Source organism: Pseudorca crassidens, chromosome 10 (assembly GCF_039906515.1).
Source record: "Pseudorca crassidens isolate mPseCra1 chromosome 10, mPseCra1.hap1, whole genome shotgun sequence".
NCBI classification, from domain to species: domain Eukaryota; kingdom Metazoa; phylum Chordata; class Mammalia; order Artiodactyla; family Delphinidae; genus Pseudorca; species Pseudorca crassidens.
Genome location: NC_090305.1, coordinates 19,851,678 through 19,923,766, shown reverse-complemented (window position 1 = coordinate 19,923,766; position 72,089 = coordinate 19,851,678). Strand labels below are relative to the sequence as shown.

The 72,089-nt window shown below is 42.5% G+C and overlaps 1 long non-coding RNA gene across 2 annotated transcripts; it reads right to left on the bottom strand.

The window, feature by feature from the left end:
* Nucleotides 1–51,248: 51,248 nt before the first annotated feature.
* LOC137232980 (uncharacterized) lies at nt 51,249–55,947 on the bottom strand. 2 transcript variants are annotated; one of them, XR_010947262.1, is made up of 3 exons: nt 55,808–55,947; nt 54,261–54,489; nt 51,249–51,318 (listed from the first exon to the last, which is right to left on the bottom strand). It is a non-coding gene; the product is annotated as an uncharacterized lncRNA (long non-coding RNA). The 2 variants fall into 2 exon arrangements; XR_010947261.1 differs by lacking the exon at nt 51,249–51,318 and adding an exon at nt 52,272–52,595.
* Between the last annotated feature and the right edge of the window lie 16,142 nt (nt 55,948–72,089).

Sequence of the window (72,089 nt, the reverse complement as noted above, 5' to 3'; positions counted from 1 at the left end):
CCCCTGAGTTCGAGAGTAGAAATCTCCCTGGGAGAGAAAACCCCTCCTAAGGGAGATGAGCCTTTTCAGGTGGAGGTGATACAAGGGAGAATCAAGGAGGAACCCCAGACTCTAAGAACTGTCAGAGAAATCCTGCTGTGTGTTGTATTTAGATTATGTCTGAGTGGCTTGACGAATGCTCTTACAGACATAAGAAGAGTCAGCCAAAGTGCTCACTGTCTAACAGGAGAAATGAGCACTGTATATAGTGGAAGAGAAAATAACGCAAGGCTGATAACTTCGTTCGTAGTTTAAGTGAGAAGATTCAGTTTCCTATAAGAGTCATGTTCTACGATCAAGGGAACAAATACAATTTCCTCTTTCAAGCACATATTACAACCTTTATACAGGAGTAAACAAAATTTTATTCTAAACTATTGGATAGTAAAGCAAATAGTAAATGAGTATAAGAAATAGAGATTTAACTTTCAGTAAGATCTTCATTCCTTCTCTTTAGCCACCCTTTACAATGCTCCTTAAATGTAATATATAAATACTGTAATATATAGATCTTTATAGTGAATACGTAATACTCGCTAGAATGGAACATTTTTTCATCTTCTTTATCTTTGCTGAGCAGGAGATTTTCAACAGAACATTTACATTCTTCAAGAACTTATGTCAACAATTATTCAACTCTTGATATCAAATACAATTGTAGCTTATACTTCTAAGGTTAAAGTTATCCATCTAAAATTTCTGATCTCCAGTGTTAAACTCACAAAATCAACACCTTAGTAGAAGATACCTTTAAGATGACAGTATTGTTGTAAAACAAAAGAAGAAAGACATGGTTTTGTCAATAGTCTTAACCACAGATGGCAAAGCTGCAATTATTCCCCCTTTGGTATCCTAACAGAGACCCCCAATCCATCAGAGCAGCCTTGCTCACTGAGCCTGGATGAGGCCTCAGAGTTCCTTCCAAAGCAGCATCCAGGAAGCAAATATTAAGCTGTTGGTGATGGCATCTTATTTACCTTCCGTATCAGTCTGTGTTTCCTTGTAAACTACAGGGTCTTCTGGCTAATTTATGCTAAAGAAGATATGATAGCTCATAAAATCACTAAGAGGGCTGAAGGTACACAATCTAGCCTGAACTTCTCAAAAGAACTGGGAGCTATAGCCAGCAGAGCCCCAGAAGCACCATGCCTGTGGCATGATCAGGGAGGTTCTGAGTCTACAAGCTGCCCTGCTCCTGCTGCTTTTAGCAGAATAAAAGCTATCGATCGCACTGGCCACAAGGCCCGCTCTCCCTACACAAGGCCAACAGCTTGCTTTGCCCACTCGCTCCATCAAGACTCACATCAGTGCACGGGCCTGGCCGACTCTGAGTCCTGTGAGGAGCCCTAGCTGCAGGCCAGCCTGCAGGATGCTTGTAGGTTTCCACCGCTACAGAGCAGGAAGGCGCACTGCAGGAGGGAACGGTATTGAGGGAGACAATCTGTAGGTCTGCTTCACAGTCTCACGATGAATCTATGGCATTAGATATAGGAAGGAAGCACGGGAGAATAAGGAAGAACTATAAAGCAATTGGGATTTGCCAGCGTTCATTCAGCACTGTCCAGGGGAGAAGGAGCCCCAGTGGCATAGATGTCCAGTCCTTTGTAGAGGTAAACCTCTGAAGAGAGGAGAGAGAAGCTCTGGGCCATTATAACCTGACAGAGGGTGATCAGCCGTCCTGGTTTCCCCAGGACTGGGGGATTTCCCAGAACGTACAGCTTTCAGCACTCAAACTAGGAAAGTGTCCGGCACACCAGAATGAATTGGTTATCTTAACTCGATGACAGTTACCACTGGCATCGGCCAACTAACTCACTCACTTGGTTCAGGTTTTACTCTCACTAAGTAAAATTCTGGTTAGCTTTTGGCTTTCCCAATGCGTGGGAAATAATGCCGCCCGAAACATTTAGCCCAGTGTCTATTTTAAGTTTATTTCACTTTTGAATATGTCCCGACCAGGTATCTACATGTTTCATTTCCTTGGCAGTTTTTCTTCCTCTGTACATGAACATACTTCCTTTCTGATTTGCATCTGTCTTTCTGTTGAGATTTTGCTTAGTGTGAGGTAGTTCCCGCAGACAGGTCTTCCCCTCGGTGCCTTCTTCTCAGGCTCCCGACCTCAGCACCGCACGTGGGAACCAGAGGGGTGCATGAGGGCTGCTCCCCACTCTCCGAGGCTCTAAGCGAGCAGCTGCTGGTGTCTCGAGATATCACCTCCCCCTGACTCCTTTACGTGGCAACGCACTGTGGTCTAAGTAGCATCTTCGACACTTCCTTGTCAGGCCGGCCCTGGTGAAGGGCGGAAGCCTGAGAACTGAGGGCTCCTGACGGCTGGGAGGCAGATCAGCCAATTGGTGAGGGAGGCCCACGGAGGCCAGAACAAGTTCACCTTCTTTACCACGACCAGAAGGCTTGTTCCACCCCCGCTGTGGCGCCTCCCCACAGCCCTGCCTTTGCAGGCCACACTCTCTGCTCCCTCCTAACCTCCTCCTTTCACTCGGTTCGCAGTGCCCCCTCATTTCCTCCCATGGCCTTTGCTCATGTGAGTCTTTGGCTGCAATGCCTTTTTTTCTCATTCCTCTCCACCCCTTGATATACAGCCCGTCTTCAAGGCATAACTCAAATGCCTTGGATTTGCTCTTCCGGTCGGAACTGGTTCTCTGACATCCAGCTCCCGAAAGACTTGATGCTGCTGCTCCAATACCAATCACATTGGATCTGGTAATGGAGTTAATTTGTGCATCCGTCTACATTCCCTGCTGGATTTTAAGTTCTCCAGGGCAAAGCCATGTATTATGCATCTTTGTGTACCCAGTGCCTACTGCATATTTAAAACCTGAATTAGATGAACCGGGTAAGGAAGAGACCTCCAGGCTCCTTTGAAGACCTCCCTCAAGCAGCCTAGATAGATCCCCACAAGTCCAGGACCCCTGGCAGAAACGTCACGGAGAGAAGATTCCCTTACTGTTTCTTCCTTTATCTCCCTTCAGTCTCTTCCCCCTGCATCCTAAAGATACATAAAAATACACGTTACTTCAGTTAGATAAATATCCCTTTGGGAACAAGCTGGGTGAAGCTTGGAGAATGTCTCGTTTTATAGCACAATTTAAAAATATAGTCCTTGTTATGCTATTTGTTCACGCATAAAATACAATGTTTAAAACATTGCTGAAAAACACAAATATTTTAATCTAAGATGTCTTTGTAATGACTTGCGAATATGGAAAGAGCCCTGAACCATGAATCAGAACAACTGAGTATTAATATTGCCTCAGGAACTGAGTGGTTTTGTGCCACTGACAAGACATTTATCCCCTTTGAGTCTCTGCTGTTTCTTCTGTGAAATGAAAGAGTGGAGCAGTGATGTCTGAGGTCTCTCCAGCTCTAAAGGTCTGGAAGATTCTGACGCTATGGTTTCTGAAGGTAAAAAGAAGAGAACCTGCCCTCGAATCATGGAGTCTTTCACCCCCTCCTCATGTGACAAGCCTGGGAAGAGTCCAAATCCAGTGACATTAAGATCAAAGAAGAGTTGAATTTTTTTTTAACGTCTTTATTGGAGTATAATTGCTTTACAATGGTGTGTTAGTTTCTGCTGTATCACAAAGTGAATCAGCTACACATATACCTATATTCCCATATATCTTCCCTCTTGCATCTCCCTCCCTCCCACCCTCCCTATCCCACCCCTCTAGGTGGTCACAAAGCACCGAGCTGATCTCCCTGTGCTATGCGGCTGCTTCCCACTAGCTATCTGTTTTACACTTGGTAGCATATATATGTCCATGCCACTAAGAGGAGTTGAATTTTCTAAAAGTAGATGTAATAAGGAAGTATTTCTCCTCCACATCTTGAGTATTCCCGGAGGAAGCCACCACAATGGTTACACCAATCACTGCTGTTAACATTTTTCTTCTGCCCAAGTCAAGGCTGCTCCACTGGGCTGGTGGAGTCAGCTGGGAAAACGGACCTTGTTCTTGTCCCTACTGTGCCACGTAAGGGCAACTCTGCTCCACTGATGTCACTCAGGCACGACTTGCATAATAAATTATTTTCAAACTAAAAATATCTGGGCCCTTAATCAGAAGAAAACAAGTCTCTTCTGTGAGGCCTCATAGTGGTTGTAAATTTCGAGGGCTCTTGGGACAGACATTTCCTGGCCGAATTAGCAAGCTCACACCCAGCTTCTTTCATAGTCATTCCTCTAACTGTTTCTCTGGGCGTGGTCTGGGTCTCTGCCTTCTGAAGCTTAAACTCAGTGCAGGGGCACTTTCTCTCTTTTGTGCCCAGGTGGTGAGTGCTTCAAATTGGACCCTGGATGTCATCTCCCAAATGGCTCCTTTCTCTCTCTCTTCCAATAAATCAATCATCGATTCCATTGGCTTAACATCTTCATTACGTATCTCCTCTTCTCCACTGTTGTGGGAGCAGTTAGCTTGGAAGTAAGATTAAGGAAGGCGGATTTTATCCTGAGAGGAAGTACATTACTAAAAGGGTTTGAGTGGTGGCAGTATGTGGTCAGACGTGCATTTTCCAAAGATTACTCTGGCTATAAAGAGCAAATGGATTGGGGTGGGTGGCAAAAGTGGGAGAGGAGGACACCAATGAGGAGGTTGTCAAGGCAGCTCGCATGACAGATGGTGGTGGTTTGGTCCAGGGTCATGGCTGTGGGGACAGCTAGAGGGAGGATCTGGGAGGGAACTAGGAGGTAGATTCCATGGGATCAGCTGTTGGCCCAAATGTGGGCAGGAGGCTGAGGACGCAAGGAGGATCACCTACGTCTCTGGTGGGAGCAGTGGATGAGATGGGAAGTGCTGTGGAGAAGCAGTTTGAGAGGGAGGAAGAGGAGGAGGGAGGGGGCAGGGATGGGCTGTGTCTGACAGGAGGAGAGCAGGTGAAATGCAGGCACTGCCCTCTCTCTGGCTCATTGCCTCTCTTGTATCATCCAACTCAAAATTCTCTGTCTCTACTCCACAAAACCATCCTCCAAAAATGTTCTAGGCCTAAAATCTCCTGGAAAATCTGACCTCAGCATCGGAGGAAAGAACACTGTATTGAGGTTGGGAGATGGGGTGGGTGAAGACTTGGCCCGAATCCACCAACCTGCTGTGCAAGCTTGGATGCGTCCCCTAACATGTCTGAGCCTCAGTTTCATATTCTCTAACATGACGCTTTTGCATGTGGTGTTGTCTAAGATAATTCTCTAAGAGTTGTCAAATGTTCTAATTCTTTATTATTCAGTAATAGCCTTTGCCAAGGCTACATGGGACATATTTCAAAACCAGAACGGTATTGCCAAACTTAAGAAGCACTGAGTATGTAGAGCATAGTACATAGTTACAGTGCAGTGTTTTTAAATTACTTAATGTGAAGAGTTAATATAGGTTGTGGTTAAACACAGAGCTGGGCTATCTGAATTCAAATTTCATCTCAGCCACCTGCTGCTGTGCAAGCCTTGCAAATTATTGAACTTCTTTCTGCCCCAGTTCCACCACCTACAAAATGGGTACAGGATTATCATGACAGTGATCTGAAATTAAAATCTGTAAAGTACTGTATTAGATCATTGCTATTTAGAGTAACCACTCTTTAGCCTTCACTGTTTTATCTGTAAAATAGGATTACTAATAACCACTTATTAACAAGAATATGGGGAAATTAAGTAAAATTGCATAGCTACTTAAAGCATGCAACACAAAGCCTATTTCTTGGTAAGTACTCAATCAATGCAGGTAGATTGACAGCCCAATAGCCACAGCTAGAATCTGGCTCTCAATCCCACTCCAGTTTCCAAAGAATAAACAAAACTCTCTGTCCTTTTTGGGTGTGCTTGTGACAGGAGAGAAATAAATCAGATGCTATGCTGTTGTTTTCTCCTGGTGTTTAATAAGCTTTTATTTTAAAAGAATACCAAGTTTTCCTAAGTGGCTTTCTTTAAAAGGAGCACAGTGTGCCGTGGCTTAGCAATTTCCATTCTCCACTGAGTAAGTGAAGGTCTGTTTCTCCCCAGGACAGTTTTAAAGTAGAAACAGACATGCTGGTGCCCCTTATATTTCTCCTGAATATAACATTTAGCTTCCATTTATTGAAAATGAGTTGAAGGAAAAATGTAACAGCAAGGATCACATAATTATGCTTTTCTCCATATTCTTTTTAACACATTCCTCTTAGCAGACTCTGTATTTTGCCATGAAATTCTGCAACTTATGAAAATGTAATAGCATCACAAGCCCAGAGAAGAGTAAAAATTGATCTCCTACACTTAACACAGATGAAAATGTTCCTTGGGAGAATAACACTCCACACACCGTCTACTGCAGGCATTTATGAGTGTGTACTTGATAAAAGAAGAGATAAAGCTGGAAGAGTCAGGAGAAGGAACCATATGGTGTGAGCCAGGGATCTGCAGCGTTGCCAACCTGACTGGAAGGAATGACAGTAAGAGATGGAGGCGAATCTTCTGTTTCTAGTTTTGCCCCCCACCTCCAGGTCCCTCCATGATAGTAAGGAGTAAACTGGCAAGATTTGTATTTAAATTCACAAGAGAAGATGAAACGCAAACTTTTCAGCTGCCTCTCATTTTAGACCTAACTGTACTTTCCGCCCCCTCTGGCCCACTGTTCCCTCTCATCTGCTCTTGTAAATTATGTACATCAGAAAAGCAGTGACTCATGCGGCAGAAGCTTGAGGAAGTGTGTGGCTTAATGAGGAGGAAAGAAGGTCTGATACTGATTTTGCAAAAATAAAAAAGCGTACTTCATTTTGTACGACATGCTCCACGCTCAAGTTCATCGTGGGCACAGACTTGCAAGAGCCAAATGGTGAAAGAAGGTAACAACAGAAGGAAGCATGACGACAACACCCTAACAGCCTCCCTGAGTTTCCCCTCGTCTCTAATTTGCCTAGCTGGCGGCTACCTGATTTGGTTTATAGTAAGTGACAATGATGAGCAGAAATATGTTGCAGTTAGCAGTTGTACAGGTCAAGACCAGACCAGACTGTTGGAACAGCTATCCTAGATCTCTCAAACACACAGCTTTCTTATGCTGAGTGTATCACTCTAGGGAATTATGTCCAGTTGCAACAGTCAATAAAATCTCAACGGCTGCCTTCCATAGCTTTTGTCCTCATCTTGGTGTCTACCCTCCCCTCGCTTCAGAAACTGAAGCTTGGGATGCAGGCACACCAGTGAGGGCTCAGGGTCCAGCAGCAATTGTCTGGACCAACAAAGTCCCACGAGACCCACAATTGCCAAGTCACTACCTTCGATATAAAGGCCCAGGTCATGGTCCCTCAGGCTAAGAAAGATAACCTGGAAATCGATTCAAGGAATACTCTAGAAGTTGGACAAGGCAAGGAACAGATCCTCCTCTGGAGCCTCCAGAAGGAATGCAACCCTGCGGACACCTCAATTTTAATCCTGTTAGACCCTTTCAGACTCTGACCTCCAGAACTGTAAGATAATAAATTTGTGTTGTTTTATGCCACTAAATGTGTGGTGATTAGTTATAGGAGCAATAGGAAACTGAAACCCAGGACTCTTGATGTAATGTATTCCAGACCACCTCATTTTGTAGATAAGGAAAGTGAGACCCAGGGAATTTGCTAACTTTCACAAAATTGCGTGGCTAGTGACCAGTGGCCACTGATGACATGGAGCAGTTCGCCGATGCTAAACCAAAGCCCTTTGAGTGTATTAATTCACTAAATCATCAGCATGACCCTAAGGCAGCAGCTCTGTTCTTATTCTCATTTTACAGATGAAGAAACTGAGGTACAGTGATGTTAAAGTCATGATGCTGCTAAGAGTCTGTACCCGGGCACTGCGGCTCTGGAACGTCCTCCCTTCACCTCTAGGCATAGTGCCAATTGGACGAGGAGCATTCCCACACTCTACCAACCCCTAAAGAGTTATTTTTTATATAAATTTATTTTTATTTTTTGCTGCGTTGGGTCTTTGTTGCTGTGTGTGGGCTTTCTGGTTGCGGCGAGTGGGGGCTACTCTTTGTTGTGGTGCGCGGGCTTGTCATTGCAGTGGCTTCTCTTGTGGCAGAGCACGGGTTCTAGGCGCGCCGGCTTCAGTAGTTGTGGCACGTGAGCTCTAGAGTGCAGGCTCAGTAGCTGTGGCACACGGGCTTAGTTGCTCCAGCGGCATGTGGGATCTTCCCGGGCCCGGGCTCGAACCCGTGTCCCTTGCACTGGCAGGCGGATTCTTAACCATTGCGCCACCAGGGAAGCCCCACTAAAGAGTTATTTTACCTTTATCTCATTTCATCTCGACAACCCCGTGGGGTGTGCAGGTTATTTCCATTTTAAGACGAAGAAAACAAGGCACAGAGACTAAAGCATACCTCTGGTTAGTTGTGATTATGACACCCCCCAAGCCCCCTCTCTTGGCAGTTTTGCCTCAGTGGCACCATGAGGGATACAAAAGATAGAGGGCAGAGTTTCTGCCTTCTGCAAGCTTATGGATTATCTTGGGCTAAATTTGGTAACGTGAATGTCACTTTTTCCAGCTCGGACCTCTTGGCAAGACTATTCCTGAGGCTTTGATCAATAACTGCTGTCTGGAGCAATCTGACGTCGCACATTGAAGAGCTTGGAACAAAGTAAGCGATCAATCATAAACAGCAGTTCCCCCGCCAGGCACAGCGCCCAGGGCTTACGAATTGAGGCTGTGTTTTTATAGCCAATACAAGGTATTTCATTAGACTGTGTATTTATTTGGGGTGGATTGAGGAGGGGCTGGTGCAGCTTTGGGGACCAGATTCAAGCTGCCCCAGCCACTCCTCGGTGTCACCAGTTTCCCATGCAAACCACTGTAGGCTCAGGAGAGGAAGACACAGTTCCTGCCACCAGGAAGCTGGCTCGCTATTTGGACGTGCACATTAAGACAAACCAGCGAACAAACAAAAGCCCTAACAAGTCAGGGCCATCCGGGCATGAGGCGCGCGAGAGGCACGGGTGCGTGGGTGCCGGCCCCATCGGTGTGGGCGCAGGGAAGCCTCACGGGAAAATGGGATTTTGAAGCATGAATGGGTGGGTGAGGAGGGAGTGTGATCTTAGGTGGAGAGAAAAGTGGGGGCAATGGGATGGGTGAGAAAGTTCAGATGAGCATTTTGAAGACAGTGAATATAGCAGGTCAACCGGTGTAAAGGACTCGTGCAGGCACAGTAAAGTCTAATGTTGGTTACCACTGAACCATTCATTTAGTCAACAAATATTTATTGTTCACCTACCCTGTGCCAGGCGCTAGCCTCGGCACTAGAGACCCAGCAGCAGATAAATCATGTGCCCTAAAATGTGACGACTGTTGCCCTGATTTGGGCTCCAGCAGCCCTGCCCCATGTTCCTGGCAGCCAAGCTCTGATCTTCAATCCTGCCTGCAGAGAGGGATCCTCATTTTAGCCATTCTTCCTGCAGACAGATTACACCTGCCCTCCCCCAGCCTCTGACGTGGGGCAGACACAGGAGCCCGGTGATCGGCTCGGCTGGAATAAATTACTGGCCCATCATCTTCATGCATAAAACATGGCACAGGAGGCCTGGGCTGGGCAGCCCAGCACAGCAGCTGCCTTCGGGCCAGTCGGGAGTTAAGGGAAGGAAAGAAAAGGCAAGTTTCAAGATAAAAGAAGTCAACGGAAGCCTTGGATATAAAAAAGGAGAAGAGAGCTTTTAAAAAAAATTTTTTTTATACGTCTGGCCTTGACTTCCTGTATCGCTACGAGCACTTTTGCTCTCCAGCCATGAGAAGGTGTTAGACCCTCACTTTGGGACCATGGTGTTACCTTCACGATTGCACTGGATCAGAAACAGGCCATGGAGGGACAGGATCCGGAGGCGGCAGCTCAACCGTGAGTGTCCCGGGGTGTTGCCCGCTCCCCCCAACCCCCCCCCCCACCGCCCCCGCCTTCCTTCTCCACACCTTTCCCAGTACACTCATTTATGCCCCTGCTGCAAATCCGCTCCAAGCTTCCCCCCACCATCTCCTCCTTCATGTCCTGTGCACCCTCTTCAATGGTCTTAATTTTCATCCACTCCTCTCTCCCTGTTTCCTTCCTACAGCTCTATCCTAATTGGAGGTAACTAAACTCACTTTGTTTCAAGTAGCAAGCAAGAGAGGGCCTCTTTTCTTTACTTCTCCACTTGATGGAAAATACAAATACTTATACCAGTCAAGGGGCTGTGTGGATCGGAACTTTTGTTTATTACGGTGGGGGGGAAAATGCAGTGTCTGAATCAAACAGTATCAGTGGTGTAGTTAGAATGCGTGAAACTCAAGGATCAGCGAGTCACATTTCCTTTAAGGACCCAATCATATGGTTTCTTAAATTATCAAACTCATACTAAGATTCCCCTTGAGTTGACAGGAACTCTAACCAAAAGTGAGCTTTAATTAAATTAATTTATTTATGATTTATTAAACTATAGTTGATTTACAATATTGTTTTAGTTTCAGATGTACAGCTTCAGATTCTTTTCCATTATAGGTTATTACAAGATATTGAACATAATTCCATGTGCTATATAGGAAACACTTGTTGTTTATTTTATATATAGTTGTGTATATCTATTAATCCCATACTCCTTCCTCTCTTCTCTTTAGTGACCATAAATTTGTTTTCTATATCTTTGTCTGTTTGTTTTGTAAATAAGTTGATTTGTATTATTTTTTTAGATTCCACATATAAGTGATATCATATAATATTTTTCTCTACCTAATTTACTTCACTTAGTATGGTAATCTCTGGGTCCATCCATGTTGCTGCAAATGGCAATATTTCATTATTTTTTATGGCCGAGTAATATTTCATTGTATATATATATACCACATCTTCTTTATCCATTCATGTGTCGATGGACACTTAGGTTGCTTCCATGTCTTGTAAACAGTGCTGTTGTGAACATTGGGGTACACGTATCTTTTCAAATTAGCATTTTCACCTTTCTGGACGTACGCTCAGAAGTAGGATTGCTGGATCTTATGGTACTTCTATTTTTAGTTTTTTAATGAACCTCTACTGTTTTTCATAGTGGCTGCACCAATTTACATTCCCACCAACATTGTAGGAAGGTTCCCTTTTCTCCACACTCTCTCCAGCATTTATTATTTGTAGACTTTTTGATGATGGCCATTCTGACCAGTGTGAGGTGATCAAAAGGGATATTTTAGTGTTGACGTAATCGGAGAAAGAGAAAGCATTCTAAGATGTATGTGTCAAGACCACTATCCTTCAATAAGTAACAAATTGGTGTGTGTCGGTTACTGGAAAGGTGTATTTAACTCAGATGTCAGCAAATTCAAATGGTTAGAGGGGCTATGCTGCTAAGTTCAGTGAGCAAAAGGGCTGTTTTCAGGGTGGTAAGGAATAGCTCACTTTCTTCTTATCTCTGTCATGGGAAAAACAATAGTGAAACCACGATGATAAATTACAACTGCCACTTGGCCTCAGTCTGAGGAGGCAATAGGGCATGGTGGAGACTGTGGTACATGGGAAAGCACTTGTACAGGAGGGCACCCACCATTCAGTGCCATCAGATTATTTGCATGAGGAATGGGGGTCTGACCGGTGGCCAGATTTCCCAATTTCCCTTTTTTTTTTTTCAAGAAAAGCAAAAAAATGCTATTTTCTAAGTGAAAGCTCTCAAGCTTAAACATTGGAAGTTAATTCTTTAAATTGTAAATATAGCCCATAGTGTGCTCTAATGCGAAATGTGACAGCTGTGGGGCACCAAGCCCTGGTTTAAGTGCTGGGTGCTGTTCTCATTAAAAGCCCATCACATAGTTTATTTAAGTCTAGTTATATGTTGGCAAGCCTTTCTTATGTGTTAAAAGCCTCTGGGGAAGACAGTTAAATTATGATGAATGAGTGGTTTAGGAACATAAATAAACACTGTCTGCTAGCTTAGGAGGGCAAGCTGGGCTGGTTGCATTCCAAATGGCACCCCAATACAAGGAACTGCACCCAGCAAAATCATTCCTTAATATAATTGAAGAAGCTCTTAGTAGTTTTTTCAGAGTCTCCACCTTAGTCATCTGCTTCTTTCAGCTGCACCTACCTTGACTTTAAATTCCAGTTTTTGTGACACCTCATTTTGTGTTGGTATGGAAACAGTTGTGGTCCCACAGATTTAGGGCAACATCTCTACTGTCACTGAGAAAGGATGGAGTGTGATCTGCATTATTGCGTACTGTTGGCGGGGTGGGGTTGGCCTTCCCTCTAAAAACAAGAACTTGGGAGAAAGGCCTGCTTCATTGTACTGATTTCACTTAAATTATGAGACTAAAATCTGGGTACTGTGATACGGTGTCTGCATGGTTTTAATATGAAACAAGGATGTGTTAATAAATGTTTAATCCAAGCTTGCTGTTCAGCAGGCTAGTCCTGACCTCTCTGGCCTATGTGTGTGAGGAAGGAGGGATTCTGACATTCCTCCAGGATGGTCAAGAGCTCTGCTGTATCAGGGTCAGGGTGAGTTAGAAATAGCAGCAGGATCAAGTGACTTTGTTTGGGGTTGATTTTTCCAACTCATGGAACCACTGAGCATGTTTGAAGGCAGAGAGTTAGAGGCTGTGGAAAGGGAGAAAGCATGAAGACACTGAAGAGGGAAGAAACAATGGAGAAGCCTCTCACTGCAAACACCGGCCTGCAAGGCTAGTCCTAGACATTGTTTTGCAATTGCTAAGATTTGTCTTGGATAACTTTTCCCGTCCTCTTTCTCTGAGGCCTTTCTCACAGGTCAGCATCACCTCTGACTTGGAGACCCAAGCGTTGTTGCCTCTTGGGGTTATTCTGTCATTGAGAAAAATAAGTTAATAGTCCTTTTTTCCTCAAATACACAAAGTGACCTTGAATGGCAATAGAGGGTATACATGCCACCACTCACCCTTTCCATGCCCCTGCAGACATTGCTAATCAACCACAGCTTTCTCCATATCTTTCTTTCCCAAGGAGGCCATGCCCAATCTTAGAATCCTTTCCAATATAGTGCTGCTATTTGTAATCAATTATAATTGGCACAACGGTTGAAACCTGGATTTGTTTTTTTCTATTGATTCATAACAAATTGTCACAAGCTTATTGTCTTAAAACAACGTACATTAATTATCTCATAGTTTCCATGGGTCAGGACACTGGGTATGAAGTAGTTGGGTTTTCTTCTCAGTCTCCCAGTGTTGCAGTCAAGGTGTTAGCCAAGACCACAGTCTCCTGAGGCTCATTGTCTCCTTCCAAGTGCAGTGGTTGTTGGCAGAATTCAATTCCCTGTGGTTGTAGGACTGAGGCCCTGAGTAACTAAAGGCTACCCATTGTTCCCTGCCACATGGCCCTTCCTACAGCATGGTAGTCTGCTTCCTCAAGGCCAACTAGAGAGTGTCTGTTGCTGCTTGTAATCTCTCCTTTAAAGGACTTGCCTGATTAGGTCAGGCCCACCCAAGATAATTTCCTTTTTGATTAGTTCAAAATCAACTGATCAGGGACCTTAATTACATCTGCAAATCATTTATTTATCTATCTATCTATCTATTTATTTATTTATTTCTGGCTGCATTGGGTCTTTGCTGCTGTGCATGGGCTTTCTCTAGTTGTGGTGAGTGGGGGCTACTCTTCGTTGCAGTGTGTGGGCTTCTCATTGTGGGGGCTTCTCTTGTGGAGCACAGGCTCTAGGCGTGTGGGCTTCAATAGTTGTAGCACGTAGGCTCAGTAGATGTGGCTCGTAGGTTCTAGAGCGCAGGCTCAGTAGCTGTGGCGCATGGGCTTACTTGCTCCACGGCATGTGGGATCTTCCTGGACCAGGGCTCGAACCCATGTCCCCTGCATTGGCAGGGAGATTCTTAACCACTGTGCTACCAGGGAAGCCCTGCAAATTTTTAACATTTGCCATATACCAAAACCTAATAATGGAAGTAAAATCTCACCATATTCACGAGTTTTGCCCACACCTACATAAGGGAATGACACAGAGCATGTGTACCAGGGGGCAGGAATCATGGGGCCATCTTAGAATTCTGCTTACTCCAAACCCAGATGTCATCCTTGTAATAGAACCTTGATTCTGAGCTACTGGCTTTGTTTTTCTTTTTTACTTTTTATTGTGAAAAAGTTTTAAACATACAGGAAAGTAGAGAAAATAATATAATGAGTCTCATATACCCATGTAATTTAACAGTTGTTAACATTTTGCCATATTTGCTTCTTCTATTTTCCTACTGAAATAGTTTAAAATAAATTGCAGGCATTATGACATTTCACCTCTAAATATTTTAGTGAGAGCATCCTTAAAAAATAAGGGCCTTTTTCTACATAACTGCCTAATAAAATTAACAGTGATCCCCTAATATTGTTTAATACATAGTTTATATTCAAATCTCCCAGGCAGAATACAACTCTTAATGTGCTCTCCTAATGCCTGTAAACGCTTACAAAATGCCTGGCACCTAGTGTACTCAAAAAGGTTTGAATTCCATCAAAATTATATTCATATTTTATAATCATGTTAAAGCAATGACTCCCGAAGTCCAATTTCCCCTAGTCCCTCTCACTTCTTTTCACTGCCAGGGTCTGTAATGAGATATTTACATTATTTACAGTCTATAATAGTGTGGGGTGGAAAATAATGGAACCAAGGTACGAGAGCTGTAATGTGTTACCCTTCTTAGGGATATTCAAATTTTAAAAGAGGCCATCAATTAAATAAATTGTTTAAATAATAAAATAAAAGATACCAGCAGAGAAAGACCCAAATATGTGATGGCAGGCAGATATCTTGAGGAGAGGCTTATCTGACACCCTGAAAACTGTATCAAGCTGCTTCCTGAGACCTCCCCAGGTAAAAAGGGGTCTAGAGAGAGCACAGTGGGCACTTGGCTTTCTGAATGATGACAGCAGTTTCAGGGCAGGGTCTGGCAGTAAGGGGTAGGCACAGATAAGAGGGTGCCCTGTGACCCCTTCTTCCCTTGAATCTGCTAAAGTTTAGGGGTGATGAAAGGGAAGAAAGCCTGGAAAATGTATAAACTTTGATAACAGGGATATATGACTTCACATCCTACTTCTACATCTTAGCTCTTGGCCTGTGGGCAAGTCATTCTACTTCCCTGAATGTCTACTTCCTTAAGCCCAAAATGGTTGTTATAACGACACCAACCTCGCAGTGTTATTAGGGGGATTAGAAGATATAAAATGTATCAAGTGCCTGGCAAGTGGCAGCGGTAGCTATTGGGATCCGAGAGACTGGTAACGGTAATGGTGACCTTTGGGACAGGATAAAGGGGCTACCATTGCCACCACCACGCTTTTGGGTTGGGGAAAATGCCATGCTGGAGAAGGCAGCCCCCTCTTACTCAGATCCTAACATCACCCCACTTCACCCCCATACCCGGCCAGCTTGCAACACACCAGGTAGGAGGCAACCCAGCTCTGCCAGGGGAAAACCACTGGCCCCTGGGGGTGCAGTTAACTCCTGTTCTTCTGAGAAGCTGGGGTGAGTGTTTTCCCCAGTGGTGGATCCCCAGGCTGTTTGCAGTACAAGTAAATGCATCCAGGTGACATAGCCCAAGCGGAACTTATTGCTTTGCTGCCTTGAAAGGTGGAACTCCACGTCTGGGGAGAGCTTTGTTGGAGAAGGCTCAGGATGACACCCTCTGTGGACCCAGCTGAAGCAATGGGAATGAGTTCTCTCTGTCCCTGAGAAGACAACAGTGACAAAGCTGATACGCGTTTGAGATTTGCGAATGCTGCTGTCTCAGACACCACTTGTCACTTCCTTCCCAGCGTTGATGTGGCGTGGTTGTCTTGTTCGGCCGTTCTCCTCACTCAGTGTGGTGGTATTCTCCATTGGGATGGGGCAAGAAGGGGAGCCGTAAGCAGCAGTCTGAGTTCCGCACACCCATCCCTGGACAGTGGTTGGGAAAGCGGGTGTGATTTTGAAAGCGGGCTCTCCCAGACTGACGGTTCTCCTACACAAGGAGGTAAGAACCCAGCCGGTTATTCCTTACCGGGTGTGGCCTTGGAGTCTTTTCTAAATACCTCTGTGTCTCCAGATGAAACGGAAGACAAGGGCTGGCGCTGGGCAGGCCCCAGGTAGCCAGGCGCTGGTGGCTGGAGGAGTGTGCACAGTGCCTTTCCCAGCCTCTTCCATCCGCGCGGGGCCGCCCACTCTGCAGATGGCCCCTGCTCGCCAGAGACCCAGCATCAGCTTACAGAGCAGCCTGCTGCCTATCGGTTTTCCGCCCAGCTCACCTGTTACCTGGGGAGGGTCGGCAGACGTGCTGTGGGGCTGGAACGACTCTCACGTTTCTCCTCAGGGCTCCTCCCCTCCGGGATTTTGCACCAGCTTAGGGAAGCCATATGGCTGCAGATTGACCTTTTCAGCCTGGATACAGACACCCAAACGTCCTAGACCACAGCAGGAGCCGTGTTGCTGCCTTTCCTGACTTGCTGCCTCAGTATCTTGCCATTGATCTGACTTAATTAGAATGACTCCCAAATGTCAGATTCCTAGTGCTGCTCTTGCTGACTCAGGCTGGTCTCCTCTGTTTTTGTTTTAAATTGAAGTATAGTTGATTTACAAAGTTGTGTTAATTTCTGGTGTACAGTAAAGTGATTCAGTTATATATGTATATTCTTTTTCATATTCTTTTCCATTATAGTTTATTATAAGATATTGAATATAGTTCCCTGTGCTATACAGTAGGACCTTGTTGTTTATTTTATATATAGTAGTTTGTATCTGCTAATCTCAAACTCCTAATTTATCCCCCTCTGCCCCCTGCTTTCCCCTTTGGTAACCACAAGTTTGTTTTCTCTGTGTGTCTGTTTCTGTTTTGCAAATAAGTTCATTTGTATCACTTTTTTAGATTCCACATGTAAGTCATTTCACATGATATCTGTCTTTCTCTGTTTGGCTTACTTCACTTAGTATGATAATCTCTGGGTCCATCCATGTTGCTGCAGATGGCATGATTTCATTCTTTTTTAAGTCTGAGTAATATTCCATTGTATATATGTACCACATCTTCTTTATCCATTCATCTGTCAATGGACATTTAGGTTGCTTCCATGTCTTGGCTATTGTAGATTCTGCTGTTATGAATATCGGGCTGCATGTACTTTTCAAATTAGAGTTTTCTCCAGATATGTGTCCAGGAGTGGGATTGCTGGGTCATATGGTAGCTCTATTTTAAGTTTTTTGCGGAACCTCCATACTGTTTTCCATAGTGGCTCTGCTCTGTCTCACACCCCATGAATTCCTCGCCTGGCTCCTGTTTCCTTTAAAGCCATAAGCTTAAAGATTTGGGAGGAGGTAAGCAAGGGGATCACCCCAAGTGTAAAAAAAAAACCAAATAAAGAAGACTTTTAGAACATTTCTGTAAACCACGGGTCACATATTTTCCTAGGTTCCAGTCTAGCCACCTGCTAAAGTCGCCCACGAACAGCCTCAGCCCAGACAGCGGGCAGGCTGGCCCCCCAGGGCCTGAGTTTCTCCACAGTTCTGCATCCTGTTTACCAGCTGTTCTGTCAATTACTGAGAATTTGACTTGTTTAGGGAGCCTAGTATTCATACTGGTGTAAGAGTTAGTTATATAGCTTCCAACACGACATTATCTGTTTTCTCATCAACCAGAAGATGAATTGCTTTCCATAGAAGCCTTACCCTCAGCCTTCCTGCCTGAGTGATTGAGTCCCAGAGTGCTACTTCCAAATGCCCCATTCCAGCTTATACTGTCAAGGATTAAAAGCATGGGAAACCCGAGAAAGGGAGATACTTTGAATAATTCAAGGGGGTTCTGTTGGTTGAGAAAGTGCTCTCTTTGTATGTACATTGATCTGGACAGATATTTTAGCCATCTCCAGCCAAGGACGGACAAAAGAGAGGGTGTGGAGGGAAAGGGGAAGGAGAGGAAGAAGAAACAAATTTCGAACACAACTAACTGAAATTAAAAAGAATGAAAACAGCAGTGGGATTAGAGGACTCAGAGCTTGGTGGAGGGTCTTAAAGCCTTTAATCCTCAGATTGGTTGTTGGTGGACAGATCTAAAGAGCCCGAAAGTTAACCACTGGAATAACAACTTGGACTCTGGTTGGAAGCAGAAAATTACCGAAATAGCAAATTTTCTCAGTAGCATTAAGCCAGTGTATTACATTGGGGGGAAGGAGGGTTTTAGGGGATAGGAACCATCTGGAAATATGTTAGCCTAAAAGCAAGCCACTATGTAAGTACCAGTTTTTCTATATCAAGATCCAAGAAACTGTTTAACTGCACAGGAATATGTGTGTGTGTTTGTGTACACATACACAAACACACACACAGACACACCCCAGTTGTCAAGAGTGTGATGACTGGGGCTTCCCTGGTGGCGCAGTGGTTGGGAGTCCGCCTGCCGATGCAGGGGACACGGGTTCGTGCCCCGGTCCGGGAGGATCCCACATGCCGCGGAGCGGCTGGGCCCATGAGCCATGGCCGCTGAGCCTGCGCATCTGGAGCCTGTGCTCCGCAACGGGAGAGGTCATAACAGTGAGAGTCCCGCGTACAGCAAAAAAAAAAAAAAAAAAAGAATGTGATGACTGTGAGCTTGGGCAGCAGCACTAAAAAATAAATGTCTTTAGTTTGTTTTGATCTGATACAAAGCTATTATGTCTTTGTTGTATAAAACTCAAACAATTCAGAAACACATAAGAGAGAGAGGGAAAGTCATCTAGAATTCCCAGCCCCCTCATTGTACAGCATAGTGCTCCCATTTCTTTTTCTAAAACATACTCAGTATATTATTTTCATAGGCTCTGTTCTGCAACTTGCTTGTTTCACTTAACAACATAACTTGAATACCTTTCTGACAGTCAATGGCCATAAATATCTTTAGACTGGATCCATACAGCCAAGTTCAAATGGAGGCCTGCAGAGTTTGGGCAGTTTAAATGTATCTAATCTGATTCACTTATTCCTGAAAAAATTATTATAATTATAAAAGTAGATTGTATTGGATGGGGACTGAACTGTTCGCTTAATTATTCACATAGCCTGGGTGTCTCTGACTCTCTGTACTCAGATGGTAAGGAGGAGTGTTTAAAAGGTCAGGGTACTCAGGAGAGGGTTTGTGTATGTACTTTCAGAAAACTATCCCACACACAGTCCTTGAAGGGTAAATCTTTTCATCCCCCACCAAAATGAAGGGTGATTTGGGAACAAGACCATTCCTTATCCCGTTGCAGGTTGGTGCCATTGGTGCCTGGTTCCCAAGGCACCAGGATGTCCTTGTGCTTAGGGGTAGGTAGCTTGGCATTTAGCTCCATCATAGAATGGGACGTGAAGAGGCATCTTAAACCTGAGCCTGCACCCAAAAAGAGTTCAGCAAGATCAAGAAAAACAGAGTCTAGGATATTTGCTAATAACTCTTTGAATTGCTGCTCCCCAGAGCTTTGTTCCCTGAGGTTTTGTGTACGAATAGAGTCAAATTAATCCAATCCTTCAATTTTCAAGCAAGTAACAAAAACCCATAAAGGACTTACTTGCTAATATTGTGTTAATGGGAGGATAGCAAATTCATGTAAATGAGCCTGCAAATAATCTCAAGAGATTTCCCCCCTGTGGACCAAGAGGAAGCTTTACTTCTGTCAGGATGGTTTCAAAGGGAGAGAAAGGATGCTCTTTTGAGCTATCAGAAACGATGAAAGCAATTTTGTGGGCCTGCAAGCACCCTCTAAATGGTACAGATGATGAAGGGATGTGTTAGATGTATTTTTTAATGTTTTCTGAGATTTCATAAGCAACAGTTTTTACATACAGAAAAGTGAAAAGAATTATAGAGGGAACATCCATATAACTACTACCTAGATTCTACCACTAATATTTTATGATACTTGCTTTATCTTATATCTACCCATATATCCACCCCTCTATCAATCCATCAATAAATCTTATTTTTAATGCTTTCAAATTTAGTTACAGACATCCATACACTTCACTCTAAACACTTCAATATGTATGTCATTTAATCTTTGTTACTGGTTCTTTAAAAATATTTAGTCAAGTTTTTTGAGGTTTAATTTACATAGAGTACATTTTTTATAAGACCACTTTTACTTTTTAGTGTACAGTCCTGTAAATCTTGGCAAACACCTATGGTTGTGTAACTCCCACAACAATCATGATATGAAAAGTTCCACCACCTCAAACATCCCCTCATGCTCCTTTGTATTCAACCCATGCCTTCGTCAACTGATGGTCTGCTTTCTGTCCTTATAGTTTTGCCTTTTTCAGAATGTCTTACAAATGGAATCTATAACCTGTAGCCTTCTGAGTATGGCTTCTTTCATTTAGCATAATATACTTGAGGTTCATCCATGTTGTTGCATGCACCTTTGTCATCTTCATTGCAGAGTAGTATCCATTACTGGATGTATTTCTATAAGGTAAAATCATGTGCAGGTGGTAAGATCTCTCATCACCAAAAAGCATGGGCAAACAGCAATCACCAGAGTGGACAGCCCCTGAAGTCTCCATGGTCCTCATGGCTCTGCCTGTCTTGGGAATCTCTAGGCAAATCAAGGACAAGGAACCTCTCTGGGGTCCCAATGCGCCTCATCTGTGCCCTGGGAATATTAGTGCCCTGGGAATATTAGTGGGAACTACTCAGGGATACTTTATTCAATCAGCACTAAAGGATTATGGTTCAGAAGGTAGCAACCCTACATTTTTCCTTTGACGTTGTATGTGATTGCAGAACCTGTACACAAGTCAGAGATTGTTTCACCCAATGTGAGACCTAAACCCAGACTGATATAGAAGAGCAGAGGCCAGGGGAGGCAGGAGAACCAGGATGGGAGAGAGGGAAGAGCCGTTCTCTAGTGGAGGCTGTGCTGGCCCTGACAAGCTATGACACAGTCACAGAGGATCCAGGAGCCCTGGTTCAAGAGCTTTCTGGCTGCCTGTTATTACTCTCTCCATTTTCTTTCCCTAACTCAAGTTAAAATTCTGTGTTTTGCATCTAAAATAATAACATCCAGCACACAGAGAGAAAAGAGTGAAAGAACATCTTGATTTCTTTAGGAAATCATGTAGTTTAGCTTTATGCTTCTAGTACAGCTTTGAGCTGAGCAGCCCACACACCGTTATCATTCTCCCAAAGGACAAGGAATCGACTTCCTTCTGTTTCCTCCACAGCTGAAATGAAGCTGTGTGGTTTTTAAGATGAGAAACATAATCTTCAGGGAGAGCCTACATATTTTTTTCTTCACCCTCACTCCTAATGTGAACTCCATTTCAGTATCATCTGAGAAGGTGATGGGGGGCGTGGGATGTGAGTGTCCCCGCCAAGGGCTTGGGATTTGTTTCTGGATCTTGCCTCTGAGCATCTGGGAGACATCAGTCAGACCACTCACCCTCTCCATACAGTCAATACACATTCTTTTTTGCCCAGGCCACAAGTTTGCACTTGGTTTCTTGTGCACCCCTTCTTACATCACCTCTTCAGGGGTAACTGCTTCCAGGACTCTGCTGCCTCCAGCTGTACTAGGAAATGATGTCCCCCTCCGTCCTAGACACAGCCCAATTCTCATTTTTCCTCTTCGCACATCAAACCAAACTCACTGCTCCCCATCACTCCTCACTTATCGGGGACAGAACTTGTGCCAGGCACTATGTGAGTCATTTTTTTTTTTTTTTTTTAGGGAATAATTTATTTTATTTTTGGCTGCGTTGGGTCTTTGTTGTTGCACGCGGGCTTTCGCTAGTTGTGGCGAGTGGGGTCTACTCTTCGTTGCGGTGCGCGGGCTTCTCATTGCAGTGGCTTCTCTTGTTGCAGAGCACGGGCTCTAGGCACATGGGCTTTAGTAGTTGCGGCACGTGGGCTCAGTAGTTGTGGCTCATGGGTTCTAGAGCGCAGGCTCAGTAGTTGTGGCTCGCGGGCTTAGGTGCTTCGTGGCATGTGGGATATTCCCAGGCCAGGGCTCGAACCCATATCCCCTGCATTGGCAGGCAGATTCTTAACCACTGCGCCACCAGGGAAGCCCTATATGAGTCTTTCTTTCACTTAATCCTCATCCAAAACCCTACGAGGTTGGTCACTGTATCCATTTAGCAGGTGAGGACTTTGAGGCTCAGAGAAGTTAAAGGATTACTAAGTAGCAGAACAGAGCCAGGATTCAAAGTCATTTCTGTACAAGTCCAAAGTAATTTTCACGGCAAGAACTTTTACCTCCAGGACTCAATCCCAAATCAGCTGACTCCCAGTCTAGCAGTTTTTCCAGCTTCCTGCACTGTCTATTCAGAAAATCCATCTTACCATGCTTCCCCAAATATCAAAATGTGGGCCCAGTTGAAATGCACACAGCTCTGGGAGTCTCCTAAAGGTGGATTCCAGGGCTAGCAATGTCCGACAGCAGTCAAAGAGATATTTGGTGTCTGCTGGGAACAGTATCTTCCAATGCTGTGCTAAACGCACAAGTGTTTGAGAAATATCCAGAAGGCAAATGCTCACCAAATGTTAAAATCTGTATGGAATATCTACCCTGAGTCCCTGGATTCTTCTCTGTGCCAGACAGGCCCACCACGAGGCCCACTCAGAAAGAAACCTGAACACCCAGGACCCTTGGGCTCAGAGCTAGTGCCTGTCTTGGCCAGACAGCGCCCCCTGTCTTCTCCAAAAGCAACTGAAAGTAGACACACAGAACCCCACCTCCCACCGCGCCCCGCCCCGCCTTCCCCTCCACGACCTGAGGCGTCGCTGCCTCCAGGGTCCCAGCCCCATTTAGTGATCCCTTGCCCCAGGGAACTTGCCTGTTCCCACCTGTTAAGTGAGTTTCCCATCCTGGTGGTGGCTTCTGACCATTGTGCCTCCCCACGTGGCACTGCCTCCGAGCCGAGTTGAAGCGCAGAACAGAGCAGGGCAAGACCTGAAGTCGCACCAGGATGTGGTGACCCACACCCAGGGGCCCCTTTCCTCCGCAGCACAAACTCGGTTCAAGGCCGCGCCCACGCTCACAGGAAGATGCCTCCTTCCGTACTCAGAAGGGGCTCCGCTCCTAGTTTGCCATTTGTAACGTGGCCATCGGGAGCCTGGTGACCCATTTACTGGCGGAGCTGGGACGATGTATGCCCTCCGTTCTGCGCCGAGCAGGGAGAAACAGAAACCCCACACTGCACATCTATATTTGAAGTCTGGACACTGACCCTCCCGCAGAGGTCACGCTTGTAGACTTTCCTTTCTGACCTTGGGGCTGAGTTCGCACGTCACCGTTGCGCTCCTCCTCTTCCGGACCCGCCGCAGGCTGGGCCACTGACCAGCTCCGTTACACCGTGTGCTTCCGCGTTTCTAGGCTCTTGGGCTGCACCGGGAGGGTGGAATCCACCCCTCACAATAGTCCTGAGCATTAAGTAAGATAACACACGTGAAAATATTTTGTCAGCCTGAAGAACCATTCAAATATCTCTCTTCTTAGTCTAGCAGATTAGAGTATGCCTTTAAAATTTAATATTTTCTATCTTAAAAATATAATTTATCAGGAAGTCCTTCATGGGCATACTCTTCTTTTAATATTTGAACACTTGCTTACAGGAGACTGGCAGATCCAAAAAGTGCCGTTTGCCTGAGTGGTTCCTTTTGGCCTTGCTGTGTCAGGACTTGTGGGGCGCCCTGGGGCCAGCTCCAGGCCCACATCTCAGCAGCCATGGAATGGGTGTACAGAGCCAGGACAGACAGACCTGCCTCTTCTTGCTCTCTGCCCCCACTGGAGAGCAGGTGTGTTCTTTATTTCCTCCAGGCCTTCAGCCTCTTAGCTCCTGCCAGCTTCCGTTCAGAGGGAATTCATGCTCCAAATCTCAGGATTTTTCTCTGTTTATTCTCTTTAAAATTGTCAGGGTCTTGCATTTAAGACCACTGTAATCTCCATTGTACTGTGAAGGGTCACCAAGTCAAAGAAGTAGCAGGGGAATTCATATTCTAAATTCATACAAATGATTTCTTTAAAAGTATACATTAATTTTTTTCCCTTTTAAAAATGGACAGAAAAAGAAAAAAATTATAACAATTCAAAATAGAGTAACAAAAGTCAAGCCTCCAGAAATTCTAAGGCTTCTTGTTTTTCAGGAGAAACAAGAAGGATTTATAATTAGTGTCGCCATTGTTTACGTACTGACCTTCCAAAGTGCTTTAGAAGATTAATCTCTTCAGTCTACCCTTCAGTCCTTTATTTTTATCTGCCCTTCAGTCCTTTATTTTTATCTGCTAAGCAAAGGTAGACTTTAGCCTGTCTTTATGTGAATTGTCATAAACTGAACTAGTGAGACCTGAAATAATGAAACTCAACTCTCCTTTCTACATGTGGTGAAATGCATACCTATATAAATATCTAAGAAAAATGTACTAACAGCCAAATGCAACCAATGGGAGCAACTTCCCTCTTTTCCGCACACAATAGCCCTGATTAATTATACAGCACTGGGAATAAAAAACCTCTTATGTAGCATTTTGTTCACCTTTAGTTTTACCTGTAATTAGCATTCATTTTATAAAACTGTCTTTCTGAACACAATCCTTTCAAAAATGGCTCACCTCAGAAAAACCTAGTCTCTGTAACTTTTAATCCCATGCAATTTCTTCAGTTTCTTTTGCTCATGAATACACTTAGAATTTGGCTTCAAAATACCATGAGTTAAAGGACAAATAAAATATCACTTAGAGTCAGAAAGAATCTCATCAATGCATTACAGTCCTTCCATTCAAGCCCGTATTTCAGTCTCCTACAGCTCTGATTCTTGACCTCTAGGTAGATCAACTTCTTACTCTTCCTGAACCAAAATGACTCATGGAGGGACTATGTGAAGGGAATGATTGCTCCTTGAATTCCAAAATCAGTGTTTCCAAAGCCATGTTGGAATATTCGTAGTCATCACATCATAGGAAGTATATCTTTTTAAACCCTGTGTGCATTTTCTTTAGACAAATGTATGGTCTTTTCAATTCCAGCATCTAATTTTTATTTCAATCAATTGTATTCTGCAAAGAGTAAAAGAAAACCATTTTTTTTTTTTGTCCTCAGAAGTCCAGTTTAAATTCAGAAGATCTTTTACTTTTCCCTCCTTTTATGACACAACTGTTGCTGGGGTGGGGGTGAGGGGAATAGAATGAGCTTCCTTATCCGTTTCTGTCATTTTTTTTAAAGGCCCCATTGCTTTTCCATTTCTAACCCTGAAAGGTCTCATTGTCATGATACCCAGTGTCCCCCTAGCTCTGGCCTCCCAGAGCACTATTGTTCAGTAGATAGTTTCTATATAAATCCAAGGTACAATCTCCAAGTAGCAGAAAATTTAAACAGCACTGGCACTTTTTAAAATGTCTTTGTCTATAAGAACCATAGCGCTAAATAAATAGAGGCTTTTAAATTACCCTTTTTCCCCTTTGACTATATCTTAGGTAAAATTCATAGAACTCGCACCACCCACGTGAACACCAGGACCTGTGGTGGGAGTGGGCATGAGGCAGAGAGGGCCTCGAGTGCCCATTCAGTGGAGAGACAGACACCCGCATGCACACCTCTGTCCTCCCTGTCCGCTCCCCTCTCCCCGCCCATCTTCTCTTTCTTTCTTGGCTCTTCTTCCCTCCATTTAGTGTGAATATTTGGAGGTTAACTGGGCATGATTACGTCTCATTACTCACCTAACGATATTTAACCCAGAGCCACAAACTTGGCCTCCAAGAATGCTGTGAACCCAAAAATTATGGCAACTTCGTTTTTCAAATGTGTAGCTAGAAACATAGAAAATAGCTTTCCATGTCCTAGAGAGACACTGTAGTAGGTTGTCAGTGTAGGGTCAGGCCACTCCAGGACACAGAACTGGAGACCTTCAGTCATTCACTCTCTCTGACTGCTCTGAAAATGGGTCTACTGGACAGTGACATTCACATTTCCAAAATTAATTTATACTATACTTGGATTTTCTCTTTTTCCTGTCTCCAACTATCTTTGACAATTAGTAAACAGTTCTCCAAAACTTAGAAATCTTGTTTGGGCCGATTGAAGGTACAATATTAGTTAAAGAAATATATTGCCCTTCAATTGTGGATGACTAAACAAACTGTGGTACATCTATACACGGAGATACTACTCAGCAATTTAAAAAAAAAAAAAGGAAAGAATGGTTACATGCAACCACATGGATTGTTCTCAAATGCATTATGCTAAGTGAAAGAAGCCAGGCTCCAAAGGCTACACACTGTATGATTCAACTTACATGACATTCTGGGAAAGGCAAAACTATAAGGACAGAAAACAAATCATTGGTTGCCAAGGGCTGGACGGAGAGGTTGACTACAAAGAGGTCTGAGGGAACTTTTTCTGTATGATGGAACTCTTCTAAATCTTGATTGTGATGGGGGTTACACTATCATATGCATTTGTTAAAACTCATAGGACTGTACACTAAAAAGGATGAATTTTACTCCATGTAAATTATACCTTAAAAAGTATCTAATCCCATTAAATTTATGGGTTTATTTCTATATAGTTACAGAGCATTTTTAAAAGTCTAATATGTAGGTCCCCTTGCCACCAACCTTCATTATAAACCAATTATTTGATTCAAAGAATTAAGGAATGTAGGGTGGCTATTTCGTATAATAGGATAGATTTCAGTCTGGTCCCTTACCAACTCATGCTATAGACAGACTCCCCAGCCAAATGCTGGGACCCTTCACAGTCTTGCCGTATGTGCCACAACCTTTCGCCCATAACTCCCCCACCTGATCCCTCTTACCAGGCCGGGCTGTCTCCGCATAGCCTCTCTAATGCCCAGAGCTCATCCCTCCATCCAAGGTTTTTCCCATGTAGTCACCTGTCCAGGAATGCTTTCCTTTTCCCTCTCTTCTTCCTCCTCTTCACCTCCCTCCCATCATCAGTAGACACCCAGGAAATGAGCACTATTCTAGGTACAAAGGAAACAAAGGGTAAACTAGATATGAGTTTTATCCCCAAAGAGCTAACAGGCTAGTCATATAGGTCCAGGAAATAGGATTTATGCAACATGCTAAAAGTGTTTTGACAGAATGATTTGTGAATTTTATTTTCTTTTAGTTCATCGGGGTTATCCAATCAACATTGAATACTTTAATAAGTAATTTTTGGTAATAAGAAGGGAAAGCAGAAATTAAGGGCTTAATAAGTGGTTTGGACCAGAGGTTGTCAGACAACTAGACATTAGGATGCCAAAAATTAGAAATTGTCAGTATCAAGAAGGGAACTGGTGGGAGGAGGTGTCCTGTGGAAACCTGTTACAAATGACAGACACACCCATCTTAATCTATGTTGATGTGTCTCATTCACATTAAGAATCAAGCTGAAATATCAGATTGACTCATTGGATAGCACAGGGGAAACTGACTTTTGGGGAGCGTAATTAATTGCAATGATCAGATCCTAGGAGGGAAAATATAACATATCTCCCGTATGTTGCATTTCGAAGTCAGCTCAGTTCTATATTCATTCTTTAACTAAGTCAGAATGATCTTTTGGTTAAGGGAAAAAAATGTGCTTTCTTTCTTGCACAATCACCACTAACAAAAAAGGACATTTACTTTGGTTTATTATTCAAAGAATAACAAATCAACATTACCCATAAGCAAATTTCAATACTAGCTGCTTTTAGATAAGATCTACTGTGATACATATTATTGGAGATCATTTGTAAAATAAAGTACAAAGGCGACATAAAAAATTCTGTAATCCACCATCTAGATAGAACTATTATTAACACTTTGAAGTATGTCTTCCTAGACTTCTGTTTACATACATATTTGTATAAAATAATTGGGGTAATATTATGTAAATAAGATTTTGGTAATCTTCTTTCAATTAATATAATACCATAAAATGTCCCCATGATAATAAAAATTCCTCAAAAACTAGATTTTTCACATGGTAGCTATAATATTTCATCATACAAATGTATCAAAACCTATTGACATCACTTTCTAATTGTTCACTAGAATTAACATCTGTCTACAATTATTATCTACACCTCTGATCATCTTCATAGAAAAGATTTCTTTAAGTATGATACTAGGGTATAAATCAAAGGTTATAAATATTTTTAAGTCTCCTGACACATACTGCCAAATTGCCCTCCTTGAAAGTGGTAACAATTTATCCCGAGAGTGTAACAACTTTACAATTTAGCTTTGCTACCTATTAGAGTATTTGTGTTAAAAATATACACATTGGTCAAAAGTGGTACAATTTGGACATCAAGAGGAATAATGCCTACTGTTGGTTGAAATACATTAAATATATAACAATCTTGAATTCATAATGAAACACACACAAGCATTGACCACCTTTAGAAGTTTCTAGGACACTAATTTATTATCCTAAAAATATGTTTTAAATAAATAAATTACACATTTTTCCTTTCTTCCCTGTATGAACTGTACTTCAAACTAAGTAAATAGATCATGAGGGAATCACAGCTAATAAATGTAGAAGGAATAACCGAATTTATAAAATTACCATTTTGCAATTCTCGTGAAATAATGGATAGAGACAGTGATCATCAGTGGATGTCTAAACTATCAATGAGAAGTTTTGGGGGAACTTTATAATGTAGGGATCCAGCTGACATCACATGAACCCACCAACTGATCTTAACGTCATAGCTGGTCATTAGTGCCTGGGGCTTTGATGGAAATAGGAAACATACAGCATCACCTACGAGTAGTCTTACCAAAAAAAAAACTGAACTGGAATCTAATCAAGATCTCATCTAATCTAAATCTTATAAACTACTAGTTTATAGGCAACAAGGAATAGAGGAACAAATTAAGCCACATCATGAGGAAGTAATCAGCCCAAACTAGAATGTGGAAAATTCTACAGGACAAATTTTCAACCAATAAATAGCGTTTGTTGGCTAAAATGCTGGGGATGAAATCAGTGCTGGGGGTGATGAAGGGAAGTTCTGTGCAGAAGAATCCCTGCTTTAAAAAAAACTGGAGAAAAAGTAACAGAATAAGAAATTCTTATAACACAGTGGAAATCCAATATAGTCCAATGAGTACTATATTACAAACTCTCTTTTTTGGTGGTAGATTATTCTGTATATTATTGAGTTTGCTTCAGCCAGAATTCTAAATGTTTTCTCTGTTTATGATTTTCTGGGAACATGTATCAGTTTGCTATTTTAACGTAAAGCATTAATATGAAGACTTCTGAGCTAGTCAAGATTTCTTACTGTATTTGAAATAACAAGCCTAATTCAAACATTTAGGGTAGTGACCACCAGGTGGTGCCACTTTATAGTTTTTCTCAACCCAACATAAAACATTTCTTCAGAAATTAATAGAAAGAAGCAAGGACCTAACACATTATCCACTCATATAATTTTTCTAGAAAAGCATAGCTCCTCATTAAGTAATTTTGTATAATGATCAATTTTTAACCTACTGGCAAACCCTAAATCTCTGTTATGGGTCCTTGTCACTAAACACAACTGTCATTTAAGGATTGTTCAACTAAACTTTTTTTTTCTTAAGGAGAACATTTAGCTTTCTCTCACCTTTGGAGTTTTCTCAGGATTTATGTATATTTGACAACTTTATTTCCTACTTTACAGTAATGAAATTACATTTCTTTCTTCCCTATTAGAATGTGAGCTTCTTGGGGACAAATATGATTTTATTTCTCTTCATAATTTTGTGCTTGGCAATGTTTGGTTCCTGGTAGACTCAGCATATGTCCACAGAAAGAAACGATAGAATCAGGAAGGGTATGAAGTGCACCCGTGAGTTTACGTTTTATAATTCTGTCCTCTACCCGTCGTTACTATCTTTCTTACCAATATGGGATATTCCTTCCACTTCTCCAAGTAATAGCTCTTCTGGCTAAATCAGTTATAATTGTCATCTACTACATAGTGGTCTGCAGAGAAAAAGCAATAAGTAAACACCACCACACACTTGTGTCTGCACCTTGATTTTTTTTCAGTACCAACAAGTCTTTATGCATTCATTGTATTTTTTCAGGGCAAAAAGAGAGGAGAGGGAGAGAGTTGGCATGTTTTACAAAATGACAGAAGGGAAAGGAAGTACCCAGTAGAGTGAAACCAACTATTAAGTAAATATCCTCCAGTAATGGGGTCAGGAATGAAGGGAAAGAGAAGGGAATGACCAGACATACTTTTCCATCCTCTCTCCATTCCTCCCTCACCATAAATTCAAACATTTTTGTTTCTAGTAGTAAACATAGTTGTACATTCATTTGCCTCCTATTTTGTGGCCACTTTGACATAAGTTTCTTGCAGCCATATAAAAATTCCTGAATGACATACATATTCATCTTCCTTTTCTCCGTCTCCCATCCCCACTTTTTAAGCCCTGACACCCCTCTGTCCCCACTTCTCTCTACCCTAGATTGGAGATTAAATAGGTTTGCTCCATCCAAGTATAGTAGAACGTGTGTTTCATGTGAATTACAGCAAGAAATTGTACTTGACCAGGAGGATTGGGCAAGAGGGTAGCAGTGGTCCCAGTTTCTTCAGATTTTCCACACAAATGGTTCAGGAATCATCACAACAAGATACAAATATGTATGTTTGTGTGGATTGGCTGGGGGACACACCTTGTTTTTTGAAGTTTTAGTTTCTTTCTAATCAGTGGTTTCTCCAGCAACACACTTCTAAGTCACTGAATCATATTTCTTGAAAAATAATTGATTTTTAGTTTCAAAACCAGATGCTGCTCCACCATGGCAGCTTCTCACAAAAGAATCCTTAATTCTATAAACAAGTTTAGAATATCAGTAAATAGAATTAAACTGTTTTAAAATAGAATTATATGATAGCTTCCTCACTTACTCCAATAAACCAGTCATTTTCTTGGGTGTTGGATTATTACATTTTTGTTACTGTGGTAGTCAGAATAATGGCCCCTTAAAGAAGTCTTCTCCAATCCCTGCAACTGGTCACATGGCAAAGGGGAATTAAAGTTGCAGATAGAATTGATGTTGCTAATCACTAACCTTAAAATACGGAGATTATCCTGTATTATCTAGGGGTCCAATGTATTCATAAGGGTCCTTATAAAAGGGAGCTGGAGAATTAGAGTCTAAGGGAAAGATTGAAGATACTGCTTGGCTGGCTTTGATGATGGAGGTTGGGTCCACAAGCCAAGGAATGCGAGTGGCCTCTAGAGACTAGAAAAGGCAAGGAAAAGGTTTCCTCTTAGGGCTTCCAAAAGAAAAGCAGTCCCACTGACACCTCAATTTTAGGATCTCTGACTTCCAGAATAAATTTCTGTTGTTTAAGCCACTAAATTTGTGGTAATTTGTTATAGCAGCCATAGGACCCTGATACAGTCACCAAATACTTAAATTCAATCCATGTCTTCCCTTGACATTATGAAATTACTCATATGTGTAGCTCATCCTACTTGTTGACAACCCTTATTACTTACAGGTTTTAAGCAGAAATGTGTGTGTTAAGTATACTACTAGTAACCAAAATATCAATTTCAACTCCCCAAAGAACTATTCCTATCATGAAGCCATCTAAATACTTTACAGTAAATTTATGCAGAAACCAATGCAAACACATGGGGCTTTGCCAGTGTCCACACTTCCTCTCTCTGTTGGTTTCTGCATTCCCATCTATCACTAAACTGACAGGGGTTTACTGGACTCCTACACTGCAATCACCACTATCCTGAATTAAAACACAAGAATGGCAAATCACAACCCCGGCCCTCCAGGAGTTTACTGTTTGGTTACTATTCAATGTCATGACCAGATTAAAGAACAAGTAAGAGCTAAAACCAAGGGCTCTGGTTAGGGGTGAGGGGCATGGCCAGGTGAAATCAGTGGACTGGAAGAGGGGGCACCTGAGTTATGTCTTAAAGAAAGGACTTAATTTGAACTCACACCAAAGAGAAGAAAAGCTGAAGAGCATCGGCAAGTGTGTGCATGACTGTGAACTCAAAGCCTTTGAGCAGGCAACATAAATAAGTGGGCAGTCTAGGTGTCAGACATTAGAGAGTAGAGAGGACTGTGGCAAACTACAGAGCTTTTGCTCTGACTAGAAGGTGTTTATTTCATTTTTTTTTTAACACGGTGCCAGCCTGTATTACCCCCCAAAATGTCTTCCAGCTGACCAGATGCCAGTTTGAAATCTCTGGGAGAGGCAGGCAAATTCTTTAGCTCTTTTTCCCCATAGAACCTATCAGTCTACCATGTCAAAGTGTAATACCTACAGGGTGACACCTCAAGAAGATATATACAATGAGGAGATCTTTATCCCTAGGTTCTTTCTGGAATTGTTTTTTAAAGACCCAGAATTAAAATTGAAATCAGTAAATATTTTTTAAATTACAAGATAGAAAAGCACAACTGAAAGGAGACAGTTTGACATTTTAAGGTCAGAGCTTATTTGATGAGTGTTCATGATTATAGGAAGAAAAAGAGTGATGAATCAGTTGAAGGGACTTTATTACCATTAGAAATGGAAGTTTTAGTCATGCATTGCTTGTGAAGCTCACTCCATCTCTAGTTACTACATGTTCCTGGATCCATGACTATTTTGTCATTCAACAATCAAACACTTTATTTGCCTTTCTTCTCTTTCCTCTTAGGTGTTTCAGCGGCAATTAAGTCATGCTGTGGAATGCTTATTGCAATAGAAAATGTCCTGAAAATTGAACATACAGCTAATTTTACTTCTCATGAATAGAGCCCCTGTGGTTTCCCTTCAAGGCTAATGGAGGGGATACATCCCATCCTTATTCTCTATTTTAAATCACGAAGATCTACCTAAAAGGATCCAGCTTCCACTTAGTCTAAATTTTTCATCATTGTGGTTTTATTTCAGACAGTTCCATTCCATTGTTGATGCCATGTGCCTCGGGAAGTACTGGAGTGAATAGCTATTTATTATTTATTTTTAACCTGCGTTTTCAAGAGAAGCCTTTCAAACCATGATTAACCTCGCTTTCTGTAGGCCTGTGAAAGACCACGTCCTCCTCCAGCTCCATTTCCAGTATATAAGTGTGCACTACAAAACCTCCACAGGAAACTAGGGAAATTTATTTTGGGAGGAATAAGCAAGAGAGGCACTTCCTTTCCCACCCCCCCCCCATTACTATAATAATGTTTGACATCAATTAGTAAGCAGAGTTTGAAAAGGAAATGAGAATCTGGTAAAAGGGACCAATTGAATTGTCCTGAAGTTAACACAGAGTGGGGAAGATCCTACGAATTTTCCACTGGCTTGTAAATATAACAGAATCTAAAAGGGCAACATGCCTGCTAGAGCCGTATAGAAGACAGAACACATTTCATCAGGCTACACGGATGATGCAGCCTTTCGCTTCCCATCCCATCTTATCAGGAAGGTTTTGTTATTTTGTGCTCATTTCAGAAGCTGATGTGTAAATGGTGTGTATGTCTGTTGCCATGACAACCCAGCAGCAGTTGGCCTGGGCTTCTTAACGGAGTATAAATGTGCTCTGGAAGAGATGCTGTCAGAATTTGCCAGACTATTTTCCCTCCTGGATTCACACAAAAGGTTTAGAAGGTTCCTAACTGCATTTAGAGGAGAGACAGGCTGAATTTAGCCTTTGGCTAACACGAATGATGAATTTCAAAAGCTCTGGATCCCCTGCTGAAGTGATCGTGTTCCAGTCTATCATTTCAGTACTTTGGGGGCAACTCTATATAATTAAAGAGAAGGACCAAGTATAAATGCAGCAAAAAATCTTGATGATTACCGGAACTGAGGCCTTTGTTGACTTTTAATGTGACTCATAACTATCTCTGCATTTAATAAGAGGTCATTGTGACTGCCTGTGTTCTTATTCCTATTTTGTTTTGTCAAATTTGTGTGTAGGTGCTGTACCAAAAGAGAAAAAAGAAACCCCAAAACCAACGCAAGCCAAGTGCATGATCCCACAGGCCCCTCTCCACACACTTGCTAGGCCTTGTTTTTCCTTGTCCTTGGTGACCAAAAGAATTCAACTCAGAGCATTTTGTGCCAAGTTACACACAATTGTCAATTATTTAGGGATGGATGGACTACACTTTGGAGTTCTTCAAGTCCTTCATTTTTTTTCTTTGCCTTCCCTGCTATCTGCCAAATCTCCTTCAGAGGACAGATAAAGGAAGTGAAACACAAATTAATCCAGCACTTCTCAGCAGCTTTCAAAAGGGTTTTATTAGGAAGATGGGATCTAGTTAAATGAGATGTGGGTATTATCTGTGCTTTATACCAACCCGGTCTTCAGAATCATAGGTAATCTCTAGTCAACTCTACTTACAGATAACTTCTGTTAGTTACTTCTTTATTCCATTAAAGTAGCTCAGAAAGTCAAATAAATACCAGATTTAAAAAAAAAGAAACCTTCATATATCTGAAAAGGTGAGTGCTATTGAGATAGTCAGGTATAAAAGTTTACAGGAAATTTCAAGGTGATCATAGTTTCATTTGGATCCTAGTTACCAGTTACAACTTGATCCATTGAAAGAAATATTAACTACACTAGGATTTAGTCACAAATGTCTGACATGCCTTTAAAGAAGCAGTTTAAACCTAATGAACCTTAGTTCCATCAACTGTAAAATAAGGGAGTAGGGAAACAATAGTTCTGAGGGCCACTCCAGGTCCATTGTTCTCTTTCCTTCTGGGAATTCTGGAAAACCTAAGCCCCAAATGTGCTGATACATTTTAATGAATTAGAGTTTAAAAAAATATAGGCATACATCAGAGATATTGTGGTTTCGGTTCCACACCACTGCAATAAAGCATATATCTCAGTAAAGAGTCACACAAATTTTTTTGTTTCCTGGTGCATATAAAAGTTATGTTTCCACTAGACAGTAGCCTATTAAGTGTGCGGTAACATTTTGTCTAAAAAAAAAATGTGCATACCTTACTTTAAAAATACTTTATTGCTAAAAAATGCTAATCATCATCTGAGCCTTTCTCAAGTCGTAATCCTCTTGTAATAGTAATATCAAAGATCACTGATCACACATCAGCATACAAATATAATAAGAATAATGAAAAAGTTTGAAATATTGCAAGAATTACCAAAATGTGACAGAGACACGAACTGAGCAAACCCTGTTGGAAAAATGTCAACAATAGACTTGCTTGCTGCAGGGTTGCTACAAACCTTCGATTTGTAAAAAAATGCAATATCTGCAAAGTTCAATAAAACAAGGTATGCCTGTATTAGGATTAGCAATAAGAGAGAATCATTTAAAAAATTAACAGTGAAGCTCTTTCCAGCCCTATATGTTAGGCTTGCTCCCCTCAACCCACCTCTACATCCATCTCCTTACCTAATCCTACCCTGCAATGTTTGAAATAAGAAGCCAGTGAAGAAACTGCATATTTCTGGTTTGAATTATTAACTTACTTAAATTCAGGGTGACCATCTGCTACAGAAGGGATTTTAACATGGAGTGGGAGGTTAAATCAGATGAACTCCAGGTACCATTTTAATTCTCACTTTCTGATTTGAAATTCAAATTTGAAATTTTGATATTAATTGTACAAAAGAACCAGGGCAGAGACCACTTAGAGCCTAGATCACACACTTGTGGTCTGTGGTTGGAACTCAGCCCACAAATGCTTTGTTTGGCCTGCACAAGTGATTTAAATTTTTTTAAAGTTTCGTTCCCAGCATTTTAAAAAATGAAGAGTTTACATTAAAAAAAAAAAAATCCAATTTTCCAGCTTCTATTACCAGTGGAAAGTGGCTGCCCTACTTAGGCGAGGCAGCTGCTTCCCACATTGTTCACCACCATCCCCACCACACTGTGTCCTCATTCATCCTCCCCGCCCTGCCCTGCCCTGTGGACAAGGGAGTTGTAGATGCTTGATTTACTGGCTGGTCAAGGACCACCTGCTGGCTTCAGACCACCATTGAAGAACCACTCTACCAGGAGAAAAATCATTGAGCTTTCAGAGAATATGACCTGAGTATTATCCAATCAAAAGTTAGAGCTTCCTATTGGGGAACTGTACTTATTTAATAATTTTTTTTTTAAAAAAAGGGAGAGGAAAAATGAAAAAGCAATCTGAACATAGATGACAGATATTCAGTAGGTGGGATGCTCTTTCTGCATATCCTGATGGAACACCTCACTCTGTGCCAGAGAGCTGTCTGCAGATGCTCACCTTTCTGAACAAAAGGAGAGGAATAAATCAAAGGTTTCCAGTGTGGGCTTCCCTGGTGGTGCAGTGGTTGGGAATCAGCCTGCCAATGCAGGGGACACGAGTTCAAGCCCTGGTCCGGGAAGATCCCACATGCTGCAGAGCAACTAAGCCTGTGCGCCACAACTACTGAGCCTGCGCTCTACAGCCCGTGAGCCACAACTACTGAGCCAGCGAGCTTAGAGCCCGTGCTCCGCAACAAGAGAAGCCACTGCAATGAGAAGCTGGTGCACCGCAACGAAGAGTAGCCCCCACTCACCGCAACTAGAGAAAGCCCGCGCGCAGCAATGAAGACCTAACACAGCCAAAAATAAATAAAAATAAATAAATAAATAAATAAAAAAGGTTTCCAGTGATTGGCAATGCAGTGCTTCTTAATCAGACCACCCTCTGTTGATAAGAGAATAAGTGGTGGTCCTGGACCTCCCCCTCTATGGATGCAGGGATTGTGCATTCTGGGGTTTTCTAACAGCTTTATTGAGATATAATTCACATACCATGAAATTTGTCCTTTTAAAATGGACAATCCAGTGATTTTTAGCCTATTCACAAAGTTGTACAGCCATCACCACTAATTGCAGAATATTTTCATCACCCCCAAAAGAAACCCCTTTCCCGTTAGCAGTCACTCCTCATTTCTCCCTCCCCCTCCTCCTCCTGTAGCCCTAGGAAGCCACTAATCTGCTTTCTATCTCTATGGATTTGCATATTCTGGACACTTCATATAATACAATATGTGTCTGACTTCTTTCACTTAGCATGATGTTGTCAAGTTCACCTGTGTAGTAACATGTGTTAGTACTTCCTTTCTATGGCCAAATAATATTCCATTGTATGGATAAACCGCCTCATGTTTATCCATTTTAAAGTTGATGGACATTTGAGTTGTTTTCACTTTTTGGTTATTACGAAAAATTCTGCTACTTGTACAAATTCCTGTACAAGTCTTTGTGTGTACATACGTTTTCATTTCTCTTGGAGTGGAATTGCTGGATCGTATGGTAATTCCATATTTAACTTTTTGAGGAACCACCAAATTGTTTTCCCTGATGGCTGCACCATTTTACATTCCCATCAGCAATGTATGTGTGAGGGTTCAAACTTCTCCACACCCTCACCTACACTTGTTATTGTCTGTCCTTTTTAGTTTAACCATCCTAGTGGGTGTGAACTAGTATCTCATCGTGGGTTTGATTTGTCTAGTGACATATGGCTTTAATTATCTTTTCATGTCATCTTTTTATTGGCCATTTGTTTATCTTCTTTGGAGAAATATCTATTCAAATTTCATCCCACTTCTAAAATTAGCTTATTTGTCTTCTTATTGTTAGCTGCAAGAGTTCTCTATATATTCTGGAAACAACTTCCTTGTCAAATATATAATTTGCAAATATTTTCTCCCATTCTGTAGGGTCATCTTCTTGTTTTCATAAAAATGTCCTTTGAAGCACAAAAGTTTTTAACTTGATGAAGTCTGATTTCTCTACTTTTGTCACTTTTGCTTTCAGTGTCATATCTAAGAAACCTTTACCTAATCCCGAGTCACAAAGAATTACTCCTAAGTTTTCTTTTAAGAGTCTTTTTGCATTAACATTTAGGCCTATGGCCCATTTTGAGTTAGTTTTTGTATGCGATATGAGATAGGGGCATGAAGTCTGGTTTTATAGTTTATAGAACTTGTTTCATGTGACTTATGCTTCAGGCTGTGCTTTATTAAGGAGTGCAAAATATGAAAATGTAACGTGCTTGTAGATCTTATCCTAAGGAAAAAAGCTTTCCTCAGATCCTCAGTGTGATACAGAATGATATCATGCAGTTAACCTCATGCATTATAGTGTAATATAGGTCAACCGGCGTTTCCTGATAACCTTTTACTTTGCAGAAGAGCAGAGTAAAATGTGGCTGTATGATTATGTGATATTTGAGAGTTCAGATAAAAGATCCAAAGTCATGTGGCAGTGGTGCATGGAGTCCTGGCCATCCCTGCCTCATTCCAGGTATCTCACCCAAAGATTCAAAGGCTGGGTACTGGGAAACTGCTCCTCTCTGCGAGATTCTTTTGACTCGTAAATCCATGTTCGTGTGTGTATGTAAATATGTACGTGTGTATACATGTGTATATACATATGGGTGGGGGGTTGTATGTATACACATATCCTTGTGTGTATATGTATGTGTGTGTGTGCACTCAATTCCCAGCATAAAATAGTAAATTGTGTAATCATCATTTCTGCTGACATTTTCATCCAGCCTTGAACAGCAAAAGACTGTGTGCTCTTGGCTTCTCACTTGCTTGGAGACAATTGAACACCTCCACCACCCCCAGCCCAGGCATTGTAGCTCTTCTTTAGTCTGCTTTTCTCCCAGAAAATACTCATGGAGAATTTCTGGAATTCTCCTCTTTGTTAATAATCTTGGTTATCTCCTGCGTGAGATAAACTTTATGGGAGAGCCTGAGAATGTTACCACTATTTCAAAGATGGTTTCTGCAGGAAAGCCTATATGCATTCCAAACAACTGATTTACAAACTTTTGGAATTCAACTTATTCACAACCTAGGGGCTATCTGAGTGGTGACTAGTTTTATGGTTTCTTACTCTTCTTTGAGTTTCATGGTTTTGAACAAAGTTCAATTGAAGTTAAAACTGAGGAACTACTTCCTACTAATTCATGGGTATTTTCATGAACCTTGGAATCTGGCAGAAGTGAATGTTTCTGGGGAAATTTGGCCTTCAGGGTCTTAAGATGACTTCTAAGAGATCCCTTTTGTTTAATCAACCAAATTAACACCTCAGGCTGGAGTGTCTAGGATTGAGTCACTGGAAGAGGGCAAGTGAATTCAGAGAAACCATTAATAAAGATGAAGATTGGGGCTTCCCTGGTGGTGCAGTGGTTAAGAATCGGCCTGCCAATGCAGGAGACACAGGTTTGAGGCCTGGTCCGGGAAGATCCCACATGCCGCGGAGCAACTAAGCCCGTGCGCCACAACTACTGAGTCTGCGCTCTAGAGCCTTCGAGCCACAGCTACTGAAGCCCATAGGTGCCTGTGGTCTGCAATAAGAGAAGCCACAGCAATGAGAAGCCTGCACACCACCACGAAGAGTAGCCCCCGCTCGCCGCAACTAGAGAAAGCCCACGCACAGCAACAAACACCCAACGTAAACCTAAATAAATTTATTTTTTTAAAAAAGATAAAGATCAATAGGCAAAGAAGCACACGGTAAAGGATGTTGTATTGTGTCTGACCTGTCACAAGGAAGCTGGTCTTCCCTTGTTTTGGACACTGGCCCTAGTACACGGCGCTTCCCCTTGGGCTCCCTACTGCTAATGGCCTCCTTCCCCCCATGAGGCCAACGTTGCTGGCGCTTTCTAAGCTAAGGCCCTGAACATTAATCAGAGCTCCATTCACTATTTGTGCTGCCTTCCCTGAGGTGAAGCCATCCTGAATCTCTGTCCTGATTCCATCCTTATGAAGCTACACGAGCTCAAGCAAATTATTTAACCTCTCTCTGCTTCCACTTTCCCATACACCAAGTGGAGGTAGTACCCGCACCACTTGGAGAGCAGAGCTTCTCCATCCTAGCTGTCTGGTAGAATCACCAAAAGATTTTTTTTTTTAACCTCAGTGCCTGAGCCCACACCAAGTAATTACATCAGTGTCGATGGGGGTGGGGCCTGGGGAAGAAGATTTTTTGAAAGGAGTCATGCTAGAGACCACGGTTCTGGCGAAGTCAGTTAGATGGGCTTATGAAAAGTGCCTTGATGCCTATAAATCGCTACACAAATTAAAGACAGAATTTTTATCTTTTACTTCTATTAAACTGACCCTCGTGGAATGTGGACTATATGTCCTAGAGGGCACTGTTCTAGATGAGGCAAAGGGGCCTGAAACCTGATCCTTGACGTTGGGAATTTACCAGACTAGTGGTTCACCATACAGTGGAGGAGATGTGTGTTATCTTGTAATCGTGTATTATAAAGTGTAACACAATCAGGTCGTGGTTAAGGGACCACGCCCGACCACTGCTGACGTCGGTTGTACCTCTCTACTTATCAGCATCTCAGTAGACTGAGCATCCAGAAGGTCCTCAGGACAAAGGCCATGTCTTACCTACCTGGTACCACAGCAGCCAGCACAGTGCCCTGCACTGGGAATGAATAAAGTGCTGGTGGGACCCAAAGGAGGAAGAGAGGGAGGGTCACTTCTGCTCGGGAAGACGGGCCAAGGTTTCATAGCGGAACTGACATTTCCACTGGGCCTTCAATGGATGGTTTAGGACTTTCACAGAGAGTGGGGTGTGATGGGCTAGGGGAGGGGGTGACCAGAGAAGAGGAAGAGCAAATGTACTGGGGTGTATGATATGTTCAGAGAGGGGCAGGCAGGCGCAGGAACAAGAAGACAAGGAACAGGTGTGAGTGACAGGAAGCAGGATTGTGAAGGACCCTGAAGGCCATACAAAGCAGCTGGAACCTCGTTCTCTACACTTGAGATCCGGGAGCTGCCCGGAAGCTCTGAGCAACTCGTACCGGGGTCATCGAGAGCTGGGGAGGATGGCAGAGGCCACAGTGGTGAAGGTGGACGGGAAGGGGGGGAGATGAAGGCAGGGAGACCGAGTAGCACATAAAGGAGTGGAGGGTCTGAGAGCAGGTGGGGAGGGGAACGTGGCGGGGAGCCGTGGGACTTGGCCAAGAGCAGCGAGGAACATCCACGGGTGGGACAGGTAGTGCACAAGCAAGAGGCATGGTTTGTATCAAAAAGCAACTTTAGGGCTTCCCTGGTGGCGCAGTGGTTGAGGGTCCGCCTGCCGATGCAGGGGTGACACGGGTTCGTGCCCCGGTCTGGGAGGATCCCACATGCCGCAGAGCGGCTGGGCCCGTGATCCATGGCCGCTGAGCCTGCGCGTCCGGAGCCTGTGCTCCGCAATGGGAGAGGCCACAGCAGTGAGAGGCCCGCGTACCGCAAAAAAAAAGCAACTTTATTTTCTCCCACTGTCCCTTTGAACTTTATCGGGGAGGGGGGAGGGGGCCCATTGTTTCTGGCTAAGACGAGGCAGCCCCTGCGTGACTTTTCTGGTTACGCTCGGACAAAGGCTCTCTAGTCACTTTTAGTTACAGAACAGGCTCAATTTGGGAATGAAAATGTCCAGTCTCATGGACTAGTCAGAACTCGGAAGAGACAAGGGGCGGGGGCAGCTCTTCCTTTGGCTTCAGCTGTTTGAGCTGCTCACCGGGAGCACTTCAGGGATTCCCTGCTGGCCTGTCTCTGCAGCACTCCGCTCCTTCCTCAGCCCTGGGCAGGCGTTCGACAGTGCATCCCAGCCACTTTCCTCCCTCTGCCTTGCCCTCCAGGTGACCCTGTTGGACAGACGACCCCACACCTTCACTGTCTCCTGGGTGACCCACACTGGTCCCAGGGAAACCCTAATGCACCCCTTGTCGCCACTGTCTCTGGGAGGGAAGGTCCCACAGCAGCATTCTCCTGCCTCAGCCTCCCAGTCTGTCCTCCTGAGTCCTTCACTTGCCCTTGGATTTCTATGCCCTCTGGCCCTCTCAACTTCCCAGATGGGGTCGGACCTCAGCCTTTGACCTCAGTCAGCCTCAGCCTTTGCAGGGGTGCATCAAGCAGTAGTCGTCTGTGTGTCCCAACAGCAAGAAACACATTCTGAAGCTCTCCAGTAGGTACATTTGAAGCCCCTTCCACCAGGCTGTGGTTGGAAGTTGCACCCACCCCCTCCCCTAAAAGGGGGAAAGGGAGGAGACCCACAAAGGCCAACAGCTCCCCTAGAGCTATCCCCTTGCCCATCTCCTCACCAAATCCCCTCTGCACCCTGACCCACCTCTGTCAACTTGATCCTTGGAGCAGACATCAGAGAGGATGCTTTCTCTGGAAAACTCTCTCCCACTCACTTTGCTATTTGAAATCTCTTGTACTAGTTTCCTATGGTTGCTGTAACAAATTACCACAAACTTAAAACAACATGATTGTATTATCTTGCAGCTTTGCAGGTCAGAAGTCTGAAATGGGTCTTATGGGGCTAAAATCAAAGACTGTATTTCTTCTGGGGATTCTAGAAGAGTCTGGGTTTTTTATTTGTTTGTTTGCTCTTTCCAACTTCCAGAGCCACGTTGGCTCAGGGTTGCATCATTCCAAGCTCTGCTTCTGTCCTCTCCTCTCCTTCCCTGACTGACCTCTCTTACAAAGGCCCTTGTGATTACATTGGACCCACCAGGATAACCCATGGCAAACTCCCCATCTCAAGATCCTTAACTAAATCACATCCACGAAGTCCTGTTTGCCATGGAAGGTAACATATTCACTGGTTCTAGAGATTAGGATGCCGCCATCTTTGGGGGGAAGTTACTCAGCCTACCACACCTGTCTTGGTACCTCAATAAAAAAATGAGGCAGAAACAGCCCTGTTTGACATTCCAGTAGGAGGTATCGCCAGTGTTTCCAGCTTTGGTTGCCTGAAGTGATGCCACTAAATACAACAGGAAATAGCGGTGGCAGAGCAGGTGGGGTGGGAGCAGGTGGGAACGTAAGGGGCTCATTTGGTGGTAAGTTATATTTGAGGCCCCTCCAGGACATCAGCATGGAAAATGCTTACAAGGCAGTTGGAAGACCAGGTCTGGGGCCCTGGAGAAAAGCCGGAGCATAGATGTAGATTTAGGAGCACGGACAGAGAGGTGGACGCTAAAGCCATGGGGTGCCAGGATCACCAGGAAGGGAGATGGGAGTGGGCAGGGAAGAAGGGGCAAAGGATAAAAGGTGTGTGGGGAAGAGAAATACATTTAGAAAGCAGAGGGCTTTTAGAGAGGCAAAAGAGAATGAAATAATAATTCTGAAAACAATTGCCTTGGAAATAAAGTGAAACTTTATTTGATCATATCTTTTTTATATATCTTTATTGGAGTATAATTGCTTTACAATGTTGCGTTAGTTTCTGCTGTATAACAAAGTGAATCAGCTATATGTATACATATATCAGCTATATGTATACATATACCCCCATATCCCCTCCCTCTTTAGCCTCCCTCTCATCCTCCCTATCCCACCCCTCTAGGTGGTCACAAAGCACCGAGCTGATCTCCCTGTGCTATGCAGCAGCTTCCCACTAGCTAGCTATTTTGACACTTGGTAGTGTATATATGTCCATGCCACTCTCTCACTTCATCTCAGCTTCCCCTTCCCCACTGCGTCCTCAAGTCCGTTCTGTAAGTCTGCGTCTTTATTCCTGCCCTGCGTACCGGTTTTTTAGATTCCATATATGTGCGTCAGCGTACGGTATTTGTTCTTCTCTTTCTGATTTACTTCACTCTGTATGTATTTGATCATATCTTGCTGCTTATGTATGAAGTGGAAACCCACTCCATTCGTGCTAACATTTTTTGGCATGTCACATTCTCAGTTTATCAAGTAAGGATTTGTCATAATTTCATAGTGTTGAGTGCCTGCTATGGACCAGGCCCTGCATCAGTACTGAGGATGCAAAAATGGATCAGAAGGTCCTCTGTGCTTAGTCCTTCTACAGAGAGGGAAAGTCAAATGTTATCAAATAAATGATGTCCTCTGGGGTACAGACCATGACTAAGTGGACTATAAGGTCCAGCTTACCATGCAAACATGGAACATCCTCTGTTCATGGTCTTTTGCATTTAATAGTCTTTTCTTCATCTATTGTAAAGATTTTGGCCATTTTCCTCAGCAATATTAGGAAGACATTAAAAAAAAAAAAAAAAAAAGAAAGAAAGAGTACATGTGTCCACAGCCAAATCAGGGTAGAAACTTGGGTGAAGCTAATCAAATAATTGCTCCCAGTCCTTGGCTAGGAGAACCAGTCCCAGCTTCTGGCTGAGCAAGAGGCCCACTCGGAACCTGGCACTGAGACTCACACAGCATCCCATTCCAGGGCCACAAGGCCTGGGGCAGCGGTACCACACAGCATATGGGTTCCGGTTCCTCTAGGCTCTCGGCCATGGCACAATTTGTTTGTTTTTCCCCAAAGAAAAGTGCAGCCTGGCAGCCAAAAAGGAGAATTAATGTTTCCTCTTTCTTAGCCCAGGTTCTTTGATAGCTGCGCTGTGACCACCAGCTCTGACTTCCTCTTCCAAACGCCTCTCCTTCCTATCAGTAGAATTCTCAGAACTCTCATAGCTTTGTAGGTGTAAACAGAAACTTTTGCAAGACCACTTGTGGTACTATCCGTGCTGTACAGAGCTGCCTCCACACTCAGTGACTCATCTGCCCTTGGAGGACATGGGGGTGAAATGTAGGAACCGAGAGTTCCAGGGCACCTCTCATTTGGATTGTGACGCAGGTGTATGAAGGCACAAAAAGTAGAAGGAGATTGGAATTTGTGGGGATGAGATAGTGGGAGAGGTTTGAAAGGGAGATGAAACTTTAAGGCCAATAGACAAATATTTTGTCCTCAAAGAGAAATTAGTAATTATTTTTCAGATCTATCTTCTTTAGGTTATAAATGTCATGAGAACCATGAGGGGCTCTGGCACCTTTGTAGTTCATTTTTACCTCATAAAGTGCTGGCTGGTACGTAGTATTGGGTTGGCCAAGAAGTTCGTTCATCTTTAAGTAAAAATAAAAGGTATTTTTCATTTTCACGAAGAACTTTATAGAACAACGTATTCACTAACCAAACGAACTTTTTGGCCAACCCAGTAGGTGCTCAATAAATGTTTATTGAATGAATGAACCAATGAATAAAGGTAGAACAGAGCCATAAGAGCATTGAGAAATAATCCATTTAAAGATATACATTAGTGTATGAAGAGAAAAAACTGGATTTATACGTATTAACAATGTTCATCTCTGGGTGGAGGGATTAGAGATTATTCTAATCGTTTTTCTTTTATGATTTTTTTGTGATGGTTTCTAAAATTAGTTCTCATGTTTGTTTAATAGAGATTTTAAAGTGAGGATTCAAAATTTTAAAGGTCTAGAGGGAATATATAAAACTTAAAGCAGTTTTGTGTTGGGCATGGAATTACAGAGTTTCATTTTGTTCACTTTCTGAAGTTCTGTTGCTTTTATCATCTGAAAACATTTAAACAAGTGTCTTAGTTCAAGCTGCTATAACAAAATGCCATAGACTGTGTGGTTTATAAACAACAGAAATTTATTTCTCACAGTTCTGGAGTCTGAAAAGTCCAAGATCAAGGGGCCGGCGGATTCAATGTCTGGTTTGGGCCCACTTCCTGGTTCACAGGTAGTGTGTCCTCTTGTGTTCTCAAATGGAAAAAGGGATGAGGATCTCTTCACTAATCCTATTCATGGCCTAAGCACCTCCCAGAGGCCCCACTTTCTAATGCCATCTCATTGGGGAGTTAGGATTTCAACATAGGAATTTCAGGGGACACAAACATTCAGATCATAGCACCAGGTTAGTGAGTCATCCTGGTAGGAACACTACATTGTATAAGGAAGGGCTGGGACCCCAGAGTTCACTAACCATGAAGAAAATAGCAAATTTAAGAGGAGAAGCAGGTGAAGAGCTCTATGATAGCATATTTTTCAATGGGTGAAAAAACATGTTTATAGAGGTTTTAGTTTTGAAATCCCCCTTGGAATTTTTAAAATTCCCTGTCACAGTTACTAGAAGCTAAGTTAGTCCTGCATGCTTTCTTCATCTCCTCTTATCAGAGGCTTGTTTTCTGACTTTCTGTTCATGGTTAAGGATTTTTTTTTCTATTTATTAAGATAAGACATAGATTTCTTATGCTTCTTTCAAGTGGAAAATTAGAAACACTGGTTATTTAGGCATATTTTGCACATGCACAGGTAGGAAAATGAGAGCACAAAATATGATTGTTGTATAAATGATATAAAGAACTGTGCAGGTCAGTGGCTCTGTGACACTTTACAGATGAGTGAGGAGTTTTGTCTAATGGGTTTGATTTGTAATCTGGTACATGAACACTGTGAGCTAATACCTGCTTTGATTGAGGTGGAACCTGGCCTGAGTCTAGGGACAATCCAGTCAGGTTCAGCCTTTGCAGGTGAGAATTCCAGGGTCTCCATCAACCTCTGGTGAACAGAACCGTGTGAAGGAATAGCTGTAGGAGTAGGCACTCCAGGTCCTGTTAGCACCAAATTGGGAAATAAGCAGGGAAATTCTCCTTGTGCAAAGCTATCAGCTATGGCTTAAGGGTGGAAGAGTTCACGAATGAATACCATGATGTTGGACATAATGGAATGGATAATAGCGGAGTGTGTGTGTAGGCTGTATGAATAGATTTGGGGAATTAGCTTATTTTTGGAGTATAACAGATTTGAATGGTAATTATACCAATCCAAAGGAAGAAATTAAAATGTGAGAATACTAAAGCACCTTAAGGAAGGAACTGGAAAACATTTTGTTTCCTTTTGAAGACAGAAGATTCTCTCTCTGTCTTTGTCTCTATGTCTCTGTCTCTCTGTCTCTCTCTCTCTCTCTCTCTCACACACACACACACACACACACACACACACACACACGGTGCCAAACACAAAGTGGGCATGGCTTCTCTCCAAAAACAGCCCATGCAAACTCTAAAAGGGTATCCTTCAATTTTTGGCTTCCACTTGGTGGGGGGAGGAGAACAGGACCTGGGTGGCCTCTTGCATGATGGGAGCTCTCTGGCCGGCTTGAGCAGGGATGCAGGCAATTTTCCTGATGCAAATGACTGTCAAACCAGTGTTGTTTGCAGACACTTATCTCCCTTCTTGGCAGGAGAAAACCTGGGTCGGGGGAGGGAGGTGGAGAAAAGCCCAGCATGAGTGGTGAGTGGTTGGACATAAAGGAGAAGCTATTATCCCGTCAAAATAGAACTGATATGGAAATGCTGGGCTGGGACCAAGAGGCAGGTATTATGAGATATAAAGAGACTTTCTGCTCGCCTCTGATTATGTGGTGTTTAATTACATGACTTTGGTTGTCTAAAGCCTGTCTGTGCTCACCAGCCAGTTCATTCTTTCTTTTTCATCTCCATCATTCAACAACCAGATCCTATCAGCCGTGAGATTTTAATTTCCATCTTTCTTTTCCTGGGGTCTGAGTATCACTGTGGTTTTAGCTATTTGACAGATATATTGCTTTTTTGAGATATTCAGAAATCATCTATAAGTCATGGGAGGCTGAGACAGTGGACACATCACGACCCCGATTTCCCTTGTCTTAGTTCTACTCAGTTACTCCTTTTCACTGTGTGTTGCTCACAGCCCCAAGAAGTACACTACTGTCTATTGATACTTGGAACTTTTAAGATACAACTGCAGCTGCTTCTAGTTTTTATCTATTCTCACAGTGACCTAGCAGATGAAAGAATAGTGGCAAGTGGCCATAACTGCTCTGAGGTCAGATTTATTAGAATATTTTTAACATTTAACATGAATTCAGAAATACTGGTTGAACAAATAAACATCAGAAATGTTCAAAAAAATCTGAGACTGGAGAAAGAATGCCTTCTACTGAAGGTATAAAAAAATTAGACTTGGAATAAAAGGTAACACTACCTTTAAAGACAATGATAGTAACTATGGTACGTTAATTCTGATAAACTCATAGTTGGGCTTCCCTGGTGGCGCAGTGGTTGAGAGTCCGCCTGCCAATGCAGGGGACACGGGTTCATGCCCCGGTCCAGGAAGATCCTACATGCTGCGGAGCGGCTGGGCCCGTGAGCCATGGCTGCTGAGCCTGCGCGTCCGGAGCCTGTGTTCCACAACGGGAGAGGCCACAAGAGTGAGAGGCCCGCGTACCGCAAAAAAAAAAAAAAAAAAAGAAAACTCATAGTTTATGTAGACTAAGAGTGGAGGGAAGAGTTCCATAAAAATAAATACTGAGGTATCTCTTATGCAATGATACTCTCCAAGTCTGAAGTCAAAATATATTCCCTTAATTTTGTTCCTCAATTGCGAAATGATCAGTATTGTGATTTAGAAATGCATGTTCTGGGAAAAATTATTTAGAATGTTTTAAAGACTCAACCTTACCTCAAAGGTCAAGAAGTGAGTTGCCAGTCTTTCCTCCCTACAGTCTAATCTGCTCAGTGAAAACAACAGCAAATGGCAAAGCGTTCTGAATGTTCATGTCTTGACCACAGAAAAATTCACAGGAGCTGTAATCCATGTGAACTTGTCTTCAGTCACTTTTGTACTTGAATCTTTGGTAAATTGCAAAAGGCAGTGCTGGCTATAAGTGCAATTAACCACACACCTCATTTCAGGATGGCTGTTACATCTTTCTCAGACTGGACAAGGCTCAGTCATTTCTTGCATGACATTTGTTCACCCCAGGCACACAGGGGAGGTTCCTGTGCCCACCGTCACTTCTACATGTGGTGTTCCTGACTGATATTGTGCTGAGTAGAGCAAAGTGCCTTGCTTTTATTCTGGTCAAGAGATTGTGTGACAAAAATTGAATGTGAGCCAGAAAGGGGTAAAATGTCGTATGTCTAAAAGATTAGGTTGCCTTTAAAGGACACTGTTGCTATTGCAGGTTCTTTCAGGACTTGTAGGGGGGAAACATGTAATATAGATTTTGTTTTCTTTCTTTTTTTTGGTATGTTTATTTATTTATTTATTTTGGCTGCGCCAGGTCTTAGTTGCAGCATGCGGGATCTTTTAATTACAGCACGTGGACTTCTTAGTTGCGGCATGTAGACTTCTTAGTTGCAGCATGCATGTGGGATCTAGTTCCCTGAACAAGGATTGAACCCGGGCCCCCTGCATTGGGAGCTCGGAGTCTTACCCACTGCACTGTCAGGGAAGTCCCTAGATTTTGTTTTCTATGGAAAATGTAGGAAATCAAAAAGCATCCACTTCCAGAGAGCTTGCTGAATGGATGAGGAAATATGGATGATTCACAGAGCATTTTAAAGTATTGATGCTGGACAACATTATTATAATTATTAAAGACGAAAAATGGAGAATACTTGTGCTTTGGATAAATCCTTTTTTAACAGTAGTTGTTCTCATAGTTTTTATGGATTTAAATTCTGCTAACCAGAGAACACACTTTATGTTCTTATCCATAGAATTTGTACTTTGTCATAGTATTCAATATGAGAATATAATAACTACATTATATGGTTATCAAAACCTTAGATAATTTTGTGTTAAATGCCATTTACTAAGTTTTCCAATCACATCTCTAATCTAAGAAGAGGGTTGGCAAACTATGGCTAGTGGGCCTAATCTAACCCACTCCTGTTTTGTAAATAAGGTTTTATTGGAACACAGCCAAACTCATATGTTTACATACTGTCTATGGCTGTTTTCACAGTATAATGGCAGAGTTGAATACTAGTTGTATCAGAGGATGGTGTGGCCCACAAAGCCCATCTGACCCTTTACATTAAAAGTTTGCTGACTCCTGACCTAAATTATTAAAATTTTACAAGACTATAAATATGTATATAATCTTTGTATCTGTATAACTATATATGAACATATGCGTATCTATATATGGCTATATATACACATGTATGCATAGACATACATAGATGCATAAGTACATATATAAGCATCTACAGATACACATGTGTATATATGGGTTTACATGTACATATGTGCATATTTGTGTATACATGTGCACATGCTCAAAATTTTTTCCTTCTGGTTTCATTGAGATATAACTGACATACAGCACTGTATAAGTTTAAGGTGTACGACATAATGATTTGATTTTCATACATCATGAAATGATTACCACAATAAGTTTAGTGAACATTTGTCATCTCATATAGATACAAAATTAAAGGAATAGAAAAAAACATATTTTTTCCTTGTGATGAGAACTCAGGATTTACCGTCTTAACTTTCATATATAACACACAGCAGTGTTAATTATATTTATCATGTTGTACATTACATCCCTAGTACTTATTTGTCTTATAACTGGAAGCTTGTACCTTTTCACCACCTTCCTCCAATTCCCACTCCCCTCCCCACCCACACATGCTCAAAATTAATTGAATTCTAGGTGAGCCAACACTAGGGAATATCTTTAATTATATTTGAAAAAAAACCGAGGTTGGCAGCCCCTTTCCTGAACATGTTGTACTGGTTCCCCTCTACAGAAGTGGTAAATAATGCCTAATGCAGGTTTTATAGAAAGCATGTTCTATGTCTCTGACTCATGGGTCTTTCTCTGGAGAAAGCACTGCTATGAGGGTGTTTGAGGGCCAGTGTTTCTTTGCTGCTGATGCAGGAGGCGTGCGGTGCCTGGACTTCAGCGCACCAGGCTCAGCGCCAGGTGCCTGGGTGATGCCTGCTGTTCTCCCACAGAGAGACGCAAAGCCCCAGAAAGAACAGAGAAGAAAAGAGCACTGGAAGAAAACAAAGGTTGACTGTACTTAACAATACAATGTAGTGCGACATTGCTAACTACTTTTAATTTTGGGGGAAGAAATGTGGTGTTTATTTTAGATTCAAAGCCCCTCAACCCAGGTATTAATTCATTTAATTAGTCATTTAATAAACGGCTAACTGAGCATTTACTCTGTGTCCAGAACTGGGCTAGGCTCAGGGGATATAAGAGTACACAGGATACAATCCTGCCCTTGAGGACCTAACAGTCCAGTTCAGGAGAGAGATGCGTGAACGCTTACACTGGGGGGAGCCGTGAATGAAGTACATGTGGTCCGTGCAGCGTGCTGCAGAGCCCACAGGAAGGACACCTAACCTAGTCTTGCAGCCTTTGGGGGTCAGGAAAGGGTTTCTAGAGGAAGCAACCTCTAATCAAGAGTGAAGTGAAAGTAGAAGTTCGCCCAGCAAAAAGACACCAGTAAGAACCTTCTCTGCATGAGAGGCAACTTGTGCAAAGGACTAGAGTTGGGAGAAACCATGGTGTTGCGGTTATGCAAATGGTCTGGGAGGCTGGGTCCCAAAGACAAAGCGGGGGGTGTGTGGCTGAGGGGCAGTGGGGGGTGGTTCAAGGTTCACTTAGAGCTAAAAATCCGAGCAAGGTAGCTGACCTTCTCCCCCCACCATGCATATTACTGTCCCCAGGGATCCCGGATCAGCCTTCATTGGATCTCCCAGATCAAATAGGAGGATGTGATACTCTGATTCAGTGCCATGTGCAGCCATACTGGAGCCTGAAGCGAAAAAAAAAAAAAAAAAAATATATATATATATATATATGTATGTATGTATGTATGTATATATGCACCCTTCTACGCACTTACCCCAAAGTGCTCCACAGGTTGAATCAAGTGGAAGAAGCTAATAAAATCTCTACAGTCAGAAAACATGTCTACGTATGAAGTCCCACATTGCCCAATCTGGTCACAGGCCACTGTCAACCCTCATGACACCGCCTCCCCTGGCCAAGGTTGGGCTGATTAGAATTCCCATCGCACAATAACAGAGGTCACTAAGCAAACATCAACAGCCTGTCTCTACCTACATTTTTGATATTTTGTTCATCGTGGATTTTTTTTGCCCATAATTTAATCTATAGATGAGACTAGAAAGTAAGCCTAGGTAGTGAAAGGTCTTGTGAAAAATAATGAGTTTGGACTTTATCTGAGGCCCATAAGGAGTCACTGAAAGGCTTTAAGTAAGAGAATGAAGGGATTGGGGTTTTTAGAAATCTCACTCTAGCTGCGGGTTTGAGGATAGATTTGGGATATTAGATCTGAAATCCACTAAAAGTAGAAATTAAGGGGATTGTTATTAACTGTATAAAAATGGTCCACAATACAAAATCCCTGCAAATGAGAAATACATTTATAAATATGTAGTGATTTGTACATATGTCTGAAGGTAAATATTTGATTACACACAACTTTTCAAAAACACACTCCTGTGTTTTTGCAAGTGATCCTCTGTTTTGTTGAGGTTCTCAAAGAATCACTTGAACAACTTGACGAACACATCACAGAGTACAAAGTGCAGGAGAAATGGTTTTAAATCCAAATTCAAGAAAGCAAACAGATTGAAGAAGTTTAAAAAAATTAAGGGAGAAAATGAGGGATTTGGCAGTTTCAGAGTAAAGGCTAATACACATCTGAAAATCCTTCTCCAATGCTGTTTCCTTCACGTGTAATACCCTCCCGGCCAACCCCCAATCAAGCTCTACTCTGAAGAATTTTCCGATTGCTCCGAAGCTTTCAATCTTCCATCCCTCTTTAGACCATTTAGTAGTGCACCTGAAAATTGAACGTGCGTGAAGATCACCCAGAGGACTTATTAAAACAGAGTTTGGGGGTCAGTACATCTGGGGTGAGGCCCAAGAATATAGATGTCCAACAGGTTCCTAGGTGATGCTGCTGACCCGGGGCCACACGCTGAGAACCAATGCTCTGGAATGGTGCTTGTCTCTCACTTTAATGTGCATACCAATCATCTGGGTCTCCTTCAACTGCAACGCCTAAATGAAAATCAGTGGTTCTCGATAAGGAATGATTTTAGTCCCAGAGGACATTTGGCCATGTTTGAAGACATTTTTGATTTTTATAAATGGTGCTGGAGACGGGGGTGTTCATCGAGTGGATACAGCCCCAAAGATGTTTCTAAATATCCTACTGTGCACAGGACAGCCTCCCTCTACAAAGAATTATCTAACCCAAAGCGTCACTGTTGTGAAACCCGAATCTAAACCATACAATTTAGATACCATCTTAGACCATATTCTATTGTCTCTTGCAACTGTAAGGAATGCAGTTTCTTCAGGGCAGGTACTATGACTAATATAGAAGTTCTGAGGCTGCCCTTAGGGGCAAACTCCACCTCCCACCCCACTTCCAGCCCTTAGGGGCAAACTCCACCTCCCACCCCACTTCCAAATGCCTAACACAGGGCTTATATTGTACTATATGGGGGGCACACGGGAAAAGCTTTTTTTAACTAACTGCTCAGGATTGTTTAAGCTAGTGGTTCTCAGCGTGAGGCTGTATATTGGAATCACCGGGGGGATGGTCCTTAAAGCACAAATGCCTGCCTCCTACCAGCAGAGATTCTGATTTAATTGTTCTGTGCTTATTGGGGGGGGAGGGGGTGTGTTTGTAAGCTCCACAGGTGAATCTGATGAGTAACCAACTTTGAGAACCACCGGAATTCAACCTTGCTAGTGATCCAGCAATTGAAACAATGAGACTAAGAAGGGACATTTGTAGTCTCTTGATCATATATACCATTGCAGCTGAAGAATGAGTTCTATTCCAAAACAAGTTAGATCCATAAAATGTCATTAATTTAGCAAGCATCTGTTGTGTACTGCGTCCAGTTGTGCACTATGCTGTGTGCTAGAAACACAAAGTTGAAAAGTTTGAGGGCTCTGTCTTGCAGGGAACTCACAGTGCAACAGCGAAGTGAACTACATACAATACAGTAAGTGCTAGAACAGAAGTCTGTGCAACTGCAACGTGCCAGGGTCACACAGGGGGTACTTCACAAGGGAGGAAATGGCTTGCTCTTCCCTGGGGCACTGAAAGAAAGACTTCCCGAAGAAGACAGCCTCCAAGCTGGGTGTTGAGAGTAAATGGTGGTGTTTGGGTGTGTCAAGTACATCCACATGGTTGGACTGTCCAATGTTAAAGGAATCAGGAAAAGTGGTGGGGAAGAGGGGAACGTGGCACAGAGCTGGGGAGTCGGTAGGGCCATGTCATGAAGGACATTATGTTCAGGGTTTGGACTGTAGAGACAAGGGGAGCCAGGGATGGTTTCTAAGCAGAGAAGTGATGTGAGAAGGTGAGTCCACCACGATCACCTCATCCTCGTCATACTTGATAGCTGTAACTGAGCAGGGGGTGCCTCGTGTGTTGTAGTCTGTGTGAGCAGTGCCCCCTGGGGTTGTGCAGCACTGTGGCCCTGCAACCCTCACCCCCAAGCTTGCTTAGCTCACCCTCCTTGGGCAGAGAGTCTAGAAGATGACAAACCATACAAGGGGGTAGATTAGGCTTTAGGGATTACCAGCTCCCAGACCAGGTATAGCTGCCCAGACCCCTCCCTCCCCCCCAGTTGCCTGCCCATGGGCTGCTTTCCCTTTGTCCCACCCACCCCCCATGCTGCCGCTGAGGATATAGAGGGATCCTACCAAATGGTTCTTCTCTGGAACTGTTCTCCTCCGTCCTCATGGACTCATTTGGACCATCCTTTGCCTCTTCAGCAGATCCTGCTGCTGGGGCCCCGGCTTCCTCAGCAGCCACAATGAATGTCAGGGAAGGTCTCTGTGCACTTCCAGGCTGAGCATCCCCTTCAGAGGGAAGACACGTGGCAGAGCTGAGAGGCCAATCAAGGCTGGGATCCTGCACTCCAGCACAGCCCTCATAATAAAAAGAGAAGATGATTCAGACAGGGAGGCCAGATGCCTGCATATTCACAGACAGCTTTGGCCTAGTTCTCAGCCATTTTACACAAATCACTAACTTCTTCCTATTAAAACTGAGCTGTTAATTAAAGCAAACTTGAAGTAGCATCTTATACCTAAAAAATTCAGCCAAAAAATAATGGCAAGACCCATTGCTGATGAAATTATGGTGAAATTAATTTAGTTATATACTCTTGGAGGCATTGTACGTTTATATAATACTTCGGAAAAGCAATTTAAGAACCATCAAGATACTCATAGCCTTTAACACATTATTGATAAAATAAAAAGCTAAATGCACAAAGATGCTTGTTGAAGTGTTGTCTGTAATATCAAATAACTAAAAACAACCTATATCCTCAACAATAAAACAATGTCGTTAAATTATAGCATATCAACAAAATTAAATGTTATGACCTATTGCAAAGAATAATTAAGAAATTAAGTAGAAATAAAATGCTTTCATCAGCTAGAATTATATTCAGCTGTAATAGACAGCCTAACCACAGTGGCTCAGATAGAATTTATTTTTCTCATAAACCAAGAAATCCAATTTCAGTATTTGTTCAAAGCCAACATCCCTGTAATTCTCCTGAGCTTTTCCTCTTGGTCACAAGATGGCTGCCAAAGCTCTAGCCATCATGTCTTTGATCAATGTAGGAAGAAGGGATAAGGGAATTCCCTTTTATGATGAAAGTGAGAACATTCCCAGAAGCACTCCCAGCAGGCATTCCCTATGTCTCTTTTGCCAAAGCTGGTTCACAGATTACCCCCTAGCTGTAAGGAAAAACGGGAAGCAGGATGATTACAATTGGTTTACCAAATCTGATTCATTACCTCGGACCAGGCACATTGCCACTCGGAAGCAAGATCAGGGTTTTATTTTTAAAAAAATGGGGAAATGAGTATTTAGGAACAAAGCGAGAGTATCTTCCTCAAAATCAAATAATATGAACCCTTTGATGACATCCGTGTCAAACTATGTATGTATTCAGACAAAGGTTGGTTGGGAAGAAAGATGCAAAAGGAAAAGTGTATTTGTATATAGGATTATGCATGTTTTTCCTAAATTTTCTATAACACTGTTAATATAATTTCTAAAAGGAAGTAATGCTTTGGTGTAGAGTCAAAGACAGAAAGAAAATGACTCCAAAAGCACTGTGGCCTTGTTTATATATGCTCACCCTTCACCAAAAATTGGTTTCAGCTCTCAAAACTCATAATGATTCCTCATCAGGTGGTTATTCTTTTCAAACTGAAAATGATATATTTACCTGAGCAATCACATTTGTCCTCCAGATCTTCTTTTTGCAATTGTGCCATATTATCATCAAATCTTCCATTTGCAAATGTTCTATTCTCGTTGAGCGAGAAGGTGGTCAGACCCTTAGCATCTGTCTTGTTCTTAGATGTCGGAAGTATATATGTGAGTTGCTGATTGTATTTACTAAAGGTGAAGCAAGTTTGGGGGAGTGTTGCAAGCAGAAGCCTGCTGGTCTCCAGCCAAGGGTTTTAAAGGGAAATTCCTTCTTTGGTTGAGGCTTCGGCTAAGTGGCCTCTAGGATTTCTTCCAACTCAGAGTCCTCATTTGTCTGAGCTGAAGTTGCTGTTACATGTCTAAATAGAAATTCCAGATGGTTAATCTACCTCCAGTATCTAAGGATGGTTATAAAAATCAATTTGAAAACTTCTAGTCTTATTAAATAATTTGAGCTGTAATTTGTCAAGTCTGTGGGCAAACAGAAGCAGGTTCAGGGGCTCAGTACATGACCTAATAAATATGAAATAGAACTGGGGGGAAAATCCACAATGAGACAGTAGAGGAAGTTTGCCTCTGTGCCCTGACTCCTCACCGCTGACGGTGGTTCCATCTTCTCTTGTGGCAGCCCCCTTGGGGCTCCCCCTCCCTGCCGCCCTTCACTGGGGTGACCCCAGCAGCAGCCATTTATTTTATGTGCTTTCTATTCCATATACCCAGCAAAACTTCCTACTTCCTATCCTTTAAGAATCTTTCTTCTTCAGGACACCTAGCAAATGTGATAACGAGTTCTCCATTTCAGGTGCCCTACACAGGTTCAAGCAGTGAACTGTCTTCCAGAGATGCAGTGGTGGGAATCTCAGGTTCACTCTGCCCACAGATAAAACAAGGAAGTGGGGGAATTCCCCGGTGGTCCAGTGGTTAGGACTCGGCGCTTCCACTGCAGAGGCCTGGGTTCAGTCCCTGGTGGGGGAACTAAGATCCTGCAAGCCGAGCAGCCAACAAAACCAACAAAAATTCTTAATCATCTGACTTCCCAGCCTGCCTAGTACCGAACCTCTGATGGCTGTCTTTCATCCAACACTGACACCGTTCTATTGCAGGCATGTTAAAATAAAGGCCACTGCTTGATGCCATTTTGTTTGTTTGGTTCACAGCGTGTTTTAAGTTTGAAACACTGTCTTTGTTTAAAAGTTGTGAGGTTTCACATATAAATCCAGATTTCAGGCATCTCTTGCAGAATCAGAAGATCTGGCAACCCTGGGCCAACGTTTCTCTCGGCTCGGCTCTCCATAGAGTTGAGTCGAGGCTGCCTTTCTTGGACAGGATAAACCTCCCTAGGGCACGGTCTCCACCGTTTCCCACAAAGGCCAGGGGGTTTGTGGTCACATATCATCTTTTACCTTCCTGCTTCCCTCATTTGCCTTACCTTCCTGGTTCTTGAAGGCCTTTGAGTTTGTAACCCTGCTTTAAAGATTGCAGACAGTGCTCACTTTGTGTGGTTGTGCAGGACTAAAAATGACTGTGTAAGCCGAAATCATGTAAAGCTATCTTGATAATCAATAGGAAAATGAAAATTGTTCCATAAACTTTAAAAATGTTTGTCAAAACATTAAAGACTCTTTTACTGCCAGTTATAAATAGATAGGAAAATGAAAAAAATGCAAAACTAGTATTTAGTACACTGTAATTTCAAGTTTATTTTTCTTCTTATTTATTTGGTTGTGTCAGGTCTTAGTTACGGCAGCTGGGCTCCTTAGTTGTGGCATGCGAACTCTTAGTTGCAGCATGCATGTGGGATCTAGTTCCCTGACCAGGGATCGAACCCTGGCCCCCTGCATTAGGAGTGCAGAATCTTAACCACTGTGCCACCAGGGAAGTCCCTGGTACACTGTAATTTAAACGTTAGAAATACTGAGAATTAACGTGTTTTATTTCTTTGTAAAAAACTTATCAAAAGCAATTTAAACTGTACTTGACTTCTGTATAATATACCATATGGGGCAAGTATCTTTTCTACACCTTCGCAAGTTGTCATACTCCTTTCTAAATATGGATTGGCTTCCAACATTTTGTCCTTCGTGATTTCAATGTCATAAAATCTCTCTGAGGGTTTTTTTAGTGAGAAGTTTTGGCCGGTATCACTTCTTCTGAGATATCCTCATCCTCTCCTTCACTTATGTCAGTAAGTTCTCCTTCCCAAAGTTCCTCTGACTGAATATCTAGTCTCTACAACATTGCAGTGACAGTATTCCCACAGTTACTTATTACTTCTATAACTCGCCTTACATTCAGTTGGAATTTCACTTACCACATTATCCCTTTTTGTTTCTCTGTTTATTGGCCAGTTCCCTCTTTCATTTATCCATTTTGATAAAACGTCACATGGTTTTATCACTGAGAGATAATGAGGCAACAAAACTACACACTTTGCTGTCTGTGTGCAAACTGTCTGACATGACCAGTCACAGACCATAATGCAAATCTGTCATTTCCATAAGTGATTTGTGGACTGAGGAGCTGTAAGCGAAGTTTGTACCTATGCAATCACTTATGGTTAATATACAGCAGGAACTGAAATTGGAACTGTGTAGTTGAGGGACTGGTGTTACTTAACTAAATCGTGGAAATGGAAATTCGTGCATATTGGAATCATGCAAAGTGAGGACTGCCTGTAATGTCTTTTGCATTTGTGACAAGACAAATTATGAAAGATTCATAAGATCTAAGATTTACAGTGGCCTTTAGAGGTCACCCAGGCCACCTGGCCTCCAAAGGAAGGGTCTCCTATAGTATTCTATCTTGTGACCATTTGCAGAGCCCTTGAGAAAACAAACCATTATCAATTGCTTAAATAACTCAGTGCAACCAATTTTTAGTAAAAACCTGTTAATACAATATTCTGACCACCAGGTGGAGTGCTTGGCTCCCTCTCTTGCCCCTGCCCCTCCCACCCCCACCCCTCAGGGCCTTGGTGCTAAGGGCCAGAGCTTTCAAAATGTGATGGTGAGCACAAAAGGAATTGGAACTCTGAGTCCATATGGTGAGATTTCTCTGTGGAATCCTTTCTTATCCCAGAAATCAGGGACATGGGGAGGCCAGGAGTGAGATTACACTAGTTCATGTAACTCTTCCCTTGACCCATTGTTTCCAGGATGCTGTCTGTTGTTTTTTTCCCTTGATCCTTTGAGCTAAAGTTTGGTTATGGGCCCAGGTGATAAGGATGCCACTTAGTTAGTTTTGGTGGACACCTAATCTAAGCAGAAGAACTCATGGCTCCAAGTGACCCAGGACACTGGGAGCCCGTGGTCAGATTTCACTGTGAATTCCGTGGGCCTAAATCCACACATAGGATTCCATAGATGCCCCCAGACACTGTGTACAGATGTCCCTTGGGAACCTAGCTGGGGGACATGATCATAGTAGTCAGCTGGTTAAGGTTCCAGAATCCTGGATTCCATCTGTCTTGTGGAAAATTACCGTGATGCAGTGTGTACCTCCCAGGGCACTACCAGGCAAGCTATCCCAGAGGTCACACAACAGAAAGGCTCACAGATCAAATTAAAATGCTCAAATCACATGGGTTATTAATTTAAAATACACAGGGAGAAGCAAGTGGTAGTAACCCAAAACAGGATGTAAATGGGGTGGAAGGACCATGGCGCCTGAATCATAGGTTGTGCAAAGTTCATCTGTTCTCTTTCTCTCTCTCTGTCTCTCTCTTTCTCTCCCAGCCACACCAACCTTCGCCACTGATGCTTTCGTTTGTAAAAACCACAACTGAAGCTTGAGCAAGAGGGTCCACAGGCAGACGGTGTCTGGAGCTAAGGACACACACTTTTCAGAGAGACACAGGGATGGGGACGAGTATGCCCTTGTCATTAACTAGGTCATTAATTAGGTTAGTGAACAACCATGAGTTTTATTTGTAGTTCATGGAGAGAGAATGTGTTGGCCATGATGGCTGACACCAATGGTTGGCCGAATTAAGGCCTTAGGAACATTGAGTGTTCATGCATATTTTGTATCCTGAGTATTTGGGTTTCCTTGTTAGTGCTTCATATGTCTCATGTATATTTATTATTTCATGAATATTAGGATTCTCCTGGCTTGTCCACTCTTTTCTGTCTACGTTTAACATATACATGCTCTACTTACTAGCTATTTACGTTTACTCAGCACATCTTATGAGTTTCATCCATCCTATTTGGTTTTTTTCTTCTATGGCATAGCTTTATCTTCTCAACAGTGCAACAAATGCACATTACAAGTCATCCTCTGAATATTCACTGTTTCCGTTCTAACATATCATACAGATATGTTATTATAAACCGTCACTATGAAACGATATGGAAATAGCATCTTTTAAACAATTCACCCATATCAACATGAGTCCAATCAGTCCAGTCTTTTCAGAAGCCCCGGGGCTGTGACTGCTGTCAGCTTCTCCAGACCATGAGACCACATGAAGCTCTGTACATCCAGGCGTCATATCTTTTTCATCTGCTCTATTGCCTTTGCAATGTCAAGATTCCTCTTTTGGTGTTGAATTCTTATTTGTTGATTTAGCTCTTGTGCTTCCTTATCAGAAGCGTTGTTTGTGATGTTTGTGTAACTATCCACCTATTAAAGTTGATTTCATCATGTCCTCTGACAGGTCCAGAAGGTAAGACCTTTATCTTTTGAGCACATTGAGACGTAGTCTAAAAAAAGCACATATTACAATCTGACCACAAATATCATTAATTTTTAGGTAAGCCAACACTCTCACTGTGAAAAAATATCCAGAAACCAAGACTGAAAAAGTATGCAGAAACTAAGACTGAAAATTTTATTTCTGATATAGTATGTTTTGTGGTACCTGGCCTGTTTTATTTATGTAAGTACAAAAAGAGGTATTGAGTATTGAACCTATGCAATCAATTATATCACAACAAAATGTTTAAAAAACAGTAAATGTACTTTGCATAGCTTTCAACTACTTTTCTAAGTAGTAAGATCAATCAATATATGACATCTTTTCTACAGAATCATTTTTCGTTGGGTTTTCTTGACAACCTATCAGAAGAGCTTTTATAGAAAGTTTTCTGAAACCTGAGGGATCAGTTAGGACAAGATACCAGTTGAAAGTGTGTTCAGTGTTCAACTGACAGATCAAAACAGCTTAAGGAGTAATTCACAATGGAACATTAACCACAATCAAATTCATTATTTCAGTCTTAGGTAATTAGTTCTTGTTTTGTGATCTTGGGTTAAGCTCGACTTTCATGACGTCTGCTTTATGACTAAAAGAGTCTTGAAAATCCCAGTTCTGTCCTTGGGTAGAGTCTGGCAGGTATTAGATACCATCTGTTATTGAGATTCTTTGATGTTTCTTCTAAAACTCAATTTCAGAGCTGTAGTTTGTGGTAAGGGCCTTTAGATGAGTGTAAGGGAAAAACAAGAACCATCTGTTGAGGACAAGACAGTATAGGTCTGGTTAATTTATTACATTCAGTATGGAGAAGGATAAAATCTTCTATTTAGGTACAATGCTGTGAATAGGAAAGCCTCTGACAACCCCCAGGGCTTTCTGACTTACCCCACGGGTGTATGCTATACTTGCCACCGGACGACAAGGCCGTTTGTACCTGGGTACAAAGTCAGTTTATTGGCAATTTGGTCTGTCTTTGTTTTGTGAACATTGCACATCCCAGGCTTTACATGGTATGGTCCCTCCACTCTGCTTGTAACCCTATTGTAATCATATTGATAGGATTCCACCTCACTCCCTTTGCATCTCTTTTGATTGAATGAATTATGTGATTTGAGCCTCTTAATTTGGTCTGGGAGCCTCTCTGTTCCGTAACATCTAGGATAGTTTGTCTGATGGTATATACTTGGAGACTTCCATTGCATCAAGCAATTTCCCATATGATACCACCCATCAGTCACTCCATCATTAAACTTCTTTCTACCCTCCCAATATGAAATACATGTCCTTACCTCCATTTGACTGCTGGGAAACTGAGACGGGCTGGAATGTAGGTCCCATAGCTATGGTCCTCTGACCACACTGTTCCCACCACGCTGTCTCCATGGCCGTGTCAGCCAGCCTTGATTCCTGCTCGGCCATCCCAGAGAGTCAGGTATCCAAGACTTCACAAAAAGCCTGTTGTATTCTAAGAAATTCTCCTTCATTCTGAGTGGAAATTTGCTTCTCTAGTACTTTTCCTTGTTCATCCCATTTCTGTCCTCCAAAGAAATACCCAGAAGCCCTTCAGATACTTAAAGAAGTTAGTATCTTCCTCTCAGCCCCTCTCCAGACTACACTCCGCCATCCATGTCAGCTATTTCTCAGCTAATAGTGATGTTCAGGTGACTCTTGGTCATCTTTGGTTTATGAGAAAACATGGTACCCAGCACTGAGCAGAATGTTCCAGGTGAGGCTGGATGAGCACAGGGTACACAGTCAGACAACTACATCTCTGGAATAAAATTGTTCTTCTGTACGTTTATTTTGGTTTGAGGACAACTATACCACTTTATTGGTCTTCATTAGGGTCAACTAACCTTCTTAGCACTGGTTCCCAACTTGTTTAAAGAAACACTAATCTATAAGATATAATTGGGGCGCCTTAAAAAAAAGTGTTCAGGTACTTCCCTGGCAGTCCAGTGGTTAAGACTCCACATTTCCACTGCAGGGGGTGTGGGTTCAATCCCTGATCGAGGTACTGAGATCCTGCATGCTGCGTGGTGCGACCAAAAAAAAAAAAAAAAAAAAAAAGTGTTCAGTGCTCAAACAAGCATGTGAAATTTTAATTCAAAGTAAAACCAGTTTCTTTACTTATGAGTCCTTGGAGAGGCATTATGACATAGCAGTTAAGAGTGGTTTATAACCTAGTTCTGCCAGCTGTGTGACCTTGATCAAATGGCCTTCAGTTTCCCCACAGGGAGACTGGAACAACAATAATAGTACCTACCACAGAGGGTTGTTACGAGAAATAAATGAGTGAATATACCCGAAGCCTTACAACAATGCCCAGCATGTAATAAGTGCTTAGGAAAACATGAATTAATATCATGCAATGTACGCTAGGAATCTTCTGAAAGAGAATTCTGTGGAAGAAGGTTTAGACAGTGCTTCCCTTTGTTTTTATCATGTTGAAATATTATCAAGATCTTTTCCCATCCTTTGTTCATGCAATTGATATCTGGAATGTAAACATAGGACTTTATAATCTGTATATAATCCAGCCTTTCTACAGCCTTTGAATGTTGATTCTGTCATTGGTTCTATTAACTACCACTCCAAATCATGTGAAATAAAATAGAAGTTTCCCAGAGTAACTTACTCTCTACCTCAGCCCAGACACTTCTCTATCTAGGACCCATGAAGAGTAATTGGATTTATGTTAACCAGGGGCCTAGCGGTCCCGGAATCCCCTACTTCTCATTCCCAAGTCATCTCTATTGGGAAGTGTGTGTGTGGCAGTCGTGGGGCTGGGGGGGGACACAAAGTCATCTTGTCCATGGCCCTTTCATCACCAGCTGAAGAACATGTCAGGGCTGGGTGTCCTGAGTAACTGCCTTCCATTCTCAGGTTCATAATCCACTTGGGTTAGGATTTCCTGGGACAATGTGGTCCCGCTGAGATATTCAGGGACAGTCAACCACTTGTTATTGTCAAGAGATTTTGCTCACTTACAGCCTTCTCTTTCATTTCAGTGGGTTTTCTTCTTTTTTAATTACTTGGCCTGTGGAACCCCAGGTACCACCTCTTGCTTTTCAGAATCCAGTTTACCTACAGCTGCTGTTCTTGGCCGTCTTCTGGCAGTGTTAAAAGAGAGGAAGCTCTTGAATTCCAAACAGTAACTGACCCCTTTTCTCCTAGCAAAGCTGCCTTCTGTCCTTTTAAACTGCCTAGCCAAGTTTACGGAACTGAAAATTAACTTGTCCAAGGAGTTGATGCCCCTGTTGAGAATACTGAGAGGATGATACTGGCTCAGGTAGTGGTGTTTCCTCGTGGTTTTTAGTCAATTATCCACTCCCAACTGGAAAAAATTAAGGTCCTTTGGATATGGAATTGCTCACAGCAGAGAAACCTGGTGCCAGTCATGTATGTTGTCCAGGGGGAGCACTTCCAGAGGAGAGGATGCCAAATCCACTGCTTTTTTTATTTCAGTCAGGCTTGTGTTCGTTTAATTGATCAGATAGGTGGCAGAGTGGTTGGCAGGGCTTCCCCAGACCCCGATACCAGTCTCAGCAGCAGCAGTGGGATGTGTAGAGCACCAGGAGGAACTTCCATCAGGGTGCATCCTTGGGGCACCGGGTACCAGGGCAAAGGGGGGGGCCATGATGCCCTCTTTTCCTCTGTACTACACAGTGGTCGCTGAGCTAAGATCTTGGGGCTGATTTTATTTCCTAAGTCAGGGATGAGTTCATGTAAATAATAACAATAAGTGAAGCTTATATTTTATTGAGCATTTACTGTGGGGTCAGATACAACTCCAAGTGTTTAAATGTATTGTCTCATTTAGTTCTCATAATAACTCTTTAAGATAGAAACTATTATAAACTTATTCAAATTTGACAGATTAGAAAATTGTGAGTAATTTGTCCAATATATCAGTTAGGGTTTGGACCACTTGTACATGTTAGGAAACAGGGAGATTTAAACAAAGGGTAGAAGTTTATTTCATTTTCTCTGTCATATATAAAAAGGCTGAAAGTAAGTTGTGCAGGGCTGATGTAATGCTTCAGGGTGTCAAGATCTAGAACTCCTTCCATGTTGTCACCCATTATTGTTCACATATGGCTTCTTCTTCATGGTTCAATAAGGTCACTCAGGTTCCAGCCATCACATCCTCATTCCAGCCAGCAGAAAGGAGGAAAGCCAAAGAAGTGTGTGCTCCACCCTTTAAAGACACTTCTCAGAAGTCACACATAATCTTTCTGCTTATATTCCATTGACTAGAACTTAATCATGGCCACAGCTAGCTGCAAAGAGGGTCAGAGGGCTTCCCTGGTGGCGCAGTGGTTGAGGGTCCACCTGCCGATGCGGGGGACGTGGGTTCGTGCCCCGGTCCGGGAAGATCCCACATGCCGCGGAGCGGCTGGGCCTGTGAACCATGGCCACTGAGCCTGCGCGTCCGGAGCCTGTGCTCTGCAACGGGAGAGGCCACAACAGTGAGAGGCCCACGTACCGCAAAAAAAAAAACAAACAAAAAGAGGGTCAGAAAACTATAGTCTTTATTCTAGGCAGCCATGAGCTTAGCTAAGACTCAAGCATTCTAATATTAAGAGATAAGCGGAGGGCTTCCCTGGTGGCGCAGTGGTTGAGAGTCTGCCTGCTGATGCAGGGGACACGGATTCGTGCCCCGGTCCTGGAAGATCCCACATGCCGCGGAGCGGCTGGACCCCTGAGCCATGGCCACTGAGCCTGCATGTCCGGAGCCTGTGCTTCACAACGGGAGAGGCCACAACAGTGAGAGGCCTGCGTACAGCAAAAAAAAAAAAAAAAAGAGAGAGAGATAAGCGGAGAAAAGGCGTTAGGGAACAGCTAACTATCTTTGCCAGAATTAAAACCCAGGTCAGTCAGATTCCAAAGTTTATATGCGTATTTGCATAGTTGCTTTATTTTAGCATATATATATATATATAAATGTCAGTCTGGCCTCTAAATAGAAAAATTGGGGCGAAATTTCATAAGGGCACCGGAAACAAGAAGTAGTACTACTATGGTACTCTGATGCTATATTTCTAGAGCTACATCATTTTTTAAAACAACTTTACTGAAGTATAATTGACTAATTGACATACAGCAAACTGCATATATTTTAAATGTACAATTTGATAAGTTTGGAATATGTGTAAACCTATGAAAACACTACTGCAGTCAAGACCGTGTACGTATTCATCATCCTCAAAAGATTCCCTGTGCTCCTTTATAGTACATTTCTCCTGCCTCCCTTTGACCTTCTCCACAAGCAGTCACTGATCTGCTTTCTGTCACTATAGATTATTTGTGTTTTTCTAGAATTTTACATAAATGAAATAAAATCAAATGTACTCTTTTTTGGTCTGGCTTCAGTCACTCAGCATAATTATTTACAGATTAATCTATGTTGTTGCATATATCCATAGTTTATTCCTTTTTATTACTGAGTAGTATTCCATTGTATGGACATACCAAATTTGTTTATCCCTTCATTTGCTGATGAATATTTGAGTCATTTCCAGTTTTTGGCTATTACCAAAAAAGCTTCTATGATCGTTGGTGTACAAGTCTTTGTATAGATGTATGTTGTCATTTCTCTTGGATAAATACTTATTCCTGCAGAGACTGTGTTGTATGGCAGGTATATGTTTAGCTTCTTAAGAAACTGACAGACTTTTCCAAAGAGGTTATACTGTTGTGCATTCCCACCAGCAGTGTATGAGAGCTCCAGTTCCTCCATATCCTCACCAACACCTGGTATGGTCAGTCTATTTAATTTTAGCCATTCTAATTAATGTACAGTAACATCTCATTGTCATTTTAATTTGTGTTTTTCTAATGACTAATGACATTGAGTATCTTTTCATGTACTTATTTGACATTTGTATATCTTCTTTGGTAAAGTGTCTGCTCAAATCTTTTGCCCACTATTATTTTTTTTTAATTGTTGAGATTTGAGAGCTCTTTATATATTGTAGATATAAGTCCTTTAAAAGATATGTGCTTTGCAAAGATTTTTTTTCAATCTGTGGCTTGTCTTTTTATTCACTAACAGTATCTTTTAAAGGGCAGGCGTTTTTAGTTTTGATGAAGTTCAGTTTAACAATTTGCAGAAATATACTATCTTAACTAGTTGTTTAAAAATTAATTTCTTTATTTTTTTATTTTTGGCTGTGTTGGGTCTTTGTTGCTGTGCGTGGGCTTTCTCTAGTTGGGAAGAGTGGGGACTACTGTTTGTTGAGGTGCATGGGCTTCTCATTGCGGTGGCTTCTCTTGTTGTGGAGCACGGGCTCTAGGTGCACGGACTTCAGTAGTTGTGGCATGCGGGCTCAGTAGTTGTGGCTCTTGGGCTCTAGAGTGCAAGCTCAGTAGTTGTGGCACACAGGCTTAGTTGCTCTGTGACATGTGGGATCTTCCCAGACCAAGGCTTGAACCCATGTGCCCGGCATTGACAGGTGGATTCTTAACCACTGTGCCACCAGGGAAGTCCCTATCTTAACTAGTTTTTAATGGAGGTATTTCACACTTATTAGGTCCTTATTATGACCATCTGACAAACTAATATATGGCATCCATTTTATATGTAGAGGAACACGACCAACTACTTTTTTTTGATTCTCTAGAAGTCACACAGTAAGCAAGTCATTGAGATCAAATGTTCTTTAATGTGTGAAGAAACTTAGACACTTAGAAAAGTTTTTTCAAAATAAATATTTAGTACCTGAATATGTGGATGTGATAAGCTTGCTTGGCCTCAGAAATATGTAATTAACAAAATGCAACACTAAGCAAGAAAAAATCTTACTGAGACAATAGTAACAAGGCAAATTGAGTCACTTATAAATGGAACTAAAAAAAACAAAAAACAAAAACCCCTTGACTAAATTTGTTCACATGGGCCATGTTAGTCACACTAACTACTGAATAATTCATTCTGCATGAATTCGTTCTGCAGAACTAAAAGAATTTGGCTCCTGGAAGTAGCAACAACCAAACAAAACTATTACTCTTTTTATTTTATATATTTCTTTATTTTTGAACAAAGCCAATAATTGTTAATAGCCTTCGGAAAATGTTTTGTGGAAGAAAGCTTTTGGTTTTCATTTTCTATAGTTTAGAATTATATGAATTTTAACCACAAATATGTTTTTCTTCTGTTACTGAAAAAGGAAAGAAAAAAAATCTTTTAGAAATCAGAGATTGCAAAGACATTATTAACCTTGGAAAGGTTGAGACTGAGGCAGATACTCTGGATTAGGGTCATTTTTCATCAGTTCATTCCTTGTAAATCAATGAGCCGAAGCCCAGCCTGGGGCACCATGTCTAGAGCAAGGTATGCCAAGCTCTCCGTTTCACTAACGCCAAAGGACAAGGTGAGCCCATTCCTCTCCATGCTTCTGTGGGCTTACAGCAAAATAATTACCATGTATTGAGCATTTACTAGGTGCCAGAAAACCTTCTAAGCATTTTACAAGTATTACCTCATCGAATCCGCTCAACAACCCTATGGGGTAGCTACTATTATAACCTCTATTTTACAGATGACAAAACTGTAGCACAGAGAGATTAAGTGACTTCTTCAGGGTTGCACAGTTAGAAAGTGGTGGAAGCAGGGATTAGATCCCAAGCAATATGGTTCCAGAGTCTGTGTTATTTTCCGCTGAAGCCAAACAGACCAGGCTGTAGGTGGGATTCAAGGCTAAGCTGGGACTGGGGGACTGGCCAGGAGACCCTGGGCCTACTCAGTACAGATTCCTTCTACCAGTTCCACAGCCAGAGCAGGCTCAGTCAGGACCCAGCTGGCTAGTGTGGGGACAAAGGCAGGGAAGTGCTCCCTAGAGGTGAAGAGAGAAAGCCCTCCCCTCCATTACGCGTCATACTTTGTCATTCAACCTTATCTCCATCCTTCCTAAATTCAGAATTCCTTCTGCTTTAGAGGGGGAGAAGTGTGGAGGGTAAGCAAGAATTTATGCTGACTGTTTTCTTTTGAGAATTCAGTGTGGCTCCGTGGGGAAGGGAAACCTGGGAAAATATTTCTCTGCGTTGATAAGTGCTTTCTACTTACTCACTCACGAGGCAACTCTGCGCTCAGGACACAGAAAGCAGCTATTGAAAGCCTTATCCAAAGATAAAATTCTTTATAACCCTGTTGGTTTTCATCCAAACTCTACACCCTTTTGTTTGAATGGAAGGGAGCAAAAGCAGTGGCAAAGGAGAAAAGAATTTCAACTATTTGAGACCCACCCCTGTTTTTGTATCTCATACAGAGGTGGAGAAAATATCCCACAGAGAAGTGAAGCAGAGGAATTTGAGATAGAAGCTTGGGACAATGAATGAATGTGCTCATTCATTCAAGGACCAGAGAAAGGATGTGTGCCTGCTCCCCACTCCCCTGGTCCCAGCCACTGTCACACTGCTTCCCTGCTCTCATCCTTACTAACTAACCTCGCTTACCTCCCCAGAGCCCAGCCTCAGCATGCCAAGGCAAGCCTCTGAGGTGCTGGAGGCAGGGAGGCAGGCTAATGGAATAAAAGGAGGCATCAATGCCCCTACCCCCTCCATGACTCCATGACACCCTTGCCTGCATCCCTCATGCGCCTGTGGATTGACAGGGGCTCCTGTGCACTTGGAGAGTTACAGAGCTCTGTGTACCCACTGCTCCGCATCCACCCTTTACCCTATAGGTGTGAGGGACCCACTGCTTCCCTAATTCACAAACCGTGGTTGCACTTGTGGCTATAACAAGAGCAGGAAAGGGAGGAAAACCATAGCTTAGCCATGATCTTATTTTCACATCAGGGAAGTACACAATCATACTTTAAAAAAAAAAATCCAGGGTTTCCCTGGTGGCGCAGTGGTTGAGAATCTGCCTGCGAATGCAGGGGACACGGGTTCGAGCCCTGGTCCGGGAAGATCCCACATGCCGCGGAGCAACTAGGCCCGTGAGCCACGACTACTGAGCCTGCACATCTGGAGCCTGTGCTCCGCAACAAGAGAGGCCACGACAGTGAGAGGCCCGCGCACCGCAATGAAGGGTGGCCCCCACTTGCCACAACTAGAGAAAGCCCTCGCACAGAAACGAAGACCCAACACAGCCAAAAATAAAAATAAATAAATTAAAAGAAGTCTCAACATTAAAAAAAAATCAATTTATATAAAAATGCGTATATTTGTAAAACATTATGTTATTGGGTCACATTTAAGATGTCCAGGTGTCCTGATTTTGCTTACTGTTGGTGACGTGTAAACGGTGTATGGATGTCTGAGGAAGCATTCCTGCTATAACAGACTCAACTCGTATTGCTCCAGCAGATAAACTCAGAAGCGCTTTACTTGCTTTGTAAATTTCCAAATCTGGGCAAAGATAATGAGAGAGTAATTCAAAGTAATTTATGGTGTCTATTGAGTTCTTAGCAACTTCTCAGATTAACAATGCTGGACTGTGGAATAGCAAAGGGAAGATTTGGATTGCATTACATACTCAAGGCCAAGGAGCCTCTCTAGGATGGAATTCTCTGACGCATCCTAGCAGAGGGATGCCACCTGGGGATACAGTTTCTTATAGGCTATTCCTCTCCCATGTGCTCTCCTACATCCAGTGCTATATTTGGTTGGTCAAAAACACGGTTACTAGCCAACTAGCAGCAATAATAATGTTAACTACCATTTATTCAGTTCCTACTATGTGCCAGATATATAACTTCGTTTAATTTCTATGAAGTTTGTATTACTATTCTTCCACACAGAGGAGGAAAGTATAGCTGTGAGACTGGTAACTCACAAAGCTGTTAAGTGGCTAAATGGAAATTTGAACCCAGATCTGTCCATTTTAAAACCTGTGCTTTTAATCACCATGCTATACTAGCAACTTGCTTTCAGTACTCAAACTAGGCTTGTAATTTTCCAAATTAAAACTGCTCATATGGGACTTCCCTGGTGGCACAGTGGTTAAGAATCTGCCTGCCAATGCAGGGGACACGGGTTCCAACCCTGGTCCTGGAAGATCCCACATGCCGCAGAGCAACCACGTCCATGCGCCACAACTACTGAGCCTGCATCCTACAACTACTGAAGCCCGCACACCTAGAGCCCGTGCTCCACAACAAAGACAAGCCACTGCAATGAGAAGCCCGCGCACAGCAGCGAAGAGTAGCCCCCGCTCGCCACAGCTAGAGAAAGCCCGTGCACAGCAATGAAGACCCAATGCAGCCAAAAATTAATTAATTAATTTATTTATTAAAACAACAACAACAACAACAACTAGTCATATGGATGACAGATGGACCATTTCTTTGGTTCTGGGTCCCAACATGGTGTAGAGGAAGTCTTGAGAACTGGCCTTTCCCTTTCCCAGCAAAGCAGAACTGGTGGCTTCCCATCAACCTACAAGTCTTTTTTTTTTTTTTTAACACCAGATAGTTGGTTACACAAAGAAGAATAAGATCCAATTCACATTAATCTCATCAGGATTTTTTCATAATGGGAAGCTCTCTGCGTTCAATTTTGCAGAAAACACATTTATGCCTGGTGGTGTGGACTTGCTAATATGGCTTAGGGATGACTTGGAAGAGGGCATGGTCCCTCCCATAGGACAGTAGGTGTACAGTGTGACTTTTAAAAACAAGAAAAAGAATGTTAGGGCTAAGAAACCAGCAAAATACATATATCTTTGCAAATAACTAGCTCACCATTCAGGTTCCTTCCATGGTCCTTGGTTCACCCAGGTGTAGACCCAGTGAGGATGGAGCAGAGAGGGGCTCTGTGTAGCCCATACATAAGATGCACAACAGATGAAAGAGGAAAATTAAGCCCATTATTTTTAATTATTCCATAAGAAGCAATAGAAAATGTTGAGAGGTCAATTATGAAAAAGAGTTGTAGATGGGAAGGAACTAGTTCATGAAAGAGAAAACCATATTAAACCTTTACTCCAAAATATATCAGTCTCAGTAGGGTGTACTTCAGGCCCAAGCAAATGTATGCAGCATGTGAAGTAATGTCAGCTTTATTTCATCACCATTTCCATCCTGGGGGCTTTTTGCATCTTTCCCTGAGATGCGCACATTGCTCTGAAATTCTCCCACCAGAATAATAAGCATCTATTGAGAATTTATATGTGTCATAATTCTTATGACATAATTCTTTTTTTTTTTTTTTTTGCGCTACGCGGGCCTCTCACTGTTGTGGCCTCTCCCGTTGCGGAGCACAGGCCCTGGACGCGCAGGCTCAGCGGCCATGGCTCACGGGCCCAGCCGCTCCGCGGCATGTGGGATCCTCCCAGACCGGGGCACGAACCCGTGTCCCCTGCATCAGCAGGCGGACTCTCAACCACTGCGCCACCCGCGAAGCCCCGACATAATTCTCATGATAACCCTCTGAGAAAGGTACTAATATTCACCACATTTTATGAATGAGAACACGGAAGAATGAATGATTAAACAGCCTGCCCAAGGTCATACAACGAAGTAGAATTTAGGATTTGAACCCTGAGCACATGCGCCTAGCCTTCATTCACCATGCAGCATTAGTGACAACAAACTTACTCCTAAATGATAAATCTCTGAAAGTGGAATTGCAGACACTGTGCTGTCTGGTATGA